The following is a 72,089-nucleotide window of genomic DNA, read 5'->3' on the forward strand; positions in this document are numbered from 1 at the left end:
TGCATGTGCTTCTTCTTTTCACTAAATCTGTATCTTTGGGGTAAATACTGAGCAATTGCTGAGTCATAGGGTAGCTCTATTTTTAACTTCCTGAGGAACCTCCATAATGTTTTCCAAGGGGCTCTACCACCTTGCATTCCCACCAACAATGTAAAACGTTTCTCCTTTCTAAACATCCTTGCCAACATTTGTTATTTTCTGTCTCTTTACTTTTAGCCATTTTGACTGGTCTAAGATGGTATCTCATTGTGGTTTTGATTTATATTTCCCTGATAACAAGTACTGTTGAGCATTTTTTCATATGTCTGTTAGCCATTTGTATGTCCTCTTTGGAGAAATGTCTGTTCATGTCTTCTGCCCATTTATATACTGGATAATTTGCTTTTTTGGGTGTTGAGGTTGAGAAGTTCTTGATACATCTTAGATATAAACCTTTATCTGATATGTTCTTTGCAAATATCTTCTCCCTTTCCAAAGGTTGTCTCTTAGTATTGTTGACTGTTTCCTTTGCTGTGCAGAAGCCTGTTCTCTTGACGAAGTCCCAATTGTTTATTTTTTGCTTTTGTTTCCCTTGCCTTAATGACGTGTCTTGGAAGAAGTTGCTGTAGCCGAGGTGACAGAGGTTGCTGCCTCTGTTATCCTCTAGGATTTTGATAGATTTCTGTCTTACCTTTAGGTCTTTCATCCATTTTGAGTTTATCTTTGTGTATGGTGTAATAGAATGGTCTAGTTTCATTCTTCTGCATGTGGCTGTCCAATTTTCTCAACACCATTTATTGAAGAGACTCTATTTTTTATATTGGATATTTTTTCCTGCTCTGTTGAACACTAGTTGACCATAGAGTTGAGGGTCCTTTTTGGGGCTCTCTCCTCTGTTCATTAATCTGTGTGTCTGGTTTTGTGCCAGTACCATGCTGTCTGGATCACAGCTTTGTAATACAGCTTGAAGTCAGGCATTGTGATGTCCCCAGCTTCGATTTTCTTTTTCAATATTCTCCTGGCTATTTGGTTTTTTTTTTTTTCTGGTTCTATACAAAGTTTAGGTTTGTTTCTTCTACCTCTGTGAAAAGTGTCAATGGTTTTTTGATAGAGATTGCATTGAATGTGTAGATTGCTCTGGGAAGAATAGACATTTTAACAATAGTTACTCTCCCAATCCAAGAGTGGGATGTTTTTCCACCTCTATGTTTCTTCTTCAATTTTTTTTCATAAGTGTTTTGTAGTTTCTGGAGTACAGATCTTTTACCTCTCTGGTTAGGTTTATTCCTAGGTGTCTAATGGTTTTTGGTGCAACTGTAAATGGAACAAATTCCTTAATTTCTCTTTCTTCTGCCTCATTGTTAGCATATAGAAATGCAACTCTATTTCCTGGACTTTAATGCCCATTTCCTTCTCCAGATTAGGGAATTTCTCAACTATGATTTGCTCATATATACCTTCTACCCTTTTCTCTTTCTTCTTCCTCTAGGACCTTAATAATTCTAATATTGTTTTGCTTTATGGTATCAGTGATATCTCAAAGCCTTCCTTCATGACCCATTAGTTATTTTCCTCAGCTTCCTTACTTTCCATCATCTTATCTTCTATGTCACTGACTCTTCTGCCTCATATTCTGTAGTTGTTAGAACATCCATTCTAGGCTGTGATTCAGTTAACACAATTTTAAAGATTTTACTTATTTATTTGTCAGATTGAGAGAGAGAGAGAGAGTGCATGTACACAAGCAGGGCAAGTGGCAGGCAGGAGAAGCAGGCTCCCTGCTAACCAAGGAGCCTGAAGTGGAACTCGAGCCCAGGACCCTAAGAACAGACTTAATGGATTGAGCCACCCAGGTGTCCCCATTTAATGCATTTTAAATTTCAGGCTGAGTAGATGTCATTTCTACACTACAAGTTTTATGCTTCTTTTTTCAAGTCCAGCTCTAACATTTCACTTATATCCATATTTATTAGATTTGTGTCAGAGAGTATTACCTCTGGTTCTTTCTTTTGTTATGAATTCCTCCTTCTAATCATTTTGCCCACAGAAGAGTGGGTGAGCCAGTGAGCAGAATCATAAGTATCAACCATGATCCAAGCAAAATACACACTAGACAAATCCAAAGCAGTTGGAAACCTAAACAGAAAAAAACAAACAAAAGAAAACAAAACAGAAGAAAGGGTGGGGGGAGTGGAGGGAGAATGTAATCTCACAGGGTGGACAAAGCAGGGTGATCTAATATTTCCTCAGTGAATTTTGGTCTGTGTGTTAGAAGACACTTAATTTAAAAATGGCAAAAATAGCAAAACTTTATATATATATATATATATATAGAGAGAGAGAGAGAGAGAAAACAAAAATGAAGCATATATCTCTAAAATGTTGTTGTAAAGAAAAAGAAGTGAAAAAGTATTTAAAAACAAAGAGTTGATAAAATAAGAAACTAGTTGAAATGGGAAAAAAAGAAAAAAAATGGAAAATTTTGGACTGAAAGATAAATGTATCATGAGTAAAAACCTCAAGTTCTGTATACTATTTCCCGCTCGCACTGGAATTTTACTGTCTTCTGGGATCTGTAAACCAGTTCTGCACCTGTTCTTCCCATTGGTCTTCTGGGGGAGGGCCCTGCTGTGCTCCTTCTCAGGTGTCTTTTCCTAGGCGGAGTTGCACTGCCTCTTGCCAGGGGACTAGGCTCCGTGTAAGCTAATCCTCTGTGTGGCTTTTTTTCCCTGAGAGGCTTTCTGCACCTCTTTAGAGGATCAGAATAAACATGGCCATGCATGGATCTCTAGGCTCTGCGCTGAAAGATGGTCTTCCCTCTTCAGTGAATTCTCTGGGACACGGTCTTCACTTTTATATGTGACAAACTCCATAGACTCCTATGGTGCATGCCCACAGCAGTCCTTCCAAGGGGAGTCCGAGGGACCTACACTACTGCCCTTTGTGTGCCCTGGGGCTGAGAGTGGTTGCAGGTTCATGCATGTACCTGCTCCACTGCTCTGGGGGATGACTGTTACCCTACTGTCTTTTCTGGAGCCGCCATCCTGAGGGCTATAGCTCAGTCTTGGTGCACCCATTTCATGCCTCCTGAAGATGACTGGTGTTCTGTGCATTCCAGTCCTTTTCAGGGTGCTCAGGAGATAACTCATACTGGGAGTCCCTTCTTGGGCTCATGACCATAATCAGTTTCCCTACCCCACTGCTGGGACACTCTAATGGCTCAGAGTCCACCATTAGTTCTGTGGTTCCTGGGATCTGAGGCCATACTGACCCACCTAGAATTCTGTCCTTTTCATTCCCTGAGCCCCTTGCACATGGAGATGTTTCCTACTGGAGCAGATTTCTAAGGGTTCCAATTTTGCCCTCTGGGGCTATATCACTTTCCAGTAGCTGGCTTATGGAGGTTCCCTCTCCCCTTCGCTTATCCTCAGATATCTCCCTTCAGATTCATGTCTCCACACCTCCCACTTTGCAAAACGCAGTCACTTTTTTACCTGTAGATTTTCAAATATATATATTCTTCCATCTCAGGCTGAATTCATGGGCATTCAGAATGGTTTGATAGTTATTCAGCCAAATTCAAGGGACCTTATAAAATGAGGTCCTCTGCTCTTCTGGCATCTTGCCAAACCAGCTAACCAACTTTTTGGGGGGCTTTTATCATTATTGTATATATTACTTTGTCAAAATATTTTTTCTACAATCATTGAAATGATCATATGGTTTTTATCATATCTCTTATTGATGTGATGTATCAGGTTGATTGCTTTTAGAATAACCAACCACCCTTGCATCCCTAGGATACACCCCACTTGATGGTATTGTATAATTTTTTTAATGTATTGTTGGATTCTGTCTGCTACTGTTTTGTTGAGGATTTTTGCATCTCTGTTCATCAAAAATATTGGCCTATATTGCTCTTTTGTTTGGTGTCTTTGTCAAATTTTAGTATCACGGTAATGTTGTCATCATAGAAGGAATTTAGTTTTCCTTCCTCTTCTACTTTTTAGAACACTGTGAGAAGTATATGTATTAACTTTTCTTTAAATATTGATAGAATTAGCCTGTGATGCTATCTGGTCCTGGATAACTGTTCATTGGGACTTTTTTGATTATTGATTCATTTGTCTTGCTGGTAATCAGTCTATTCAAATTTTCTATTTCTTTCCGGGGCACCTGAGTGGCTCAGTCATTAAGTATCTGCCTTCAGCTCAGGTCATGCTCCCAGAGTCCTGGGATCGAACCCCCTATCAGGGTCCCTGCTCAGTGGGAAGCCTGCTTCTCACTCTCCCACTCCCCCTGCTTGTGTTCCCTCTCTCACTGTGCCTTTATCTGTAAACAAACAAAAAAATCTTTAATTTTTTTTCTATTTCTTCCTGCTACAGTTTTTGTAGGTTACATGTTTCTAGGAATTTATCCATTTCTTCCAGGTTATCCAATTTTTGGCACATAGTTTTTCCTAATATTCTCTTACAACTGTGTGTATTTCTGTGCTGTTTGTTTTTACATCTCCTCTTTCTTTTGTGGTTTTATTTATTTGAGTCCTTTTAGTTGTTTTTGATGAGTCTGGTTAGAAGATTATGAATTTTTTTAGGTTTTCAAAGAACTGGCTCCTGGTTTCATTGATCTGTTCTATAGGTTTTTGTTTATTTTTTCATTTCTATATCATTAATTTGTGTTCTGATCTTTATTAATTTCTTCCTTCTGCTGGTTTTAGGTTTTGGTTTTTGTTCTTTTTCTAGTTCCTTTAGGTGTAAGACTACTTTTCTTCCCCCTGCAATTTCTCTTGCTTTTCAAGGTAGCCCTTTATTGCTTTTGAGGCATAGAACTGTTATTGATGCATCCCAAAGTTTTGGAAAGTTGTATTTTCTTTTTTCTTTTAGTAAAATATTGATTGATTGATTGATCATAGAGGGAGAGAGAACACACAAGCAGAGGGAGTGGGAGAAAGAGAAGCAGGATCCCTGCTGAGCAGGGAGCCTGATGCCAGGCTTGATCCCAGGATCCTGGGATTATGATCTGAGCTGAAGGCAGATGCTTAACTGACTGAGGCACCCAAGTGTCCCAACAGTTTTGTTTTCATTTTCACCTATTTCCAAGTCCTTTTGGATTAGGTCTTTGATTTCTTGGTTAACCCAGTCATTATTTAGTAGCATGTTATTTAACCTCTATGGGTTTTTGTTTTGTTTTGTTTTGTTTTGTTTTGTTTGCCTTTCCAGATTTCTTTTTCGAGCTTATTTCACTTTACACAGCATTATGATCAGAAAAGATACATGGTATGCCTTTACATCTTTGAACTTGTTGAGACTTCTTTGTGTCCTAATATGTGCTCTATTTTGCAGAATGCTCCATGTACTACCGAAAAGAATGTTTATTCTGTTGTTTCAGGATGGAAAGTTCTCTATATATGTTATATCCACCTTGTCAAATGTGTGATCAAAGGCATTGTTCCATTGTTGATTTTCTTGTTGGATCATGTGTCCATTGATGAAAGTGGGGTGTCCAAGTCCCCTACTCTTATTTTGTTACTATCAATTAGTTCTTTTATTTTTTTATTAACTGTTTTATGTATTACGGTGCTCCCATATTGGATGCATAAACATTTACAATTATTATATCTTCTTTTTGGATTGTCTTCTCTATTTTTATATAATGTCCTTATTTGTCTCTTTTTTTTCCTTCTTTGTCTCTTGTTACAGTCTTTAGTTCAAAATCTGTTTTGTTTAATATAAATAATGCTACCCGGGCTTTCTTTTGGCACCCATTTGCATAATAAATGTTTCTCCAACCCCTCATTTTCAATCTGTAGGTGTCTTTAGGTTTAAAATGAATCTCCTCTAGGAAACAAATAGATGATTGTTCTTGTTCTTTTATCCATTCTGTCACCCTATGCCTTTTGATTGGAGCAGCTAGTCTATTTACATTCAAAGTAATACTTGATAAATGTCTACTTATTTCCATTTTGTTACTTGTTTTGTGGTTGTTTCTGAAGTTTTTCCTCTGATCCTTTCTACTTTTGTCTTTCATGGTCTGCTGGGTTCCTTTAGTGATATACTTGGATTCCATTCTCTTTATTCTTTGTATAGATACTGTTGGTTTTTGATTTTTGGTTACCATTAAGTTTGTATATAACCTCTTCTGTATATAGCAATCTATATTAAGTTGATGTCCATTTACGTTTGAGTGCAGTATTTACTATTCTACTCCCCATATTTTGGGTATATGTTGTCATATAGTACATCCTTTCATTTTGTACTTTCCTTGACTGACATTCTATGGTGATGTTTATTTTTATACCTTTTGGGCTTTCTACTTTCATACTGTCACTTTTGGCCTTTCCTTTTGAGTCAAAGTGTGCCTTTTATAATTTCTTGCAGGGCTGGTTTATGGTCATGAGCAACTTCAGTTTTTGTTTGGTAAATTTTTAAATCTCTCCTCCAATTCTGAATGATAGTCCTTCTGGAGAGAGTATTCTTGGCTGCAGATTTTCCCCATTCAGCACTTTGAATACATCACGTCCCTCCCATCTGACTTACAAAGTTTCTGCTGAAAAAGCTGCTGATAGCCTTTTGGAGTTCACCATGTATGCAACTGTCTTTTTTTGCCTTTAAGATTTTTTTCTGTTTCCTTACCTTTTGCCACTTTAATTATAATATAATATGGTGTTAATCTGCTTTTATTGATTTGTTGAAGGGTTTTCTGTGCCTTCTTGGATTGGATCTGCTTCCTTCCCCAGATGAGGTAAGGTTTAGGTATTAATTCCTCAGGTAAATTTTTACCTCCTTTGCTCTCTCTTCTTTTTCTGAGATATATATATAATAAGTTTGTTACGTTTGATGGAGTCACTGAATTTCCTAATTCTATTTCCATTTTGCATAATTCTTTCTTCTCTCTTTTGTTCAGCTTGATTACTTTCCATTACTCTGTCTTCTAGGTAATTAATTTGTTCCTCTGCTTTTAGGCTGCTTTTCATTCCATCAAGCATGTTTTCCATGTTTTATTGAACCCTTTATTTATGCTCTGTTATTCATCATCTCTGTGTGTCAGGATCTCACTTATATCTTCCAGTGTTTTCTCAAGATGAGTGAGTATGTTTATTATCAGTACTTTAAAATCTTTATCAGGCATGTTATTTATATCTGTTTTGCTTATATGTCTGACCATGGCCTTTTCCTGTTCCCTCTTTTGGGACAAATTTCTCTATCTTCTCATTTTTTCTAAGTCTCTGTGCCTGTTTCTCTGTGTTAAGAGAGTCAGTACATTTTCTGTTCTTGAGGGTAATGGCCTTATGAGGAGAGGTCTTGTACTGCCCTGCCATGTAGTGTCCCCTGTTTCCCAAGTCCTAGTGCTCTAGGGAGTTTCTCCAATGTGTGCAGCATGCAGTTGCTGTTATGTCCTGACCTGTTTATCCTTAAGGTCAGTCATCGGCAGAAGCTCTCTTTGCCTGTTGTGGGCAGTGTTTTGTTTCTGGCTTGAATGTGATGACTTTTAACTAGATGTGTTCTTGTCTGTTTGGGAAATGAGATCTGTTATTACTGCGACTGGCACCCAGGTCCCACAAAACTCATGGGTTGGGATAAGCAAATTGGGCTGGGTTTGGGGCTGGTTTTCTGGGGAGGGGGCTCACTGAGCTGTTCTCTACCTTTAGTTGTAGAGTTTGTTCTGCCAGTCTTGAGGTTGATTTCTGGCATTCTAATTAAGGCAGACTTAATAGTTATCTAGTTGTATTCATGGGGCAAGGTGATCCTAGTTCCTCCTACTACACCACCATCTTTCCAAACTCTTGCAGATACCATAACTTTTTGATTATTTTAATTTGGTATTAAGTTTTGAAATTGGGAGATATGAGTACTCCATCTCTTTTGTCCCTTTTCAAGATTTTTTTTTTTTTTTGCTATTTTGGGTCCCCTCTAATTCCATATAAATATTAGGATTAGTTTTTTCCTTGTTAAAAAAAAAGAAAGTTGGAATTTTTATACGTATTTCATTAAATCTATAGATCACATCACATAATATTGATATCTTAATAATATCAAGTATTCCAATCCATAATCACAGGATACTTTTCTGCTCATTTAAGATTTATTTAATTTCTTCCAATGATATTTTGTTGTTTTCAATGTAAAAGTCTTACACTTTTGTGGCTAAATTTATTTCTAAATATATTATACTGTTTTTGATGCTATTGCAAGTCTGATGGGTCTTAACATTTTATTTTTGGAGTTTTCATTGTGTAAAAACGCAATGGATTTTTTGTGTCTTGATCTTGTTTCCTGCAATGTTGCTTAACTCTGCTGTTAGATCAGATAGGGTTTTTTGTTCTTTTCCTTTTGGGGGGATACACTCTTTATGATTGCCTAGTTACACAAATTGAATTAATTTTACTTTTTTCTCCCCAATATTGGCAACTTTCACTGTGTTTCTTGTCTGATTTCCTGGCCGCACCCTCCAGTACAATGTTGAATGGAAGTGCTAAGAGCAGATAGTCTTGTTTTGTTCCTGATTTTAGGGGGAAAATACCCAGGCTTTCATCATCAATTATTATGTTAGCTGTGGGTTTTTCATGGATATTAGTTGTGGGGTATTCATAAATATCTTTTATCATGCTAGTGAAGGTTCCTTCTGTTCCTAGTTATTTTTTTTAATCATAAAGCATGTTGCATTTGTCAAAAGATTTCTCAGTATTTATTGAAATGACCACATATTTTTTTCTTTTTTATTCTTTGGCATAATTTGTTACTTTGATTGACTTTTGCATGTTGATCCATTCTTATATTCCTGGTATAAATCTGAATTTATCATGGTGTATATTAATAAACTGCTGGTTTCAATTTGTTGGCATTTTGTTGAATATTTTTGAATCTATATAATTAGATCCATTTCTTTCTTGTGATTACCTTGTCTGGCTTTGATAGCAGACTAAAGTTAACCTCATAGAATAAATTAGTATATTCTTCCTCCTTTTCTACTTTTGGAAGAGTTTGAAAAAGAGTGCTATTAATTCTTCATGAAATGATTGGTAGAATTCTACAGTTAACTCATTTGGTTGTGAATTTCTCTTTGTTGGGACTTTCTTTTTCATTTTTTAATTCCTTTTCAAATTTTTATTTGTATTCTAGTTGTTAACATATAGTGCAATATTGGTTTCAGTAATAGAATTCAGTGATTCATCACTTACATACAACACCAAGTGTTCATTATAATAAGTGCCTTCCTTAATAGCCATCACCTATATAGCCCATCGCACATCCACCTTCCTCCCTCAACCCTGTTGTTCTCTCTTTTTAAGAGTCTCTTATGCTTTGTTTCCCCCTCTTTTTCTTTTTTCCCCTCCCAAATATTCATCTGTTTTGTTTCTTAAATTACACATATGAGTGAAATCCTATGGGATTGACTCTCTGAGTCACTCCTTTGCTTAGCATAATATACCCTAGCTCCATCCACATTGTTACAAATGGCAAGATTTCATTCTTTTTGTGGCTGAGTAATAGTCCTTGTATATACATATCACATCTCCTTTTTCTTTTCATCAGTCAGTGGACATTTGAATTCTTTCTGTAGTTTGGCTATTGTTGATAATACTGCTATAAACATTGGGGTGCATGTACTCATTTGAATTTGCATTTCTGTGTTTTTGAGTAAGTACCTAGTTGTGCAATTGTAGGTTTATAGGTAGTTTTATTTTTAACTTTTTGAGGAACCTCTATACTGTTTTTCAAAGTGGTTGCACCAGTTTGTATTTCCACCAAAGAGCAAGAGGGTTCCCCTTTCTCCACATACTCACCAATACCTGTTGTTTCTTGTGTTGTTAATTTTAGCTATTATGGCAGGTGTGAGGTGGTATCTCTTCATGGTTTTCATTTGTATTTCTCTGATGATGAATTATGTTGGGCATTTTTTCATGTATCTGTTAGCTATCTGGATAATTTCTTTGTAAAAATGTCTATTTATTTCTTCTGCTCATTTCTTAACTGGATTATTCATTTTGGGGGTGTTGAGTTTGATAAGTCCTTTATATATTTTGGATACTAACCCTTTATCAGATATGTCATTTGAAGATATCTTCTCCCATTCTTAAGGCTGCCTTTTAGTTTTTCTGATTGTTTCCTTCATTTTACATAAGTTTTTAATCTTGATAAAATTCCAATAGTTCATTTTTGCTTTTGTTTCCCTTGCCTCTGCTGCTGTATTTAGTCATAAGTTGTTAAGGCCAAGGTCAATGAGGTTGCTACCAGTGTTCACCTCTAAGACTTTTACCCATTTTAATTTATTTTTGTATATGGTGCAAGAAAGCATCCCTGTTTTATTCTTCTGCATGTGGCCGTCCAGTTTTCCCAGCACCATTTATTGAAGACACTGTCCTTTTTCCATTGGATAGTCTTTCTGGCTTTGTCAAAGATAGTAGACCATAGAGTTGTAGGTGCTTTTCTGGGTTTTCTATTCTGTTCCATTGAGCTATGTGTCTGTTTTTGTGCCAATATTATTCTTCCTTGATAACTACAGCTTTGTAATATAGCTTGAAGTCTAGAATCATGATGTCTCCAACTTTTCTTTTCTTTTTCATGATTGCTTTGGCTGTTCAAGATCTTTTCTGGTTCCATACAAATTTTAGGATTATTTGTTCTACCTCTGTGAAATATGCTGGTTGTATTTTGATATGAATTAAATTAAATATGTAGATTGCTTTAAGTAGTATAGACATTTTAATGATATTTGTTTTTCTAATCCATGAGCACAGAATATTTTCCATCTCTTTGTGTCTTCCTCAATTTCTTTCCTAAGGGTTCTATGGTTTCCAGAGTACAGATCTTTTACCTCTTTAGTTACATTTATTCCCTGGTATCTTATGATTTTTGGTGCAGTCGTAAATGGAATCAATTCTTTGATTTCTTTTTCTGCTGCTTCATTATTGGTGTATAGAAATGCAACAGATTTCTGGATATTGATTTCATATCCTGTGACTTTTCTGAATTTATGCATTATTTCCAGCAATTTTTTGTTCAAGTCTTTTTGGTTTTCTACATAGAGTATCAAGTCCTCTGCAAATAGCGAAAGTTTGACTTATTTCTTGCCAATTTGGATGCCTTTTATTTCTCTTTGTTGTCTTATTGCTGAGGGTAAGACTTCCAGTACTAGTTAAATTATAATAGAGAGAGCGGACTTCCTTATCTAGTTCCTGAGCACAGAGGAAAATCTCTCAGCTTTTCCTCATTGAGGATATTAGCTATGGGTCTTTCTTATATGACTTTTGTGATATGGAGGTATGTTCCATCTATCTATCCTTGTTTAGTTGAGGATTTTTATCAAGAATGAATGCTATATTTTGTTGAATGCTTTGTCTGCATCTGTTGAGAGGATGATATGGTTCTTATCCTTTCTTCCATTAATGTGGTGTATCATATTGATTGATTTGCAAATATTGAACGAACTCTGCAGCCCAGGAATAAATCCGACTTGATTGTGCTGAATAATTCTTTTAATGTACAGTTAGGTTAGATTTGCCAGTGTCCTGTTTAGAATTTATGCATCGCTCTTCATCAAGGATATTGGCCTGTAATTCTTTTTAGTGGGATCTTTTTCTTTTTTGTAATCAAGTTTATGCAGGCCTCATAGAAGGTGTTTGAATGTTGTTTTTGTTGTTGTTGTTGGGAGGTTTCTTTGATTAGTGATTTGATCTTTTGTTACAGTTCTGTTTTATATATATTTTTATTTCCTATTGAGTCAGTGTTGGTAGTTTATGTTTTTAGTAATTTGTACATGTTATTTAGGTTATATTATTTGTTGGTACAAATCTTCATATATCCACGTATAATCATTTTTATTTCTGTAAGGATAGTAAAGATGTCCCCCTTTCCGATATGATTTTAGTCATTCGAATTTTGTCTTTTTTCTTGTTGTTGTTCGTCTAACTAATTTGTTTTCAATTTTTATATTTTCAAAGAACTAACTTTCGGTTTCCTGATTCTTTCTTTTTTTTTCTTTTCTCTATTTTGTTTCTCTACATTCTAATGTTAATTATTTCCTATTTTTTGTTTCTTTGAATATAGATTGCACTTCATATTCTAATTCTTCAGTTGGAAGGTTATTGATTTAGCTCTAGCTTTATTGAGACATAATTGACACAAAAAATAGATATATTTAAGATGTGAAATGACATGGTTTGTTAAACCTATGCACTGTGAAATAGTCACCATTGTCACGTTAATTAATACATCTATTTTCTCACATTATTACCTTTTTTGGTGTAATTAGAACTCTCAGTAAATCTCAAGTACACAGCACAGTATTATTAACTATACTCACTGTCATTAACATTATATCTGCATTACATATTTATCTTATAACTGAAAGTTTGCACCTTTTGACCAGCTTCATTATTTTCTCCAGAGCCTAACTTCTGGTAGTGACCATTTTATTCTTTATTTCTATGAGTTCAACATTTTTAGATTCCACATAAATGTGATACAGTAAAGTATTTCTTACTGTCTAATTTCACTTGTGTAATGACTTCAGATTCACCCATGTTACAAATGGCAGAGCTTCCTTTAAAAATCTTTTTTTATTAACATATAATGTATTATTAGCCCCGCGGTAAAGGTCTGTGAATCGCCAGGTTTGCACACTTCACAGCACATACCATAGCACATACCCTCCCCAATGTCCATAACCCCACCACCTTCTCCCTACACCCCTCCCCCAGCAGCCCTCAGTTTGTTTTGTGAGATTAAGAGTCTCTTATGGTTTGTCTCCCTCCTGATCCCATCTTGTTTCATTTATTCCTTTCCTACCCCCCAAGCACCCCACATTGCATCTCCACTTCCTCATATCAGGGAGATCATATGAGAGTTGTCTTTCTCCTATTGACTTATTTCACTAAGCATAATACCCTCTAGTTCCAACCACATCATCACAAATGGCAAGATTTCATTTTTTTGATGGTGGCAAGTATTCCATTATATATATATATATATATATATATATATATATATATATATATACATATCACATCTTCTTTAGCCATTCTTCTGTTGATGGACATCTAGGTTCTTTCCATACTTTGGCTATCGTGGACATGCTGCTATAAACATCTGGTGCACATGCCCCTTTTGATCACTACATTTGTATCTTTAGGGTAAATATCCAGTAGTGTGATTGCTGGGTCATAGGGTAGCTCTATTTTCAACCTTCTGAGGAACCTTCATGCTGTTTTCCAGAGTGGTTGCACCATCTTGCATTCCCACCAACAATGTAGGAAGGTTCCCCTTTCTCCACATCCTCGCCAGCATCTGTCATTTCCTGACTTGTTAATTTTAGCCATTTAGCCATTCTGACTGGTGTGAGGTGGTATCTCATGGTTTTGATTTGTATTTCCCTGATGTCAAGTGATGTGGAGCACTTTTCATGTGTGTGTTGGCCATCTGGATGTCTTCTTTGCAGAAATGTCTGTTCATGTCCTCTGCCCATTTCTTGGATGGATTATTTGTTCTTTGGGTGTTGAGTTTGTTAAGCCCTTTATAGATTTTGGATGCCAGCCCTTTATCTGATATGTCATTTGCAAATATCTTCTCCCATTCTGTCAGTTGTCTTTTGGTTTTGTTGACTGTTTCCTTTGTTGTGCAAAAGCTTTGATCTTGATGAAGTCCCAATAGTTCATTTTTGCCCTTGCTTCCCTTGCCTTTGCTGATGTTTCTAGGAAGAAGTTGCCACGGCTGAGGTCAAAAAGTTTGCTGCCTGTGTTCTCCTCAAGAATTTTGATGGATTAATTTCTCACTTTGAGGTCCTTCATCCATTTTGAGTCTATTGTTTTTGCGTGGTGTAAGGAAATGGTCCAGTTTCATTTTTCTGCATGTGGCTGTCCAATTTTCCCAACACAATTTGTTGAAGAGGCTGTCTTTTTTCCATTTGACATTCTTTCCTGCTTTGTCGAAGATTAGTTGACCATAGAGTTGAGGGTCTATTTCTGGGCCCTCTATTCTGTTCCACTGATCTATGTGTCTGTTTTGATGCCAGTACCATACTGTCTTGATGATTAGAGCTTTGTAATAGAGCTTGAAGTCTGGAATTGTGATGCCACCAACTCTGGCTTTCTTTTTCCACATTCCTCTACCTATTCGAGGTCTTTTCTGGTTCCATATAAATTTTAGGATTATTTGTTCCATTTCTTTGAAAAAAATAGATGGTATTTTGATAGGGATTGCATTAGATGTGTAGATTGCTTTAGGTAGCATAGACATTTTCACAATATTTGTTCTTCTAATCCATGAGCACAGAACTTTTTTCCCATTTCTTTGTGTCTTCCTCAATTTCTTTCATGAGTACTTTATAGTCTTCTGAGTACAGATTCTTTGCCTCTTTGGTTAGGCTTCTTGCTAGGTATCTGATGGTTTCGGGTACAATTGTAAATTGGATTAACTCCTTAATTTCTCTTTTTTCTGTCTTGTTGTTGGTGTATAGAAATGCAAATGATTTCTCTGCATTGATTTTATATCCTGACACTTTACTGAATTTCTGTACAAGTTCTAGCAGATTTGGAGTAGAATCTTTTGGGTTTTCCACATATAGTATCATATCATCTGCAACGAATGATAGTTTGACTTCTTCTTTGCTGATTTGCATGCCTTTAAATTCTTTTTGTTGTCTGATTGCTGAGGCTAGGTCTTCTAGTACTATGTTGAATAGCAGTGGTGATAATGGACATCCCTGCCATGTTCCTGACCTTAGGGGAAAAGGTCTCAGTTTTTCCCCATTGAGAATGATACCTGTGATGGGTTTTTCATAGATGGCTTTGATGATATTGAGGTATGTACCCTCTATCACTATACTTTGCAGAGTTTTGATTAGGAAAGGATGCTGTACTTTGTCAAATGCTTTTTCAGCATCTGTTGAGAATATCATATGATTCTTTTTCTTTCTTTTATTAATGTATTGTTTCACATTGATTGATCTGAGCATGTTGAACCAAGCTTGCAACCCTGGAATAAATCCCACTTGGTCGTGGTGAATAATCATTTTAATGTATTTTGGTGAGAATTTTCACATCTGTATTCATCAAGGATATTGGTCTGTAATTCTCTTTTTTGATGGGATTCTTGTCTGGTTTTGGGATCAAGGTAATGCTGGTCTCATAAAATGAGTTTGGAAGTTTTCCTTCCATTTCTATTTTTTGAAACTGTTTCAGGAGAATAGGAATTAATTCTTCTTTAAATGTTTGGTAGAATTCCCCTGGGAAGCTGTCTGGCCCTGGGCTCTTGTTTCTTGGGAGATTTTTGATGACTGCTTCAATCTCCTTATTGGTTATGGATCTGTTCACGTTTTCTCTTTCTTCCTGGTTCAGTTGTGATAGTTTATATGCCTCTAGGAATGCATCCATTTCTTCCCGATTGTCAAATTTGCTGGCATAAAGTTGCTTATAGTATGTTCTTATAATTGTTTGTATTTCTTTGGTGTTGGTTGTGATCTCTCATCTTTCACTGATGATTTTATTAATTTGGGCCCTTTCTCTTTTCTTTTTGATAAGTCTGGTCAGCGGTTTACCAATCCTATTAATTCTTTCAAAGAACTAGCTCCTAGTTTCATTGACTTGTTCTATTGTTTTTTTGGTTTCTATTTCATTGATTTCTGCTCTGATCTTTATTATTTCCCTTCTCCTGCTGGGTTCAGGCTTTCTTTGTTGTGCTTTCTACAGCTCCATTAAGTGTAGGGTTAGGTTGTGTATTTGAGACCTTTCTTGTTTCTTGAGAAATGCTTGTACCACTACATATTTTCCTCTCAGGACTGCATTTACTGTGCCCCACAGATTTTGAACCATTGTATTTTCATTTTCAATCTTTTCCATGAATTTTTTCAGTTTTCTTTAATTTCCTGGTTGACGCATTCATTCTTTAGAAGGATGCTCTTTAGTCTCCATGTATTTGGATTCCTTCCTAATTTCCTCTTGTGATTGAGTTCTGGCTTCAGAGCATTGTGGTCTGAAATTGTGCAGGGAATGATCCCAATCCTTTTTTTTTTTATTATTTCTTTTCAGCATAACAGAATTCACTATGTATGCACCACACCCAGTGCTCCATGAAATACGTGCCCTCCATAACACCAAACACCAGGCTCCCCCAACCTCCCACCCTCTGCCTCTTCAAAACACTCAGATAGTTTTTCCAGAGTCTATAGTCTCTCACGGTTCATCTCCCCTTCCAATTTTCCTCAACTCCCTTCTCCTCTCCATCTCCCCATGTCCTCCATGTTATTTGTTATGCTCCACAAATAAGTGAAACCATATGATAATTGACTCTCTCTGCTTGACTTATTTCACTCAGCATAATCTCTTCCAGTGCCATCCACGTTGCTACAGAAGTTGGGGATTCATCCTTTCTGATGGAGGCATAATACTCCATAGTGTATATGGACCACATCTTCCTTATCCATTCGTCTGTTGAAGGGCATCTTGGTTCTTTCCACAGTTTGGCGACCATGGCCATTGCAGCTATGAACATTGGGGTACAGATGGCCCTTCTTTTCACTACATCCTCCCTTTGGTGTAAATACCCAGTAGTGTAATTGCAGGGTCATAGGGAAGCTCTATTTTTAATTTCTTGAGGAATCTCCACACTGTTCTCCAAAGGTGCTGCACCAACTTGCATTCCCACCAACAGGGAAAGAGGGTTCCCCTTTCTCCACATCCTCTCCAACACAGGTGGTTTCCTGCTTTGCTAATTTTAGACATTCTAACTGGGGTAAGGTGGTATCTCAATGTGTTTTTTTTTTTTTCAGCATAACAGTATTCATTGTTTTTTCACCACACCCAGTGCTCCATGCAATCTGTGCCCTCCCTAATACCCACCACCTGGTTCCCCCAACCTCCCACCCCTCACGCATTCAAAACCCTCAGGTTGTTTTTCAGAGTCTGTAGTCTCTCATGGTTCACCTCCCCTTCCAATTTCCCTCAACTCCCTTCTCCTCTCCAATGTGCTTTTAATTTGAATCTCCCTGATAGCAAGGGATGACGAACATTTTTTAATGTGTCTGGTAGCCATTTGTATGTCTTCATTGGAGAAGTGTCTGTTCATGTCTTCTGCCCATTTTTTGACATGATTACCTGTTTTGTCTGTGTTGAGTTTGAGAAGTTCATTATAGATGCTGGATATCAACCTTTTGTCTGTACTGTCATTTGCAAATATCTTCTCCCATTCCATGGGTTGCCTCTTTGTTTTGTTGACTGCTTCCTTTGCTGTGAAGAAGCTTTTGATCTTGAGGAAGTCCCAAAAGTTCATTTTCGCTTTTGTTTCCTTCGCCTTTGGAGACATATCTTGAAAGAAGTTGCTGTGGCTGATATCAAAGAGGATACTGCCTATGTTCTCCTCTAGGATTCTGATGGATTCCTGTCTCACATTGAGGTCTTTTATCCATTTCGAGTTTATCTTTGTGTATGGTGTAAGAGAATGGTCGAGTTTCATTCTTCTACATATAGCTATCCAGTTTTCCCAGCACCATTTATTGAAGAGACTGTCTTTTTTCCACTGGATATTTTTTCCTGTTTTGTCGAAGATTATTTGACCGTAGAGTTGAGGGTCCATATCTGGGCTCTCCACTCTGTTCCACTGGTCTATGTGTCTGCTTTTATGCCAGTACCATGCTGTCCTGGTGATCAAGTGGTAAAGCTTGAAATCAGGTAACATGATTCCTCCAGTTTTATTTTTGTTTTTAAACATTTCCTTAGCGTTTCGGGGTCTCTTCTGATTCCATACAAATTTTAGGATTATTTGCTCCAGGTCTTGAAAAATGCCCATGGAATTTTGATTGGAATAGCATTGAAAGTATACATTGCTCTAGGCAGTATAGACATTTTCACTATGTTTATTTTTCTGATACAATAGCATGGAATGGTCTTCCACCTGTTGTGTCTTCTTCAATTTCTTTCATGAGTGTTCTGTAGTTCCTCAAGTACAGATCCTTTAACTCTTTGGTTAGGTTTATTCCCAGGTATCTTATGGTTCTTGGTGTCATAGTAAACGGAATCGATTCTCTAATTTCCCTTTCTGTATTTTCATTGTTAGTGTATAAGAAAGCCACTGATTTCTGGACATTGACTTTTTATCCTGCCACATTACTGAATTGCTGTATGAGTTCTAGTAGTTTGGGGGTGGAGTTTTTTGGGTTTTCCATATAAAGAATCATGTCATCTTCGAAGAGAGAGAGTTTGACTTCTTCCTTGCCAATTTGGATACCTTGTATTTCTCTTTGTTATCTGATTGCTGTTGCTAGGACTTTTAATACTATGCTGAACAATAGTGGTGAGGGTGGGCATCCTTGTTGTGTTCCTGATCTCAACGGGACGTCTGTGAGCTTTTTCCCATTGAGGATGATATTTGCTGTGGGTCTTTCATAGATAGATTTGATGAAGTTCAGGAATGTTCCCTCTGTCCCTATACTTTGAAGCATTTTAATCAGGAACGGATGCTGGATTTTGTCAAATGCTTTTTCTGCATCGTTTGAGAGGACCATGTGTTTCTTCTCTCTTCTCTTATTGATTTTTCCTATCACACTGATTTGCAAATGCTGAACCATCCTTGTAATCCAGGGATTAATCCCACATGGTCATGGTGGATAATCTTTTTAATGTGCTGGTGGATTCTATTTGCTAGGATCTTGTTGAGGTTCTTGGCATCCATATTCATCATAGATATTGGTCTGAAATTCTGATTTTTGGTGGGGTCTTTGCCTGGTTTGGGGATCAGGCTAAAGCTGGCTTCATAAAAAGATCCTGGAAGTTTTCCTTCTGCTCCAATTTTTTGAAAGAGCTTCAGGAGAATAGGTGTTATTTCTTCTTTGAAAGTTTGGTAGAATTCCCCAGGGAATCCGACAGGTCCTGGTCTCTTGTTTTTTGGGAGGTTTTTGATCCCTGCTTCAATCTCATTAATAGATATTGGTCTATTCTGGTTGTCAATTTCTTCCTGGTTCAACTTTGAGAGTTTATAGTTTTCCAGGAATGCATCCATTTCGTCCAGGTTGCTTAGCTTATTGGCATATAACTGTTGATAATAACTTCTTCTACTTCCTTGGTGTTAGTTGTGGTCTCTCCCTTTTCATTCATAATTTTATTAATTTGGGCTTTCTCTCTTTTCTTTTGGATTATTGTGGCCAATGGTTTATCGATCTTATGGATTCTTTCAAAAAACCAGCTTCTAGTTTCACTGTTACATTCTAAAGTATCTGTAGTTTCTATCTCATTGATCTCTGCTCTAATCTTGATTATTTCCCTTCTTGTGTGTGGAGTTGGCTAATTTTTTGTTGATTCTCCAGTTCCTTAAGGTGTAGAGACAGCTGGTGTATTCTGGAGTTTTCCATTTTTTTGAGGGAGGCTTCGATGGCTATGTATTTCCCCCTTAGGACCGCCTTTGTTGTATCCCAAAGGTTCTGGACCAAAGTGTCTTCATTCTCATTGGTTTCCATGAATTCTTTAAGTTCTTCTTTGATCTTCTGGTTGATTCAAGCATTCTTTAGCAAGGTGGTCTTTAGCTTCCAGGTGTTTGTGTTCCTTCCAAACTTTTCCTTGTGATTGAGCTCCAGTTTCAAAGCATTGTGATCTGAGAATATGCAGGGAATAATCTCAGTCTTTTGGTATCAGTTGAGCCCTGATTTGTGACCCAGTATGTGGTCTATTCTGGAGAAGATTCCATGTGCACTTGAGAAGAATGTATATTCTGTTGTTTTAGGGTGGAATGTTCTGTATATATCTATGAGGTCCATCTGGTCCAATGTGTCATTCAATGCTCTTGTTCCTTTATTGATTTTCTGCTTGGATGATCTGTCTACTACTAAGAGGCGTGTTAAGATCTCCAACTATTAATGTATTCATATCAATATGACTCTTTATCTTGATTAATAGTTTTCTTATATAATTGACTGCTACCATATTGGGGGCATAAATATTTACAATTGTTAGATCATCTTGGTGGATAATCCGTTTAAGAATTATGTAGTGACCTTCTGTATCTCTGACTCCAGTCTTATAGCTTAAAATCTAATTTATCTGATATGAGAATCATTACCCCGGCCTTCTTTTGAGGCCCATTGACATGAAAGATGCTTGTCCATCCCTTCACTTTCAGTCTGGGTGTATCCTTAGGTTCAAAATGGATCTCTTGTAGACAACATACGGATGGGTCCTGTCATTTTATCCAATCTGCAACCCTGTGTCATTTTATGGGCGCATTTAGGCCATTCACATTGAGAGTGATTATTAATAGATGAGTTGTTATTGACATCGTGTTACCTTTGAAGTCTTTCTATCTGTAGATTGTCTCCATATTTCTGTCCAATGATATTCTTAGGATTTTTCTTCTTTTATAGAACCCCCCTTTAATATGTCCTGCAGTGTCGGCTTAGTGGTCGCATTCTCTTTTAAGCCTTGCTGGTCTTGGAAACTCTTTAACCCTCCATCCATTTTGAATGTCAGTCTTGCTGGATAAGGTATTCTTGGCTGCATGTTCTTCTCATTTAGTGCCCTGAATACATTTTGCCAGCCTTTTCTGGCTTGCCAGGTTTCTGTGTATGGGTCTGACGTTATTCTGATCGGCTTTCCTCTTTATGTAAGGAGCTTCTTTGTCCTAGCTGCCTTCAAGAGAGCCTGTCTACAATTATGATTCCTCATTCTTACTATCGGGTGTCTCGAGGACTTTAAAGATTCTATAATTTTGGGGGGAGACCATTCTGCCTCTAGTACATGAACGCTGGTTCCATTCTCAAAATTGGGAAAATTTTCATGGAGAATTTGTTCCACTATATCTTCTAGACTTCTTTCTTTCTCCCCCCCTTCAAGGATTCCAATAATTCTGACATTGGAACGTTTCATGGTATCATTTATTTCCCTAATTCTCTTTTTGTGGCTTCTAAGCTGTTTGTTCCAGGCTTCCTCCTGATCCTTTCTCTCTATCTGTTTGTCCTCCAGATCACTAATTCTATCTTCTGTCTCAGTTACCCTAGCCTTTAGAGAATTTTGATTAGATTGGAACTCATTGAGAACATTGTGAACATCACCCCTGGTGGCTTTCAGTTCTGCTCTAACATTGTGAACATCATCCCTGGTGGCTTTCAGTTCTGCCCTAATCAATTCCATTTTGTCCTCCCTGGCTTTCTCCAACCTAGCTATTGCCTGGATAGTCGTTAGCCTGAATTCCCTTTCTGACATATTGTTTATGTCGATAGCCCTTAGCTCTGTTGCAGAAGGCCCAGCCTCTGAATTTTTCTTCTGTTGGGCATTCCTCCTCCTAGTCATTTTGGTGAGAGATGGCTGAATGGATGTAGCTGGATGTATTGACCGTGGTGCAGTCAATGTGCAACCTGGAACGCTTCTGAGCAATCAAGAGTTCCCACCCAAATGAAAGAAAAAAGAAAGAGAAAAAAGAAAAAGAGAGAGAGAGAGACAGGAAAAGAAAAAGAAAGATAAAATAAGAGAGAAAGTCCAGCCTAAATGGGTCCTAAGGTAAGATTTATGAAGTATACAAACAAAAACAGACAAACAAAAAGACTGATAAAAGTAGATGACAAGAGGAAAAAAAAATTCCGTATATATATATGAAAGCAAAACAAAAAAAGAACCTCATCAAAAAGAACCCCGAGTATAATATTTATATACTACTAGGAAAAACACAAATACACAGAAACACTGGCGTAAGAAAAAGATGGGAGCATGGTTATACATTCTCAGTGTGGGGTAGGAAGGTTATTTTGATTCTTCCTGGGTGTATCTTGATATCTTTGTTAAAGGACTCAAATTTGCTAAGATAAAGGAGGTTTAAAAATTGGTTTACCTATAGACGTAGCATTGATTGGGGAAAGGGGATTACCTTGAAATTTAACTCTATATGAATATTAAAAAATAAAAATAAAAAAGGAATAAACTAAAATAAAATTTTAAAAAAATTAAAAATAGATAAGCAAAAGAAAAACACAGGTATATGTATCAAAAAGTTCAGGTTAAAAAGTTATTATGGAATTTGATGTACTGGACATCTCACTGTGATGGTAAATAGGTTAAAAAATTATATATAAAAAAATGACCCAGAATAGTAGGAATGAATTAAAAATTAAAGTTGTATTTATGAAGTAGTGGTTGTTGTTCTCTTGTCTTTTTTTCTTTATTTTTTTCGGTTGGCTTTCTGGGGGAGGGGCCTACTGCATGGGTTTTCAGGCAGCATTTCCTGAGTTAAGTCCTCTTGCCCCCCCTCAAGGGGATGGGCTCTGAGGAAACCGGTTTTTCAGGCTTTTGTTCTCTGGGGGATTTTTTATTTGTTTGTTCATTTTCTCTCGCCTTGACAGCTTTTGATGGTTTTTGGAAATTTAGAGGAAAGCAAACGGCACCCAGACCTCCCTCTCAAAGAGAAGCCTCAGTCTGTTCCCTTCTGGGTGCTCCAGAGCACATAAATTCCCCCTTGGCTGGTGGCAGAGAACGTTCCCAGTCGCGGATCCTGTTGACGCGGGAACTCCTGCTTGTACCCAAAACCACGACAGCAGTGGCTGTCTGGGCAGCTCCAGACTGCCAGAGAGGTCCCAGGCAGTGATAGCACACTGAGACTTTCCTGCTGACCTGGGCTGGGATTGTTCAGACTTTCCAGGTCTGAGAGCACCAGGCTGGCGCCTGCACACACCTCTCTCAGGGGAGGGTGTAGAGCGCGATTCAGACTCTGATAGCGCACCTGGCGCACGTGCATGGAGAGTGCAAAAAGGCTGCGGTTCTGCCTACTGGCGAGGCTCCCAGCCCCTCATGGGAGCCACTGCCCTGGTGCTCTCAGGTGCACTCGCGGCTCAGGGACCAAGACCTGGTTTCTTCACCACACTCTCTCTGGCTCAGTGCCAGGGGTGGCTGTCCTGGGTCTGGGGAGTTAAGCCCCTGTACCTAACCGCCCCGATTCCGACAATTTTCCCCCATGATCCTTTGCTCTTTTTGAGTGCTTTCAACCAGACTCCAAGTTAATGCTGGTCCCCCGTTCCAGGGCACTCTCCTACTGGTGTATTACTTTCCAATGGGTTGCTTCTTGTGGCTCCCTCCCCCTTTTGATTATCTTCTGATATCAGTCCGATGTTCCCACCCTGCTTTACCTGCCCACTGGTGTCTGCTGCCCCCGTAGAGATCCAGACGTGTATAATTCTAATCTCAGGCTGATTTCATGGGTGATTGGAGTTTTTGGGTAGGTATTCAGCTCACTTTAGGGTACAGGTTGAAATGGCGCCTCCTCCTAGTTCTCCGTCATCTTGTCCAGTGATCCCAATCTTTTCGTGTTTTTTTTTTTTTTTTTTTTTTTTTAATTTTATTTATTTGACAGAGAGAAATCAGAGCTAGGCAGAGAGGCAGACAGAGAGAGGGGGAAGCAGGCTCCTGCTGAGCAGAGAGCCCGATGCGGGGCTCGATCCCAGGACCCTGAGACCATGACCTGAGCCGAAGGCAGAGGCTTAAACCACTGAGCCACCCAGGTGCCCCGATCCCAATCTTTTCATACCAGTTGAGACCCGACTTATGACCCAGGATGTTATCTGTTCTGGAGAATGTTGCATGTGCACTAGAGAAGAATGTGTATTCTCTTGCTTTGGGATGGAATGTTCTGAATATATCTGTGAGGTCCATCTGGTCCAGTGTGTCATTTAAGGCCTTTATTTCCTTGTTGCTCTTTTGCTTGGAAGATCTGTCCATTTCAGTGAGGGAAGTGTTAAAGTCCCCTGATATTATTGTACTATTGTTAATGTGTTTCTTTGATTTTGTTATTAATTGGTTTATATCGTTAGCTGCTCCCATGTTAGGGGCATAGATATTTAAACTTGTTAGATCTTCTTGTTGGACAGACCCTTTGAGTATAATATAGTGTCCTTCCTCATCTCTCATTATAGTCTTTGGCTTAAAATCTAATTGATCTGATATAAGCATTGCCATCTCAGCTTTCTTTTGCTGTCCATTAGCATGGTAAATGGTTTTCCACCCCCTCACTTTTAATCTGGAGGTGTCTTTGGGTCTAAAATAAGTTTCCTGTGGACAGCTTATTGATGGATTTTGTTTTTTTTTATCCATTCTGATACCCTGCATCTTTTGATTGGGGCATTTAGCCCATTTACATCCAGGGTAACTACTGAGAGATATGAATTGCCTGTATAGTGACTACTACTGTATATTGTCTCTGTTCCTTTCTGATCTACTACTCTTAGGCTCTCTCTTTGCTTAGAGGACCCCTTTCAATATTTCCTGTAGAGCTGGTTTGGTGTTTACAAATTCTTTTAATTTTTGTTCTTCCTGGAAGCTTTTTATCTCTCCTATTTTTAATGATAGTCTAGGTGGATATAGTATTCTTGGCTGCATGTTTTTCTCGTTTAGTGCCCTGAATATATCATGCCAGTTCTTTCTGGTCTGCCAGGTCTCTGTGGATAAGTCTGCTATCAATCTAATATTTTACCATTGTATGTTACAGACTCCTTGTCCCGGGCTGCTTTCAGGATTTTCTCTTTGTCGCTAAGACTTGTAAATTTTACTATTAGATGACGGGGTGTGGACCTATTCTTATGGAATTTGAGGGGGGGTTCTCTGTGCTTCCTAGATTTTGATGCTTGCTCCCATTGCCATATTAGGGAAATTCTCTACAATAATTCGCTCCAATATACCTTCTGCTTCCTTCTCTCTTTCTTTTTCTTCTGGAATCCCACGTATTCTAATATTGTTTCACTTTATGGTATCACTTATCACTCGAATTCTCCCTTCGTGGTACAGTAGTTGTTTGTCTCCCTTTTGCTTAGCTTCTTTATTCTCTGTCATTTGGTCTTCTATATCACTAATTCTCTCTTCTGCCTCATTCATCCTAGCAGTAGGAGCCTCCATTTTTTATTGCACCTCATTAATAGCTTTTTTGATTTCAGCTTGGTTAGATTTTAGTTCTTTTATTTCTCCAGAAAGGGCTTTTATTTCTCCAGGCAGGGTTTTTCTAATATCTTCCATGCCTTTTTTGAGCCTGGCTAGCACCTTGAGAATCATCATTCTGAAATCTAGATCTGACATATTACCAATGTCTGTATTGATTAGGTCCCTGGCCTTCAGTACTGCCTCTTGTGTTTGTTTTTTTTTTTTGTGGTGAGTTTTTCTGCCTTGTCATTTTATTCCAATAAGAATATATGAATGAGAGAATAAAATAGTAAAAGGGTGGCAAAGACCCCAGGAAAATGTGTTTTAACCAAATCAGAGGAGACCCCAATTCGTGGGGGGAAGATAGAGGGTTAAAGGAAGTTCAGTAAAAAATAATAATAATAATAAAAAAAGAAAAAATATAAAAAAGAAAAAAATATACATATACATATATTAGACTCGTGACTAGAACAAGGTCACCCACTTAGTTTGGGTAGTATTTTGGTCTCCCCAAATTTTAAAGATTGAAAAACATATGTAAGGGCAAACACAAAGAAGGGATGGAATATTACTATGAATATGGAAATTTTTTTAAATTTTCTGAAAAGGGAGTTGATAAGATAAGTTGGTTGGGAGAATAAAGGAAAAGAAAGTGGGAGAATTTGCTCAGTCTGGAGACTAGAACAAAGCCCTGTGCTATATTTAGAGTATATTTTGATCTATTAGAAGAAATTGTATCCCAAAATTTTTTAGAAGAAAAAACCCTATGTGTATACAAAAATAAAGTTAGATACAATGAAGGATAAAATATGACTATAAGAATGAAGGTTCAAAAAAGATTTTTTTTGAATGGTATTGTTCAGATAAACTAGTTTCAAAATGTTAAAAGAGGAAAGGTTAAAAGTTAAAACAAAATTTAGCAGAAGAAAAAATAAAATAAAAAAATTAATTAACTTTGCAAGACTAAAGAATCATGGGGAGAAAGCCATGAATTCCATGCTTTGCTTTCTCCTCCTCTGGAATTCCACTGTTCTCCTTGGTAAGTGAACTTGGTCTTCCCTGGATTTCTTGCTGATCTTCGTGAGGAGGGGCCTGTTGTAGTGATTCTCAAGTGTCTTTGCCTGAGGCAGAATTGCATCGACCTTACCAGGGGCCAGCCTAAGTAATCAGCTCAGGTTCGCTCTCTGTAGTTTTTGTTACCTGAACACTTTCTGTAGAGTTCCGGAGGATGGAAATGAAAATCGCGACCTCCAAATCTCCATCCCAGAGGATCCGAGAGCTTGGGGCCCCACTCCTCAGTGCGCCCTCAGAGAAAAGCGCTCAATCACTCCGTTCTCCCTGGCTTCCGGCTACGCTCCCAGCTCACCCAGATTGTGACCAAGCATCTCTGTCTCTTGCACACAGCCCTGGCTGGAGTCTCCAAACCCCGCAGATCCCTGTGCTCTTCCAGGGGGCTCTCCCCAGATCTTGTGGGGTCCCTGCTCACAGAGTAGTGGTCTGTGCCATGGATCTCAATTTAAGGTAACCCCGAGTTGAGAGCTCACTCCTCAGCTCTGTCTCTGTAGCTGGGTTCCCTGCTTTAATATCTGTAAGTTCTGCAACCCTCAGACACCCCCGATCCTTCCGTGACCCCACGGGACCTGAGACCACGCTGTCCCCACATGGGTTTCACCTTGGCTTAGCCTTTGGAGCGATGTCCTTCAGTGGAGGAGACTTTTAAAAGTTCTGATTTTGTGCTCCGTTGCTCTGCTGCTTGCCGGGAGCTGGCCCCAGCCCCTGCGGTCTATCTTCGTGTCGCTTTGTATTTACTTCTCCGTTGGTCCTACCTTTCAGAAAGTGGTCTATTTTCTGTTTCTAGGATTGATGCTCTTCTTCTATTCAATCTCCTCTTGGATTTGTAGGGGTTTGGAATGGTTTGATAAGCTATCTAGCTGATCTCCTCCTACCTGATGTCATCTCAGCCTGCTACTTCTCCACCTTCTTGACTCCTCTCCCCCTTATTTTTTTTATGAACGAATAATATTCTATTGTATGTATATCACACAGTTTATTTATCCATTTAACTGTTGACAGACATGTTTGCTAGTTTTAGCTACTGAATAATGCTGCAAGGAATGTAGGAGTGCAAATATCTCTTAAAATACTAATATTATTTCTTTTGGACACACTGAGAAGTGTTATTCACTGGATTGTATGGTGGTTCTATTTTAATTTTTTGAAGAAACCCTTTACTGTTTTCTATAATTCTTGTACAATTTACTATCCCACCAATAGTATACAAGGGTTTTCTTTTTTCCACACTTCTGCCAGTAATTGTTACCTCTTGTCATAATGAAATACTGCCCAAAATAACAGATTTTAGGTGATATTTCATTGTGGTTTTGATTTGTGTTTCCTTGATGATTAAGTGATGTTGAGCACTTTTTCATGTACCTGTTGATCATTTATATGTCCTTGTTAGGAAAACGTTTATTCAGGCAATTTTTTCCATCTTTAAATTAAGTCTTTTGTTTGCTATTGAGTTATATGAGTGCCTTATGTATTTTTATATTAACCTTTTATCAGATTTATAGCTCAAAATATTTTCTTCTTTTCCATAGGTTGTTTTTTTCATTTTGTTGATTGTCTCTTTTGTTGTGCAGAAGCTTTTATTTTGATGTAGTCTCACTTGTTTATTTTTACTTTTGTTGCCTGTGTTTTTGATTTCATATAAAAAAAATCACTGTTAAGACCAATGTCAGGTAGATTTTTCCTTGTCTTTTCATGTAGGAGTTTTACAGTGCCAAATCTTAAATTTAAGTCTTTTTCTGTTTTCAGTTCATTTTTTGTATATGGCATAAGGAAATAGTCTATTTTTTTTACATATGAATATACAGTTTTCCTAGCACCATACATTAAAGAGATTCTCCTTTTCTCATTGCATGTTCTTGGCAATGTTGTCATAGATTAATGACTGTATATGTGAGGTTTTATTTCTGAGCTCTTCCTTCTGTTCCATCACTCTGTAAGTCTATTTTTATGCCAGTATATACTATTCTACTTACTATAGCTTTATAATATAGTTTGAGTTCTGGAATTTTATGCCTCTAGCCTGTCCTTCTTTTTCAAGAATTGCCTTTGCTATTTGGGTGGCTCCAAATGAATTTTAAGACTGTCTTTTTTTACTTCTGTGAAAAATGGCATTGGAATTTTGATGAGATTGCTCCTAATCTATAGAACATTTTCAGTAGTATAGACATTTTCAGAATTTTAATTCTTCCAACTTATGAACATAGGATATCCGTTCATTTATTTGTGCCTTACATTAGTGTCTATTCATGGGAAGTATCAAACACTTCCAGTTTCTACTGGTTGATTTTGGCAGGTAAAGGCCTTTTCTTGACTCCTGAGGCTAATTGTATTACTTTTGGAATTGCAGTCATGCTTTGTTCGATCTGAGCCAGAATCCCTTTGCTAGGTCCACAGCGGGATCTGTGGTTTTGTGGGCTTAATACCATGGGCCTGAATGGTCATGGATCCTGTCTCGTTCCTGAGTGTACAGGACTACCTCCAGGACCTTGTTAAGTAATGTGGAACTCTGATGAGTCTGCTTTAGTATCCGTATTTGGGTGCTTAGACATAAATTCTGCTATCAGATGCATTGATGGGTGTAAAGGGTCTTAGTAAAGGGTCTCCTGAGGGACAACATAAGGTCTAAAGGGCCTCTACAAGTCAGTAGGTAAGTCACTGAGCAGGTATTATTGGCCTCATACTGTGGCTGAGAGGGGCTAAAATAACATCTCAAGCCTGGTTCAGGGTTCACAACCAAGACTGAGGTCTGCAGGCTTCATTCTGGAGGCATGGATGAGCATTCTCCCATCAGGTCCATGGGTGAGGAAAAGTGCCCCTGAAGCATGGTTGAGAAGGGCTGGAGTTGATATGGTGCATTTCAGGATTTGCATTTGGGCTGAGGTTACCTTGGTCTTAACCCCCAGGGACAGATTGGTTTATCTCTTGGTGGGTCTCTGAGTGGGCAGAACTACCATGGACAATGGCTGGGAGGAGTCAGAGATGAGTCACAAGTTCATTTATGGATATGCTGTCAAAGGTTGGTTGACTTAGTTCTATGGACAGTGCCAAGTGTGTTTCCTAATGGGATCCTGGGATGGCAGGGCTGCTAACGTGCCAGAGCCAAGTATAGAGCAGCTTCAGGATCTCTAGGGGTGCAGATGTGTGTCTCCCACAGGGTCCATGGGCATGCAAAACTATTCATAGAGAAATATAGGGCCATTTTAGGATCTCCAACAGCACAGGAATTTTTTGTTGTTGTTGTTTTCATTGGGTCCCTGCATTTTCATGACTGTTTCTGGACTACTACTCATAGAAGTTGGAGCTGAGTGAGTATAGGGCCCTTGCAAGATCTCTGAAGGCATAGATTGCGGTGTTTCTTGCTGGGTCCCTGCAATTCTGCTCTTTTTTAAATATGTCTATTAAATTTACTTGGGTTGCCATAGAAAGTATTGAAAACTTGGATGAGTTAAAATAAGAGAAAATTGTTTGTCTCACAGTTTTGGAAATTGGAAGTCATAAATATAATTGTGATCTTTGTAATGCTCACTCTGCAAGTTCTAAGGGAGGATCTTTTTTTGTCTCTTCCTAGCTTCTGTCAGTTGCACCTCATTGTGCTTCATTACTTATATGTTCATTATCTTAACATCTGCCAGAGTAGTCATATAGCATCCTCTCTGTGCTGTTTCCAAATTTACCTCATCTTATCAGGACACCAGTCATTAATTTAGGGCCCACTCAAATCCAGCATGACTTTATCTTAATTAGATTATATTTGCAAAGATCCTATTTCTAAATAAGGTTACATTCATAGGTGCCAGGGACTAGGTCTTGTTTTGGGAGACAGAGTTTAACCCACAAAGATGTCTTTATGCCTCAATTCCTCCATTATTTCATGTTTTGCATTATATATGTATTTTGAAGTGAACCATTTTGATTTCTTATTTTTTCCATTTTTATTTATACATAATAAATTTAACTTTTAGTAGTTGTTCTAAGGGTTTCAATTAACATCTTAATTTATGCCTATATCTTTGTCATTAATGGAGCTTAAGCTCGGGGTGTCTGAGTGGCTGACAGTTAGATATCCAACTCTTGAATTTAGCTTAGGTCATGATCTCAGTGTTAAAAGAAGGAGCCCTGTGATGAGTTTCATGCTCAGCAGGGAGTCTGCTTCTCTCCCTCTCCTCCCATTGCCTCTCCCTCACTTGCACTCTCCTGCTTTCTCACTCTCGTTGTCTCTCTCTCAAAAAATATTTTTAAAAATATCAATTTAAGCTCAATAATGTGCAAAAACTACAAAAACTGTACTTCGGAATATCTCCATTCTTCCCCTTGTACTGCTGATGTTATTGTCACAGATCGCATCCATATAAGTAGTGCATCCATCAAACTTGATTTATAATTATTGTTTTTTCATAGTTGTATTTTAAGTCAAATGAAAAAAGGAGTTATAAATAGAAATATTAATACAAATTTTCACATTTTCCCTTTAATTCACTTTTCTGATGTCTTTTCTTTATGAGGACTTGAGTTACTGTCTGCTGACTTTTTGTTTTCATCCTGAAAGACTCCTTTTCTTCAATTTTTGTTTATCTCAATTTTTCTTTCTTTCTTTATAATTTTTAATTCTAAATTCTTAACTTGCCATCCATTTATGAGGGATGGTATTGGTTATAGAATTCTTGGTTGAAAGATTTTTTTTTCAGAACTTTAAATATGTCATCCCACAGCCTTAGTTCTACTACAGTATCAGAATAATAAGCTATTAATCATATTATTGAACTTTTGCATGTAATGAGGCAGTTCTTCCTTGCTGTTTTCAAGGTTTTCTTTAAGTGTAGTTGTCAAAAACTTGATTGTGATGTGTCTAGGTGTGGATATCTTTGAAATTATCATCCCTGAAATTTCCTGAGCTCCTTGAATACATAAATTCATGGATATCATGAAATTTAATATTTCCGTCATTTTTTTTTTCAAATACACTTTCTGCCTCTGTCTTTCCTCTCTTTCTGGATTTTTCATTATGCATTTTTTGACAACATCAATAATATACCATGATACTCTTGGGCTCTGTTTAGGTTTTTTTTTTTCTTCTTCTTCTTTCTTTTTCTCAACTGGATAATCTCAATGTCCTATGTTCAAATTTATTCTTTCTTTTGCCTGCTCAAATTTACTGCTGAGTGCCTCCAGTGAATTATTTATTTCACTTATTTTGCTTTTCAACTTTAAAGTTTCTATTTGGTTCTTTTTATAATTTCTCTCTTTATTGATGTTCTCAATTTGGTAAGATATTGTTCTAATGTCTTCCCTTATATTTTTAGACATATTTTCCTTTACCATATTGAACATACTTAAAAGGGCTAGCCCCTCCCCCAGAACATCAGCAGAAACACTTGCTCATACAACATCTCTCAACCAGAGAGTTCAGTGGGGTCTCAGTCTTTCTGGAAGTAATATTAGGACTCGTTTCATGAGAAGACCAGAGCACACTTAGTTAAAGCTCAACAGATTCAGGCCAAGGACCAAACACTGCTCATAGCAGGCAAAGAGAGCTTCTGCAGCTGACTGGTCTGAAGGACAAAGCAGCCAAAATGCAACAGCAAAGCACACAGCACACACCAGAGGCATTGTCTGAAGTGCCAGGCCTGGGACACTAGATGATTATTTCTTCATAAAGCCATTACTCTCAGAAGCAGAAAACAAAACAGTTTTTTCTAACACAGAGAAGGGAAAGACTTAAACAAATGCCAATGTGGAAGAATTTATCCCAAATGAAAGAAGAAAATGTCAGGCCAGAGATATAAGCAGAATAGGTATGAGCAACATCTCTGATGGAAAATTTAAAGCAACAGGTATAAGGATACTCAACAGGGCTTGAGAAAAGTATATAAGACATCAGAGAGACCTTTAACATAGAAATAGAAGAGTTAAAACAGAATCAGAGATGAAGGGTGCAATAAACAATATGGGAAACAGGCTTGATGCAATAAACATCAAGCTGGAAGAAGCAGAGGAGGTAATTAGTGGCACATAAGACTAACAGAAAGTAATGCAGCAGGTCAAAAGAGAAAGAATTATGAAACATGAGAATAGTCTCAGAGAACTGAAAGACTCCATCAAACATAATATTTATATTATAGGAGTTCCAAAAGAAGAAAAAGAAAAGGGAGCAGAAGATTTATTTAAGGAAATAATAGCTGAAAACTTAATCTGGGCGGGAAAAAAAAGCAGACATGCAAATCAAGGAGAGACAGCGAAATTCCATCAAAATCAACAAAAGCAAACACACACCAATACATATTGTAATTGAATTTTCAAAACATACTGATAAAGAATCTTAAAATCAGCAAGGCAAAAGAAATCCTTAAATAACAAGGAAGGCCAATAACAAGTAAAGACGAACAAGGTGCGGATTTCACAACAGAAACTTTGCAGGCCAAAAGGGAGAGGCATGATATATTCAAAGTGCTTATTGGGAAGTCTACAGCCAAGAATATTCTATCCAGCACAACTATCATTCAGAATAGGAGAGATGGTTTCCCAGAAAAACAAAAACTCAAGGAGCTCATGGCCACTAAACCAGTCTTGCAAGAAATATGAAAGGGGACTCTGAGTGGAAAGATGACACCAAAAGTGACAAAGACAAGAAAGGATCAGAGAAATTCTCCAGAAACAACGACAAAACAGTTAATAAAATGGTTGTAAATATATATCTTTCAGTAATTACTTTGCCTGTAAATGGACTAAATGTTCCAATCAGAATGGATAAAGAAACAATACCCATGATATATACTGCATACAAGGACATATTTTAGACCTAAAGACAGATTGAAAGCGAGGCAATGGACAAACATCCTCGTGCAAATGGTTGTCAAATGAAAGAATAACAATACTCACTTTGGACAAACTAGACTATAAAACAAAGACTATAAAACAAGTGGCAAAAGAGGTGACTATATAATCATAGAGGGGACAATCCAACAAAAATTTATAACAATTGTAAATTTTTATGCACCCAGCATGGGAGGAACAAATATAAAAAGAAACTAATAACAAACATAAAAGAATCCATTGATAACAAGACAATAATAGTAGGAAATATTAACACCCCATTTACATCAATCATTGAAACAGAAAATCAACAAGGGAACAATGGCTTTGAAAGACATGCTTGACCAGATGGACTTAACAGATATATTCAGAACATTATATCCTAAAGCAGCAGAATACACATTCTTTCCAAGTGCACATGAAACATTATCCAGAGGGCCCCTAGGTGGCTCAGCATCTGCCTGCAACTTGGGTTATTATCCCAGGGTCCTGGGATGGAGTGCCACATCACATCAGCTCTCTCCTCAGTGGGGACCCTGCTTCTCCCTCTCACATTGCCTGCTGATCTGCCTACTTCTGCTCTCTCTCTAGCAAATAAATAAATAAAATCTTAAGAAAAAGAAACATCATCCAGAACACATCACATATTTGGACACAATCAGACCCTAACAAATACAAAAAGATTGACATAATATCATGCATTGCTTCTGGTCACAACACTCTGAATCTAGAAAACTACAAGAAAAAATTTTGGAAAGACCACAGATACATGGGAGGTTAAACAACATCCTGCTAAATAATAAGTGGGTCAACCAGGAAATCAAAGAAATTAAAAAAAAATACATGGAAATAAATGAAAATGAAAAACAACAGTCCAAAACCTTTGGGATGCAACCAAACTGGCACTAAAAGGGTAGTATATAGAAATACAGCCTTACCTCAAAAAGTAGGAAAAACTTCAAGTAAACAACCTAAAGGAGTTATGAAGGAAATTGGAGGGGGAGTTGAGCCATGAGAGACTGTGAACTCTGAGAACCAAACTGAGGGTTTTGGAGGGGAGGGGGGTGGGAGGTTGGGTGAGCCTGGTGGTGGGTATTATGGAGGGCACATCTTGCATGGAGCACTGGGTGTGGTGCATAAACAATGAATTCTGGAACACTGAAAAGAAATTTTAAAAAATAAATGAAAATTTTAAAAAAACAATAAAAGAAGACTAAAGCCAACAGAAAGAAGTAATTGAAGATTACAGCAAAAATAAATGATATAGAAAATAAAACAAAAAGCAGAAACAATAGCAAAAGCAAAAGCAAACAAACAAAACCAATAGAACATATCAATGAAGCCAGTAGCTCCTTATTTGAGAGAATTAACAAAATTGATACCTCTAGTCAAACTTATCAAAAAGAAAAGGTAAAGGACCCAAATAAATAAAATCACAAATGAGAGTGGAAAATAACAGTCAAGACCATAGAAATACAAACAATTGAAAGAGAATATTATGGAAGAATATATGTGATGACAAATTGGGCAATCTGGAAGAAATTGATAACTTAGAAACATATAAACTACCAAAATGGAAACAGGAAGAAATAGAAAACCTGAACAGACCAATAACCAATAAATAAATTGAATTATTTAATCAAAAATCTTCCAACAGACAAAAGTCCAAGGCCAGAAGGCTTCACATCCCAATTCTAACAAATATTTAATAAAGAGCTAATTCCTCTTCTACTCAAACTATTCAAAAATATAGAAAAGGAAGGAAAACTTCCAGATTCATTCTATGAGGTCAGCATTTCCCAGGTACCAAAACCAAAGACTCTACTTAAAAAGAGAAATACAGGCCAATATCCCTGATGAATATAGATGCAAACATTAATTAAAAGATAAGAACATTTGTTCTTTTCAATGGATGCAGAAAAAGCTCTTGAGAATACAACATAGATTTATGATATAAACCCTCAACAAGGTAGGTTTAGAGGGAATGTATATAAACCTAATAAAAGCCATATATTAAAACCTCACATTTAATATCATCTTCAATCGAAAAATGAGAGCTTTTTCCTCCACGGTCAAGAACAAGATGGGGATATCAGCCACCACCATTGTTATTTAACATAGTACTTGATGTCCTAGCCACAACTATCTGACAGGGCAAAAAAAGATATTGCATCCAAATGAGCAAGGAAGAAGTAACAGTTTCATTAGTAGCAAACAACATGATAAACTGAACAGAAAACTGGAAAGACACCACCAAAAAAATTGCTAGAATTGATACACAAATTCAGTAAACTTTCATGATATAAAATAAGCACAGAGAAATCTCTTGCTTTTCTATACACCCATAATGAAGCAGCAGAAATAGAAATAAAGGAATCAATCCCATTTATAATTGCACCAAAAACAATAATACACCTTACCAAAGAGGTGAAAGACCTGTGCACTGAAAAGTATAAAACACTAATGAAAGAAACTGAAGATGACACAAAGAAATGGGAAGATATTTCATTTTATGGATAGTAAAAAAAAAATTAAAAGTTTATAATACCCAAGGCAGTTTATAAACAATCTTGTAATTTGTATGGAAGTACCAGAGACTACACATAATGAAACCAATTTTGAAAAAGAAAAGCAAAGCTGAAATCACCACAATTCCAGACTTCAAGTTATATTACAAAGCTGTTGTAATCAAAACAATATGGTATTTATATTAAAATAGACCCATAGATCAATAGAACATAAAAGAAAATCCATAAAGGAACCCAGAACTATATGCTCAATTAATATCTGGCAAAGCAGTAAAGAATATCCAATGGGAAAAGGACAGTCTCTTCAGCAAATGGTATTGGGAAAACTGAACAGCAACATGCCAAAGAATGAATCTGGACCTCTGTCTTACACTATACGCAAAAGTAAATTCACAATGGATTAGAGACCTAAATATGAGACAGGAAACTATAAAAATCCTAGAAAACAACACAGGCAGTACCATCTTTGACACTGGCATGAGCAACATCTTTCTAGATACATCTCTTCAGGCAAGGGAAACAAAACCAAAAATAAACTAGTGGGACCTCATCAAAATAAAATCTTCTGCACAGTGAAGGCAACGTTCAGCAAAACTAAAGGGCAACCTATAAAATGGGAGAAATTATTTACAAATAACATATATGATAAAGGGTTCTTACTCACATACATAAAGAACTTATAAAACTCAACACGCCAGGGACACCTGGGTGGTTCAGTTGGTTAAGCTGCTGCCTTCGGCTCAGGTCATGATCCCAGGGTCCTGGGATGAGTCCAGCATCAGGCTCCTTGCTCGGCAGGGAGCCTGCTTCTCTCACTGCCTCTGCATGCCTCTCTGCCTGCTTGTGTGTACTCTCTCTCTCTCTCTCTGGCAAATAAATAAAATCTTTAAAAAAACAAAAACAAAAACAAAAAAAACTCAACACGCCAAAAAATGAAAAATCCAATTTAAAAATGGGCAGAGGACATAAATAGACATTTTCCAAAGAAGACATATAGATCCTCAACAGAAAAATGAAAAAGATGCTTAACATCACTCATCATTAGAGAAATGTAAATCAAAACTGTAATGAAATATTGTCTCACAACTGCCAGAATGTTTAAAATCAACAGCAAAAGAAACAACAGGTTTGACAAGGATGTGGAGAACACAGAATACTTTTGCACTGCTGGTGGGAATGGAAACTGATGCACCCACTCTGTAAAACAGTATGGAGGTTCCTCTAAAATTTGAAAATAGAGCTAACCTAAAATCCGGCAATAGCACTATTAGGTATTTCCTCAAAGAATACAAAAATACTAATTCAAAAGGATATATACACCTCAATGTTTATACCATCTTTATCAACAATAGCCAAATGATGGATGTAGCCCATGTGTCCATTGCCTAAAGAACGGCTAAAGATGACGTGGCACATATATACAATGGAATATTACTTAGCCATAAAAAAGAATGAAATCTTGACATTTGTAATGACGTAGATGGAGCTAGAGTATGTAATGCTAAGCGAAATATGTTAGAGAAAGATAAATATGTTATGATTTCACTCACATGTGGAATTTAGCCTAGAATATAAATGAGGAAATTAAAAAATAAAGGAGAGACAGAAACATACCATGAAATGGACTGTTAACTATATAGAATAAATTGATGGGCACCGCAGATGATATGGGTGAGGGAATAGGTTAAATTAAAGATGAGGATTAAGGAGTGTACTTGTGATGAGTACCTGGTATTCTATGGAATTGTTGAATCAGAATATTGTAGACCTCAAACTAATGTTATACTGTATGTTAACTAACTTCTATTTAAATAAAAACTTAAAAAAATAAAATAATGTAAAAAATAAAAGCATCACCAAAGGAAGACAGTTAAATACATGGGAAACTCCCTACAGTTGTTAGCAGATTTTTTCAGCAGAAACTGCAAGCCATATGGGAGTGGCATTATATTTTCAAACTGCTGAACAGGAAAAATCTGCAGCCAAAAATACTCTTCCCAGTAAGACTATAATTTAGAATAGGAGAGGGAGGAAAAAAAAATTTCCAGTCAAACAAAAACTGAAGGACTTCATGACCACTAAACCAGCCTGCAAGAAATTATATAGGGAATGCTTTGAGTCAAAAGGAAAGGCTAAAAATGACAGTACAAAAATAGAAAGCACAGGGGCGCCTGGGTGGCTCAGTGGGTTGGGCCTCTGCCTTTGGCTGGGGTCGTGGTCTCAGGGTCCTGGAATCAGGCCCCATGTCAGGCTGTCTGCTTGGTGGGGAGCCTGCTTCTTCCTCTCCCTCTTCCTGCCTCTCTGCCTACTTGTGATCTCTCTCTCTGTCAAATAAATAAATAAAATCTTTAAACAAATGTAGAAAGCACAAAAGCTGCAAAAATAAATATTGCCATAGAATGTTAGTCAAGGAAATCACAAAATAAAAGGCTGTAATATGTGACACAATATACCTAAAACATGGGGAGAAGAGTAGTAAATACAGCATTCAAATTTAAACTGCCATCAACTTAATATAGATTACTTTATAGAGAAGAGGTTGTATACAACTAAATGGTAACCGAAAATAAAATAAAAAAACAATAACTATACAAAGAATAAAGAGAATGGAATCCAAGTATATCACTAAAGGAACCCAGAAAACTAGGAAAGACAGAAGAGTAGAAAGAATCAGAGGGAAAACTTCAGAAACAATCACAAAACAAGTAATAAAATAGTGATAGACATTTATTAATTATTACTTTGAATATAAATAGACTAAATGTTCCAATAAAAAGACATAGGGTGACAGAATGGATAAAAGAACAAGAACAATCATTTATCTGTTTCACACAAGATATTCATTTTAGACCTAAAGACACCTACAGACTGAAAATGGAAAGGAGAGACGTTTATCATGCAAATGGATGCCAAAAGAAAGCCTGGGCAGCACTATTTATATGAGATAAAATGGAGTTTATTTTTAGTTCAATTTTTTGTTTTATTTTTTAAATTAAATTCAATTATCTATAGTACATCATTAGTTTCTGATATAATGTTCAATGACATATTAATTGAGCATATCACACAGTGCTCATCACATCATGTGACCACTTTAATGCCCATCACCCAGTTACCCCATCCCTCCCCACCTCCCTTTCCAAAACCCTCAGTTTGAGTCCCAGAGTCAAGAGTCTCCTATGGTTTGTCTCCCTCTCTGATTTCTTCCCATTCTGTTCCACCCACCCCTATCATTCTCTGCACTATTATGATCCACATATGAGTGAAACCATATGAAAACTGTGTTTCTCTAATTCATTTCTTTCATGTAGCATAATAACCTCCAGTTGCATCCATTTTGATGTAAATGACAGATATTCACCCATTCTAATGGCTGAGTAATATTCCATTGTATATATGAACCACATCTCCTTTATCTATTCATCCATTGGAGGACATCTTAGCTCATTCTACAGGTTGGCTATTGTGGACATTGTTGCTATGAACATTGGGGTGCACATGCTCCTTATTTTCACTACATCTGTATCATTGGAATGCACACACAGTAGTGCAATTTCTGGGTTGTAGGGGGCTTCTACTTTTAACATTGCAAGGAAACTCCATACTGTTTTTTAGAGTGGCTATACCAGCTTACATTTCCACCAACAGTATAAGAGGTTTCCTCCTTTTCCACTTACTTGTCAACATACGTTTTCTCCTGTCTTGTTAATTTTAGCCATTCTGACTGGTGTAAAGTGGTATCTCATTGTGGTTTTCATTTGTATTTCCCAAATGGCATGTGATGCAGAGCATTTTTTCATGTGTCTGTTGACCATGTGTGTGTCTTCTTTGGAAAAGTGTCTTTTCATGTCTTCTGCCCATTTCTTGACCGAATAATTTGTGTTTTGGCTTTTGAGTTTGAGAAGTTCTTTATAGATCTTGGATGCTAGCCCTTTAACTGTATTGTCATTTGTAAATATCTTTTCCCATTCTATAAGTCGCCTTTTAGTTTTGTTGATTCTTTCCTTTGTTGTGCAGAAACTTTTTATTTGATGAAGTCTCAATAGTTGATTTTTGCTTTTGTTTTCCTTGCCTTTAGAGATGTGTCTTGAAAGAAGTTGCTTTATTCAAGGTCAAAGAGGTTATTCCCTATGTTCTTCTCTAGGATTTTGATGGATTCCTGTCTCCCATTTAGGCCTTTCATCCATTTTGAGTTTATCTTTGTGTATGGTATAATAAAATAGTTGAGTTTCATTCTTCTGCATGTGGCTGTCAAATTTTCCCAACACAGTTTGTTGAAGAGATTTTTTTTTATTGGATATTATTTCCTGCTTTATCAAAGATTATTTGACCATAGAATTGAGGATCCATTTCTGGGCTCTCTATTCTGTTCCGTTGATCTATGTGTCTGTTTTTGTGCCAGTACCATACTGTTTTGATGATCACAGCTTTGTAATATAACTTGAAGTCAGGCATTGTGATGCCCCCATGTCTGGTTTTCTTTTTCAACCTTACCCTGGCAATTCAGTGTCTTTACTGGTTCCAAAAAAATTTCAGCATTTTTTCTTCCAGGTCTGTGAAAAATGTCGATAGTATTCTAATAGGGATTGCACTGAATGTGTAGATTGTTCTGGGCAGCATAGATATTTTAACAATGTTTATTCTTCCAATCCATGAGTATGGAACGTTTTTCAATCTCTTTTTGTCTTACTCAATTTCTTTCATAAGTGTTCTGTAGTTTCTAGAGTACAGTTCCTTTACCTTTTTGGTTAGATTTATTCCTAGCTATCTTATCCTTTTTGGTGTAATTGTAAATGGGATAAATTCCTTAATTTCTCTTTTGTCAGCCACATTGCTTGTATATAGAAATACAATTGATTTCTAAGCACTGATTTTTATATCTTACCACATTGTTGAATTTTTGTATGAGTTCTAGCAATTATAGAGTGGAGTCTTTGACTTTTCCACATAAATTATTATGTCATCTGTTAAGAGTGAGAGTTTGACTTCTTCTTTGCCAGTTTGAATGCCCTTTATTTCTTTTTGTTTGTCTGATTGCCGAGGCTAGGAATTCTAGTACTGTGTTGAACAATAGTGGTGAGAGTGGGCATCCCTCTCATGGTCCTGACTTTAAGGGAAATGTTCTCAGTTTTTCCTCATTGAGAATGACATTCACTGTGGGCTTTTTATAGATGGCTTTTATGGTGTTGAGATATGTTCCCTCAACCTTTCCACATTGAAGAATTTTAACCAAGAAAGGATACTACATTTTTTCTAATGATTTCCTTGCATCAGTTGAGAGAATCACATGGTTCTTGTCTTCTCTCATATTAATGTGATGTATCATATTGATTGATTTGCAAATGTTGAATCACCCATGCTTTCCAGGAATAAATCCCACTTGGTCATGGTGAATAATCCTTTTAAGGTACCGTTGGATCCTATTGGCCAAGATGTCGGTTAGTATTCTGTCATCCATGTTTATCAGGGATATTGGTCTGTAATCCTCATTTATAATGGGGTCTTTGTCTGGTTTTCATATTAGGCCAATGTTTGCCTCATAGAAAATTTTGGAAGTATTCTTTCCATTTCTATTTTTTGAAACCCCTTGTGTAGAATAGTTATGATCTCTTCTTGAAATGTTTGTAGAATTCCCCGGGGGAACCATCTGGCCCTATACACTTGTTTATTAGAAGTTTTTTGATTACTGCTTTAATTTCCTTGTTGGTCTGTTCAGATTGTCTATTTATTCCTCTTTCAGTCTGGGTAGTTTATCAGTTTCCAGGAATGCATCTATTTCTTCCAGATTGCCTAATTTATTGGTATATAGTTGCTGGAAATAATTTCTAACCATTCCTACTATTTCCTTGGTATTAGTCATGATCTCTCCCCTTTCTTTCATGATTTTATTAATTTGGATCCTTTATCCTTTCTTTTGGATGAGTCTGGCCAGAGGTTTATCAATCTTATTAATTCTTTCAAAGAACAAGCTTTTAGTTTCATTGATCTATTCTACAGTTCTTCTGGTTACTATTTCATTGATTTCTGCTCTGATATTTATTATTTATCTTCTCCTGCTTGGTTTAGGCTTTATTTCTTTTCTTTCTCCAGATTTTTAGGTGTAAGGTTAGCTTGTGCCTTTGGAATTTTTCTAATTCTTTGAGAGGCTAGGACAGCTATATACTTCACTTTTAGGGCCTCCTTTGCAGTGTCCCATAGGTTTTGATCCAATGTGTTTTTGTTCTCATTAATTTCAATGACTTGTTTAAGTTCTTCTTTAATTTTCTGGTTGACCCATTCATTCTTTAACAGGATGGTCCTTAACCTCCAGGTGTTTACATTCCTTCTTAATTTCTTCTTGTGACTGAGTTCCAATTTCAAAGTATTGTTGTCCGAAAATATTCAAGGAATAATCTCAATCTTTTGTTATCAGTTATGACCTGATTTGTGAACCAGTATAGGATCTATTTTCAAGAAAGTTCCATATGCACTCGAGAAGAATGTTTACTCTGTTGTTTTTTTTTTTTTTAATTTTTTATTTATTTTCAGTGTACCAGTATTCATTGTTTTTTCACCACACCCAGTGCTCCATGCAATCTGTGCCCTCCCTAATACCCACCACCTGGTTCCCCCACCCTCCCACCCCGCCCCTTCAAAACCCTCAGGTTGTTTTTCAGAGTCCATAGTCTCTCATGGTTCACCTCCCCTTCCAATTTCCCTCAACTCCCTTCTCCTCTCCATCTACCCTTGTCCTCTATATTATTTGTTATGCTCCACCAATAAGTGAAACCATATGATACTTGACTTTCTCTGTTTGACTTATTTCACTCAGCATAATCTCTTCCAGTCCTGTCCATGTTGCTACAAAAGTTGGGTATTCGTCCTTTCTGATGGAGGCATAATACTCCATAGTGTATATGGACCACATCTTCCTTATCCATTCATCCGTTGAAGGGCATCTTGGTTCTTTCCACAGTTTGGCGACCGTGGCCATTGCTGCTATAAACATTGGGGTACAGATGGCCCTTCTTTTCACTACATCTGTATCTTTGGGGTAAATACCCAGCAGTGCAATTGCAGGGTCATAGGGAAGATCTATTTTTAATTTCCTGAGGAATCTCCACACTGTTCTCCAAAGTGGCTGCACCAGTTTGCATTCCCACCAACAGTGTAAGAGGGTTCCCCTTTCTCCACATCCTCTCCAACACACGTTGTTTCCTGTCTTGCTAATTTTGGCCATTCTAACTGGTGTAAGGTGGTATCTCAATGTGGTTTTGATTTGAATCTCCCTGATGGCTAGTGATGATGAACATTTTTTCATGTGTCTGGTAGCCATTTGTATGTCTTCCTTGGAGAAGTGTCTGTTCACATCTTCTGCCCATTTTTTAATATGATTATCTGTTTTGTGTGTGTTGAGTTTGAGGAGTTCTTTATAGATCCTGGATATCAACCTTTTATCTGTACTGTCATTTGCAAATATCTTCTCCCATTCCGTGGGTTGCCTCTTTGTTTTGATGACTGTTTCTTTTGCTGTGCAGAAGCTTTTTATCTTGATGAAGTCCCAGAAGTTCATCTTTGCCTTTGTTTCCTTCGCCTTTGGAGACATATCTTGAAAGAAGTTGCTGTGGCTGATATCAAAGAGGTTACTCCCTATGTTCTCCTCGAGGATTCTGATGGATTCCTGTCTCACGTTGAGGTCTTTTATTCATTTCGAGTTTATCTTTGTGTACGGTGTAAGAGAATGGTCAAGTTTCATTCTTCTACATATAGCTGTCCAGTTTTCCCAGCACCATTTATTGAAGAGACTGTCTTTTTTCCACTGGATATTTTTTCCTGTTTTGTCAAAGATTATTTGACCATAGAGTTGAGGGTCCATATCTGGGCTCTCTACTCTGTTCCACTGGTCCATGTGTCTGTTTTTATGCCAGTACCATGCTGTCTTGGTGATCACAGCTTTGTAGTAAAGCTTGAAATCAGGTAACGTGATGCCACCAGTTTTATTTTTGTTTTTCAACATTTCCTTAGCAATTCGGGCTCTCTTCTGATTCCATACAAATTTTAGTATTATTTGCTCCAGCTCTTTGAAAAATACTGGTGGAATTTTGATTGGAATGGCATTAAAAGTATAGATTGCTCTGGGCAGTATAGACATTTTAACGATGTTTATTCTTCCCATCCAAGAGCATGGAATGGTCTTCCATCTTTTTGTGTCTTCTTCAATTTCTTTTAGGAGTGTTCTGTAGTTCCTCGAGTACAGATCTTTAACCTCTTTGGTTAGGTTTATTCCGAGGTATCTTATGGTTTTTGGTGCTATAGTAAATGGAATCGATTCTCTAATTTGCCTTTCTGTATTTTCATTGTTAGTGTATAAGAAAGCCACTGATTTCTGGACATTGACTTTGTATCCTGCTACATTACTGAATTGCTGTATGAGTTCTAGTAGTTTGGAGGTGGAGTCTTTCGGGTTTTCCATATAAAGAATCATGTCATCTGCGAAGAGAGAGAGTTTGACTTCTTCCTTGCCAATTTGGATACCTTTTATTTCTCTTTGTTGTCTGATTGCTGTTGCTAGGACTTCTAATACTATGTTGAACAAGAGTGGTGAGAGTGGGCATCCTTGTCGTGTTCCTGATCTCAATGGGAAGGCTGCAAGCTTTTTCCCATTGAGGATGATATTTGCTGTGGGTTTTTCATAGATAGATTTGATGAAGTTCAGGAATGTTCCCTCTATCCATATACTTTGAAGCGTTTTAATCAGGAACGGATGCTGGATTTTGTCAAAAGCTTTTTCTGCATCAATGGAGAGGATCATGTGGTTCTTCTCTCTTCTCTTATTGATTTGTTCTATCACATTGATTGATTTGCGAATGTTGGTCATGGTGGCGAATACCTGGTCATGGTGGATAATCTTTTTAATGTGCTGTTGGATCCTGTTTGCTAGGATCTTTTTGAGAATCTTAGCATCCATATTCATCAGTGATATCGGTCTGAAATTCTCCTTTTTGGTAGGGTCTTTGCCTGGTTTGGGGATCAGGGTAATGCTGGCTTCATAAAAAGAGTCTGGAAGTTTTCCTTCTGCTTCAATTTTTTGAAACAGCTTCAGAAGAATAGGTATTATTTCTTCTTTGAAAGTTTGATAGAATTCCCCAGGGAATCCGTCAGGTCCTGGGATCTTGTTTTTTGGGAGGTTTTTGATCACTGCTTCAATCTCGTTACTAGATATCGGTCTATTCAGGTTGTCAATTTCTTCCTGGTTCAATTTTGAGAGTTTATAGTTTTCCAGGAATGCATCCATTTCATCTAGGTTGCTTAGCTTATTGGCATATAACTGTTGATAATAGCTTCTGATGATTGTTTCTACTTCCTTGGTGTTAGTTGTGATCTCTCCCTTTTCATTCTTAATTTTATTAATTTGGGCTTTCTCTCTTTTCTTTTGGATTAGTGTGGCCAATGGTTTATCGATCTTATTGATTCTTTCAAAAAACCAGCTTCTAGTTTCGTTGATACGTTCTACTGTATCTCTGGTTTCTACCTCGTTGATCTCTGCTCTAATCTTGATTATTTCCCTTCTTACGTGTGGAGTTGGTTTGATTTGTTGTTGATTCTCCAGTTCTTTAAGGTGTAGAGACAGCTGGTGTATTCTGGATTTTTCAATTTTTTTGAGGGAGGCTTGGATGGCTATGAATTTCCCCCTTAGGACCGCCTTTGCTGTATCCCATAGGTTTTGGAGTGAAGTGTCTTCGTTCTCATTGGATTCCATAAATTGTTTAAGTTCTTCATTGATCTCCTGGTTGATCCAAGCATTCTTAAGCAAGGTGGTCTTTAGCTTCCAGGTATTTGAGTTCCTTCTGAACTTTTCCTTGTGATTGAGCTCCAGTTTCAAAGCATTGTGATCTGAGAATATGCAGGGAATAATCTCAGTCTTTTGGTATCGGTTGAGCCCTGATTTGTGACCCAGTATGTGGTCTATTCTGGAGAAGGTTCCATGTGCACTTGAGAAGAATGAGTATTCTGTTGTTTTAGGGTGGAATGTTCTGTATATATCTATGAGGTCCATCTGGTCCAATGTATCATTCAATGCTCTTATTTCTTTATTGATTTTCTGCTTCGATGATCTGTCTATTTCTGAGAGAGGCGTGTTAAGATCTCCTACTATTAATGTATTCATATCAATATGACTCTTTATCTTGATTGATAGTTTTCTTATGTAATTGGCTGCTCCCATATTGGGGGCATAGATATTTACAATTGTTAGATCATCTTGGTGGATAGTCCCTTTAAGAATGATGTAGTGTCCTTCTGTATCCCTGACTACCGTCTTTAGTTTAAAATCTAATTTATCTGATATGAGAATCGCTACCCCGGCCTTCTTTTGAGGCCCATTGGCGTGAAAGATGCTTCTCCATCCCTTCACTTTCAGTCTGGGTGTATCTTTAGGTTCAAAATGGGTCTCTTGTAGACAACATATGGATGGGTCCTGTCGTTTTATCCAATCTGCAACCCTGTGTCGTTTTATGGGTGCATTTAGGCCATTCACATTGAGAGTGATTATTGAGAGATACGTTTTTATTGACATTGTGTTATCTTTGAAGTCTTTCTTTCTGTCGATTGTCTCTATATTTCTGTTCAATGCTATTCTTAGGATTTTTCCTCTTTTATAGAACCCCCCTTAATATTTCCTGCAGTGTCGGCTTGGTGGTTGCATAGTCTTTCAAGCCTTGCCGGTCTTGGAAACTCTTTATCTCTCCATCCATTTTGAATGTCAGTCTTGCTGGATAAAGTATTCTTGGCTGCGTGTTCTTCTCATTTAGTGCCCTGAATATATCTTGCCAGCCCTTTCTGGCTTGCCAGGTCTCTGTGGACAGGTCTGACGTTATTCTGATGGGCTTTCCACTCTATGTAAGGAGCTTCTTTGTCCTAGCGGCTTTCAAGAGATTGTATCTACAATTATGATTCCTCAATTTTACTATGAGGTGCCTGGATGTTTTTTTTGAATTTATAATCTTGGGGGGGGACCTTTCTACTTCTAGTACATGAACACTTGTTCCATTCGCAAGATTGGGAAAATTTTCATGAAAAACTTGTTCCACTATATCTTCTAGACTTCTTTCTTTCTCCTCCCCTTCAGGGATTCCAATAATTCTGATGTTGGAACGTTTCATGGCATCATTTATTTCCCTGATTCTGTTTTCGTGGCTTCTAAGCTGTTTGTTCCAGGCTTCCTCCTGATCCTTTCTCTCTATTTGTTTGTCCTCCAGATCACTAATTCTATCTTCTGTCTCAGTTACCCTAGCTTTTAGAGAATTTAGATTAGATTGGAACTCATTGAGAGCGTTGTGAACCTCATCCCTGGTGGCCTTCAGCTCTGCCCTAACATTATGAACCTCCTCTCTGGTCGCTTTCAATTCTGCCCTAATCAATTCTGTTTGGTCATCCATGGCTTTCTCCAACCTAGCTATTGCCTGGATAATTGTTAGCCTGAATTCTCTTTCTGACATATTGTCTATGTTGATAGCCGTTAGCTCTGTTGCAGAAGGCCCATCCTCTGTATTTTTCTTCTGTTGGGGATTCCTCCTCCTAGTCATTTTGGTGAGAGATGACTGGACAGATGTAGCTGGATGTATTGACCGTGGTGCAGTCAAGGTGCACCCTGGAACGCTTCTGAGCACTCAGGATTCCCCACCCAAATGAGAGAAAAAAGAAAAGAAAAAGAAAAAAGAGGGAGAGAGAGAGACAGGAAAAAAAGGGAAGATACAAGAGAAGGTTCAGCCCAAATGGGCCCCAGGGTAAGGTTTATGACGTATACAAACAAAAACAGACAAACAAAAAGACTGGTAAAAGTATATGACGAGAGAAAATATATATATATATAAGCAAAAAAAAGGAGGAGCCTCGTCAAGAAGAACCCCAAGTATAAGATTTATATACTATCCGGACAAACATAAATACACAGAGACACTGGCAGAAGAAAAAGATGGGAGCATGGTTATAGATTCTCGGTGTGGGCGAGGAAGGTTATTTTGATTCTTCCTGGATGTATCTTGATATCTTTGTTAAAGGACTCAACTTTCCTAAGAAAAAGGGGGATTAAAAATTGGTTCACCTATAGGGGTAGCATTGCTTGGAGAAAGGGGATTACCTTGAAGTTTAACTCTATATGAATATTAGAAAATAAAAATAAAAAAGGAATAAACTGGACTAAACTAAATTAAAATTTTTTTTTAAAAATTAAGAAAATAGAAAAGCAAAAGAAAAACACATGTGTATGTATCAAAAAATTCAGGTTAGAAGTTTATCATGGAATTTGATGTACTGGACATCTCACTGTGATGGTAAATAGGTTAAAAAATTATCTATATAAAAAAAGAAAAAATGAACCAGAATAGTGGGAAAGAATTAAAAATAAAAGTTGTATCTATGAAGTAGTGGTGGTTGTTCTCTTGTAGTCTTTTTTTTTTTTTTCCTGATTTGTTTTCTGGGGGAGGGGGCTGCCACGTGGGTTTTCAGTCAATGATGTTCCCTGAGTTAAGTCCTCCCGACCCCCTCAAGGGGGTGGGCTCTGAGAAAAACGTTTTTTTTCAGGTTTTTGTTCTCTGGAGGTTTTTATGTTTGTTCACTTCTTTTCTCTCGCCTTGACAGCTTTTGATGGTTTTTGGAGGTTTAGAGGAAAGAAAACTGCACCCCAACCTCCCTCTCAGAGAGAAGCCTCAGTCTGCTCCCCTGCAGGTGCTGCAGCCGCTGGGCCACTGGCAGAGCAGGTTCTGAGTCACGGTCCCTGGGGACGCAGGATCTCCTGCTTGTACGCAAAACCAAGGCAGCTGTGGCTGTCTGGGCAGCTCCAGACCGCCAGAGAGGTTCCAAGCAGCAATCGCACACTGAGATTTTCCCGCTGGCTGGGGCTAAGAGCTCAGGTCTTGCGCGCACCTCTCCCAGGGGATGGTTTGGGGCGCGGCGCCTCCAGCTCTATCGGCTCTATCGCCGCGTGGGTCTATCGCCGCGTGGGTCCCAGAACACCAGGCTGGGCATGCACCTCTCTCAGGGGAGGTTGAGGCACGCGCGCATCTCCAGTAAGGTGCGCGTTCTGCCGTCTGGTGTGGCTCCCAGCCCCTCACGGGAGCCGGACTCCACCCGTTCTCGGGCGCACTGGCGGCTCCGGGACAAAGACCAGGTTTCTCCGCCGCACTCTGCGGCTCAGCGCCAGGAGATGCTGCCCTGGGTCTGGGGACTTAAGCCCCTATCCCTATCCGCCCCGATTCCCACAATTTCCCCGCTCGAGTCTTTGCTCTTTTGAGTGCTTTCAACAAGACTCCAAGTTAATGCTGGTCCCCAGATGCCGGGCACTCTCGTATTGGGGTATTATTTTCCAGTCGGTCGCCTCTGGTGGCTCCCTCCCCCTTTTGTTTATCTTCCGATATCAGTCCGACGTTCCCACTCCACTTTACCTGCCCACTGGCGTCTTCTGGCCCCCGTAGAGATCCAGACGTGTATAATTCTGATCTCAGGCTGATTTCATGGGTGATCGGAGTTCTTTGGTAGGTAATCAGCTCACTTTAGGGTGCAGGTTGAAAAGGCGCCTCCTCCTACTTCCCCGCCATCTTGTCTCCTACTCTGTTGTTTTTGAATGGAATGTTCTGTATGTCTGTGAAGTCCATCTGGTGTGTCATTCAAAGCTCTTGTTTCTTTATTCATCTTATGCTTAGATAATTTGTCCATTGCTGTGATTGAAGTGTTGAAGTCTCCTACTATTAATGTATTGCTATCAATATGTTTCTTTACTTTGGTTATTAATTGGTTTATATAATTTCCTGCTCCCACATTGGGAGCATTGATATTTACAATTGTTAGATTTTCTTGTTGGATAGACCCTTTAAGTGTGATATAGTGAGCCACTACATCTCTTATTACAGTCTATGATTTAAAATCTAACTTGGATGGTATAAGGATTGCTACCCAAGCTTTCATTGGGGTCCATTAGTGTGGTAAATCATTCTACATCCCTTCATTTTCAAAATGGAGGTGTCTTCAGTTTCAAAATGCGTCTCTTGTAGACAGCATATGGATGGGTCCTGCTTTTTTATCCAATCATAATCGTTGGAACATTGAGCCCAGGTACATTTAGAGTAACTATTGAAAGATATGAATTTAGTGCCATTGTGTTACCTGTAAAGTCCCCGTTTCTGTAGATTGTCTCTGTTATTTTCTGCTCTATATTAATCTTTTTTTTAAAAAAATAGTTATCCCTTCTTTTTAAAATTTTTTTTAAGATTTTATTTATTTATTTGACAGACAGAGAGCACAAGTAGGCAGAGAGGCAGGCAGAGGGGTGGGGGGAAGCAGTCTCCCTGCCGAAGCAGAGAGCCCAATGCAGAACTCGAACCCAGGATCCTGGGATCATGACCAGAGCCGAAGGCAGCGGCTTAACCCACTGAGCCACCCAGGTGCCCTCTATATTAATCTTGAGCTCTCTCTTCGCTTACAGGATCCCCTTTAATATTTCTTGCCAGGTGAATTTAGTGATGACAAATTCTTATAATTTCTGTTTGTCCTGGAACCACTTATCTCTCCTTCCATTCTGAATATAGCTTTGCTGGATAAAGTATTCTTGGCTGCATGTTCTTCTCATTTAATAACCTGAATACATCTTGCCAGCCCTTTCTGGCCTGCCAGATTTCTGGGGATAGGTCTGATGTTATTCTCATATTCCTCCCTCCATAAGTCGAGAAATCACTTCCCCCTAGATGCTCTCAAGTAAGCTCCCTTGGCTCTAAGATTTGCAAGATTCACTGTTATATGTCGGGATGTTGATCTATTTATACTGATTTTGCAAAGAGTCCTCTCTGCCTCTTTGATGTGAATGCTTGTTTGTTTCCCCACATTAGGGAAGTTCTCAGCCAATATTTGCTCAAATATACCATCTAGCTCGCTCTCGCTCACTCTCTCTCTCTCTCTCTCTCTCTCTACCCCCTATCTTGGATTTCAATGATCCTGATATTGGTTCTTTTCAAAATATCATTAAATTCTCTAAGTCTCTGCTCATGTGCTATGAGTTGTTTTTCTCTCTTTTCTTCAATTTCCCTTCTCCTCTCCATCAATTTCCTCCCTTTCCAACAGCCTGTCTTCCAGATTACTTAATCTCTTCCCTGTCTGATTGACCCTAGCTATTAGAACATCCAATTTAGGCTGCATCTCATTCATAGCATTTTAAAGTTTGTCTTGATTAGATCTCATTTATGCCCTAGAAATTCTGTATTGTCATGTATGCTTTTTTCAAGCCTAGCTACTAACTTTATAATTGTTATCCTGAATTCTATCTTTGACATCTTGTTTATGTCCATATCCATTAGTTCTGTTGATCTAAACCAATAACAAAAGGGTGGAGGGAGAGAGACTATAACCTCTCAGGGTGGACAAAGCATCATGATCTGTCTGTTCCTGATTGATTTTCTGTCTGTGTGTCAGAAGACACTATATCCCAAAATTGCATAGAAATCAGAAGTTTTATCAAGACATATATATATATCAAGATATATATACCAAGATAAAATATATATTATGTATTAATATATTATATAACATATTAATTATATTAATATATAATCAATAAATATATTCACATATATAATATATATATCAGGATAAAATTTAATAGAGTGTAAAATGGACTAGTATGGAACATAAATCTGTAAAACACAGATGTGAAAAAAATAATAATTAAAAAGTGACTTAAAATATTTTATAAAAATAAAAAGAAAAGAAATAATCTTTTTGAAATGAGAACTGGGTAAAAAAAAAAAAGAAACAAAAAGGAAATGTAAAATTTTATCCTAAGTATAAACAAGTTGTGAGGGAATCCCTGGAGCTCAATATATTGTTTTCCCTTGGTGGTTGAGTTTTACAGTCTTGTGGGAAATAACCTTGTCATTCACCTGTTCTTCCAGTCTGTCTTCTGGAGGAGGAGTCTGAGTCTCAGGGGTCTGTGCCTGGGTGGAGTTACTCCTCCCTTTGTCAGGAGGATGGGCTTAATATGAGCTGATCGTCTCTGTGAATTTTGTTACCTTGTAGCTTTCCATGCCCCTTTAGAGGGTCAGAGCAAATATGACTGTTCAGGAATCTCTGGTCTAGTTCTGCAATGTCATGGTTCCCTTTCTTCAGTCAATCCTCCAGGTCAAACCATTTCCACTTCTGTATGTACCAGACTCCACAGACTTCATGCTATTCAAGCCCACTACAAAGCTGCAAGTATCTGTGTTTTGTGCCTTTGCAATTGTGAGAAGCCATGGACTCACACGTGCATCCTCATCCACCAATCCAAGGTCATGACTGGGTGCTGACCCAGTTGTCCTTTCAGGAGCCACACCGCCCTGAGAGCTATTGCCTAGTCATGGGCCCAGGCTTTGTGTGTGCTAAACCACTGAATCCCATGGTTCATGCCCAATTGCCTCTCCCAGGAGGAGTTCTAGTGACCCAGGAACATCTTTGAACTTTATGTCTTTGTGACTGTGAGAAGTTGTGGGTTCACTGCACACCTAGTCCCACTGTTCCCAGGTCACAAGTGGGTGCCTCCCTAGGGCCCTTCCCAGGATCACTGCCACCCTGAGAGGTATTCTGCAGTTATCATATCTCCCCTGGGATCTTAAATAGCCTGCACCTTCTTGTCCTTTTCAGGGTGCACAGGCAAAGAGAGGTCTCCCAAACAGTCTGGCTCAGTTTATGGTGACCAGAACTGGGAGTCCCTCTGGGCTTGCTGACCACAACCAGTCTCCCCGCTCCACTCCTTAAGTACTCTATAGGTTCAGGCTTTCCCATTCCTTCTGAGTCTCCTTGGATCCTGAGTCCACAATGATCCATCTAGAATTCTGCCCTATACATCCCCTGTGCCCTTTTCAGAAAGGGATGTCTCTCATTGGATCAGATTTCTAAGGGTCCTGATTTTGCATTTGGGTGTTATACCACTTTCTGGTGACCAGTTTATGGAGGCTCCCTCCACCCTCCATTTATCTTCTGATATTTTCCCTGAAGATTCAAGATTCCACACTTCCTAACTTGCAAAGGTAGTTGTTTTCTGCTTGAAGAGTTCCAGTTACATTTTCTTACATCTCAGGTTGAATTTGTGTGTGTTCAGAATGGTTTGATAGATATCCAGATAAAACTAGGTCCCTTACTCTGCTGCCACCTTGTCCCTCCCTCCCAAAATGGGTTTTAAATCAAAGAATGTAAAAAGAGACAATGAAGGACACTATATAATAGCAAAGGGGATGGTCCAACAAGAAGATATAACAATTGTAATTATTTATGTACCCAATATGGGGACACCATAATACATAAAACTTATTAAAAATATAAAGGAACTAATCTATAATAATATGATAATAATAGGGGACTTTAACACCTCACTTACCTCAATGGACAGATCAACCAAGGAGAAAATAAAAAAGGAAACAATGTCTTGATGACATTACGGATCAGGTAGGTTTAATAGATATACTCTGAACATTCCATCCTAACACATAGGAATATACATTCTTTTCAGATGCAGATGAGTTATTCTCCTGAATAGATTGAACATGGGACTACAGTATAAGTCTCAACAAGTTAAAAAAAATGGAGAAGAACAGCAACAATGATGACAAAAAGAAAAGGTCATAATAAGTTTCTTTTCTACCCTCAGTAGTAAGAAACTAGAAGTCAACCAAAGAGAACCTCTGGAAAGATGACAAATACTTTCAAGTTAAATAACATGGTATTGAACAATGCATTAATCAATCTTGAAATCAAAGAAATAAAAAAAAATACCTGCAAACAAATCAAAATGAAAACACAATCATTCAATACATATGGGATGTAGCAAAAGCACTTGTAACTGAGAAGTATATAGCAATACAAGCCTACCCCAATGAACTAGAAAAATCTAAAAAAAAAAAAAAGACTAAATTTACACCTAAAAGAAATAGGACAAGGGACATAAAACAAAACCTCAAATCAACAGAAGTAAGGAAATAAAGATCAGAGCAGAAATAAATGACATATAATCTAAAGAAAAAAAAAACAATGAAACCAGGGGCTGGTTGATGAAAAGTATAAACAAACTTCATATTCTTCTAGTCACACTCATCAAAAACAGAGAAAGGACACAAATAAAACTACACATGAAGGAGCAGAGATAACCAACACCACTGAAATACAAACAATTGTAAGAGAATATTGTGAAAATATATACACCAAAAATAAAACAACCTAGAAAAAATTGATGTATTCTAGGGACACCTGGGTGGCTCAGTCCGTTAAACACGTGCATTTGGCTCAGCTCATTATCCCAGAATCCTGGGATAGAGCACTGCTCAGGCTCCCTGCTCATTGGGGAATCTGCTTCTCCTTCTGCCCCTCACCCCACTCGTGCTCTCTCTCCCTCAAATAAATAAGTAAATAAAATCTTTTTAAAAAATTGATAAATTTCTATAATCATATGTTCTACCAAAACTGAAACAGGAAGAAAGAGAGAATTTAAATAGACTATTTACTAGCAAAGGGATTGTGACAGTAATTACAAAACTCCCAATGAACAAAGATTCATGACTAGATGGCTCTTCAGGTGAATGCTACCAAACATTTTAAGAAGAGTTAATAACTATTCTTCTCAAACTCTTCCAAAAAAATAGGTAAAGAAAGAAAACTGCTAAGGTTTTTCTATGAGGCCAAGGTGATGCAATAAGGCTAGCATCACCCTGATATTAAAACCTGATAAAGATACCAGAAACAAAGGACAACTACAGGCCAACATCTCTGATGAATATAGATGCAGCAATCCTCAACAAATTACTGGAAAACTGAATTCATTCAATAAAATGTACAAGTACAATTTCAGTGCATTAAAAAAATCACCACAATCATGTGGGATTTAGTCCTTAGATGCAAGGCTGATACAATTGCTTGAATGAATCAATGTGATATATCACATTAGTAAGAGAAGGGATAAAAGTGGAATGATCATTTCAATAGACAGAAAAATCATGTTCACAAAGGGGAACATCCACTCATGATAAAAGCCATCAACATCATAAGTTTAGAGGGAATATACCTCAACATAATAAAGGTCACATATGAGAACCCACAGTGAAGATCATACTTAATGGAGAAAAACTGAGAGCATTCCTCCTTATGTCAGGAACTGAACAGGGATGTCCACCCTCACCACTTTTATTCAACACAGTAGTGGAAGTCCTAGCCACAGCAGTCAGACAACAAGAAGAAATAAGAGGCATCCAAATTGTAAGAAAGAAGTACAACTTTCAGTGTTTGCAGATGACATGATACTCTATATAGAAAACATATAATACTCCCCCAACAAAATACAAGAACTGTTAAATGAATTCAGTAAATTTCCAGTATACAAAATGACTGTATAGAAATCTGTTGCATTTCCATACACCTATAGTGAAACATCAGAAACATCAGAAATTAAAGCATTACCATTTAGAGTTGCACTAACTATATTAAATAAAGTATAAGACATTTACTCTGAAAATTATGAAACAATTATGAAAGAAATTGAAGATTACACAGAAAAACAAAGCTATTTCGTGATAATGGATAAGAACAAATATTGTCAAAATGTGTGTACTATCCAAAGGAATCTATAGATTTAATGAAACCCCTATCAAAATGCCAACAGCTTTTTTTCACAGAGATAGAACAAACAATCCTAAAATTTGTATGAAACCACAAATACCTTAATTGCCAAAGCAACTTTGAAAAAGAAAAACAAAGATGGAGATATCACAATTCCAGACTTCAAGTTATATGACAAAGCCCTAGCAATTAAAACAGTCTGGTACTGACACAAAAAGAGACATGTAGCTAAACAGAACAGAATAGAAACCAGAGGAATAAACACACAATTATATGGTTAGTCTTCGGCAACACAGGAAATATTATCCTATGGGAAAAAGACAGTCTCTTCATTAAATGGTGCTAGAAAAACTGGTCAGCTACATGCCAAAGAATGAAATTAGACCACTTTCTTACACCCCAGACAAAAATAAACTCAAAATTCATTAAAGACCTAAATGTGAGACAGGAAACCATCAAAATGAAATAAGACAAAGAAATTACCAGAATAGAAAATTACAGAACACTATCTTATGAATATAGATGCAAAAACATCAACAATATATTAACAAATCGAATCCAATAATACATTAAACAATTTTTCACTATAAATAAATGGAATTCATCTCTGTAATGCAAGGTGGTTCAACATTTAAACATCAAGATATTTGCAAATGACATTACAGATAAAGGGCTGGAATCCAAGATCTATAAAGAGCTTCTCAAACTCAAACCCCTCCCAAAAAATAATCCAGTCAAGAAATGGGCAGAAGACATGAAAAGACACTTCTCCAAAGAAAACATACAAGTGGCTAACAGACACATGAAAAAATGTTCAACATCACTAACCATCAGGGAAATACAAATCAAAATCACAATGAGATATCACCTTACATGAGTTAGAAGGGCAAAAATGAACCAGACAGGAAACAACAAATGTTGGCAAGGGTCTGGAGAAATGGGAAAACTCTTACATTCTTGGAGAGAATGCAAGGTGGTACAGCTGCTTTGGAAAAGAGCATGGAGTTTCCACAAGATGTTAAAAATAGAGCTATCCTACAATTCAGCAATTTCGCTACTAGGTATTTACCCCAAAGATATAAATGTAATGAGAAGACGAGGCACCTACACCTCAATGTTCATAGCAGCAATGTCCATAATAACTAAACTGTGGAAGGAACCAAAATATTCTTCAACAGATGAATAGATAAATATGTGGTTTACATACACAATGGAATATTATTATTCAGACATCGGGAAGGATGAATACCTACCATTTGCATCAATATGGATGGAAATACAGGGTATTATGCTAAGTAAAGTATGTTAAGCAGAGAAAGACAATTATCATATGGTTTCACTCATGTTTGGAATATAAGGAATAGAGCAGGGGACCATAGAGGAAGGGAGGGAAAACTGAATGGGAAGAATTCAGAGCAGGAGACAAACCATGAGACTCTGGACTCCAGGAAACAAACTGAGGATTACAGAGGGGAAGGGGATGGGTTAACTGAGTGATAGGTATTAAGGAGGGCACATGTGGTGATGAACACTGGGGGTTATATGCAACTAAGGAATCACTGAACACTTCATCAAAAACTAAAGATGTATTATATGTTGGCTAATTGAACATAATAAAAAATAATAAAAACAAAAATCAAATGGTGAAAACTATCGCCTCAACAAACTGAAAAAAAATCACATGACAATATCATGGATATTGATGAATACAGAGAAAAACATTAGAAAATCCATCACCAATTCATAATGAAAACCTTCAGTAAGCTAGAAATAGAGGGAAACATTCTCAACTTGATAAAATTATCTACAAAAAACATATCACTTGTCTAAAATTATGATTCATGAATTTCACAATCAATTGTTCAGAGGTGTTTCTAGATTTGCTGATCTTGGGGAAGTCCATTCTGCCTCTAGGACATGAACACTTGGTCTATTCCCCAGATTAGGGAAATTTTCATCCAGAATTTTTTCAACTATATCTTCTAGTCTTCTCTCTTTCTCCACGGTCTCAGGGATCCCAATAATTCTGATGTTGGAACACTTCACGGCGTCACTTATTTCCCTAATTCTGTTTTCATGGCTTCTAGGCTGTTTGTCCCAGGCCTCCTCCTGTTCCTTCTATCAGTTTGTCTTCTAGATCATGAATTCTATCTTCTGCCTCAGTTACTCTAGCTGTTAGAGTAGTTAGATTAGATTGGATCTCACTGATAGCATTTTTAACTACTGCCAGGTCAGCTCTCACTTCTGCCCTTAGAAATTCAATGCTGTTGCTAATGGTTTTCTCCAACCTGGCCTTTGCCTGGATAATTGTTACCCTGAATTCCCTTTCCGACATACTGTTTATGTCCATATCCAATAGTTCCATGGGAGAGGGCACAGTCTCTGAACTTTTCCTCTGTTAGGTGTTCCTCTTTGTCATTTTGGTGAGGGGTAGTTGAGGGGATATATAGCTGAATAAATCAACCAATGATCCAGGCAAGGTGCACCCTCTCCACTGATGTCTTCTGTCCCTGTAGAGATCCAGAAGTCTTGTAATCTTACACCTCAGGCTGGTTTCATGGGTGTTCGGAGTGTTCTGGTAGATATTTAGCTCAATTCAGGGAACTGGTTGAAACAGGGTTTCCTACTTCTACACCATCTTGCCCCTCCTCCACAAGTGATTTTTAAAATAACAACAAACTTATTCTAAAGTTTATACAGAGAGGCCAAAGAACCAGAAGAATCACACAATATTGAATAAAGAACAAAGTTGGAGGATTGATGGTATTTGACTTCAAGACATACTATAAAGTTACAGTAATCAAGATGGTGTATTGTGAAAGAATAGACTAAGATGTATGAAACAGTATAGAGAACCCAGAAATGGACAACCATAAATATGGTCAGTTAATCTTGACAAAGAAGAAAAGTCAATACAAATGAGCAAAGATAGGATCTTCAACAAATGGTTTTGGAAAACCTGGACACCAAAATGCAAAAAAGAAAAAAACCAGAAAGATAATGAATCTAGAAACAGACCTTATACCCCTCACAAAAAGTTAACTTCGAATGTACTATTAAACTAAATGTAAGTCACACAGCCATAGAAATTCTAGATGACAATACATGATAAAACCTAATTACCTTGCACATGGTGATGACTTTTTAGATGCAACATCAAAGACATGATTCACAAACACACACACACACACACACACACACACACACAATCGATATGTTTGATTTCATTAAGACTAAAAATTTCTATTTTGCAAAATACAGTATCATAAGAATTAGAAGCCATGTCACAGGAAGGAGAAAAAAATGGTGGTACTGTAAGAAGATCCTGAACTCACCTCTTCCAATAACTACACCAAATCTGCAGTTACATAAGGATCATTTCCCTCTGAAAAAGATCTAGAGAGTACAGGAACAGTTCTCTACAACAGAGGATAAAAGGACAATATTGAAATGGATGGGAAAAGCAGAGAAACTCTTGCAAAAAAGGGGGGAAAAAGCCATCCTTGGCATGATGACAAATAGGAACTCATCAAAAATGTGCTTTCCCCAGAAGATCCATTAGTTTGTACCCATCTTAAACACCTTGGCTTCTAGGATATGCTCCAAGGTAATAAGCTCCCAGAACATCTAGCTTAGAGAACCAATGAGGTTGACATTCAAGGGTCCCAAAGCACTACAGGAAACTTTACATCCCCTCTTGTAGGGCTTGGGTGTTACCTTGCTCATGCTGAGACCCAGTGGTGGGGGGAGAACACAGCAGTTTGAAATATGTCTAGGCTTCTTGTATGGGAGATTTACTTGCTGATCTTGGGACATCAGCCAGAAGTTTGGAATACAGTTGTGATGCTCCCCAGAGAACTCATCTCTGGGCTGGATGCTATTGTTGCACTGTCCGACACAACCTGAAAGCATAGGGAAATGAGGTTGGACACAGAACCCTCCTACTGCATTTTTTGGGGCAGTGGAGTAGAGAGGTTGAGCCTTTGCTGAGGTCAGAGAACATAGCCAGTTTGTGTTTTCTCACTCCCTGGCTGAAGCAGATGAACATGTATGGTCATGGAGTTTTCCCACACCTTAATTAAAGTCTGTGAGTATGGGAAGTTACAAATCTCCCCTGCCCCTGCTAAGGCTATCAAGCATGAGTATATATATCATTCTCTTCCTTTCACCCTAAAGACAGTGGGACAAGTGAGACAAGACCTCTTATGCATTGTTGAACCCTACAGACATATTCCATCAAGACATTTTCCCACTGCCATTTTAAAGCCAGAGAACGTGCCCCCCAACAATTTCCAGCTGCCTTGTTAAAGACAAAAAACATGTAGAATTCACATAGAGAACACTTCTCAGAACACCAGACTCTGGTGTTCAAGAGGACTGGAATTTCAGAGCTCCATAGGCTTGTAATAATCAGAAAAATAATTCTTGGCAGGCCACACCTCCACGGGTAATGGAGAGACAGCCCACTAATACAGAACTGCGATCTTCCTTTGAAAAATGCCAGCATACTTAGCCTGACACTTCAGCCTGAAGGGCAGGCTTTTGGTTTTTCTCACACCTAGGCATTATATAGGCAATCCCAGTGAACATAAGCAGGAATACACTATCCTCGTGTAACCTCTGCACCAAGCTACAGCCCAACAAGACTTCCCAGAAAGAAGACAATACATTTAACTGGAGTCCCAATTTTTGTAAGTGTCACTTAGAGATACCTTCAGATCTGGTTAGGAGGCCAGGAGGGATTATGATGTGTTTACCCAGGACTGCATATATTTGTATCCTTTAGAAGTTGTAGCATTAGGATCTGGCTTCCAATCAGCCTGAAATTAGGTGGTAAACAACATCTCTTTCCTTAGATTACCGACAGGTCTTGAAACACTCTCAGCAATAGGGACATGAGTTAGGCAGTTTGGACAACCAAAAAGGTCCAAGAGATAACCAAGAGCTAGGGGGAGGTTAAATGAGAAGGATCATCACTTAAACAAGGACATTCCTTTAAGGTAAGAGAAGTAACTACTTCATGTGATACATAGAAAGAAACACAGAGAGCCAAATAAAATGAGGAAATGGAGAGATAATTTCCAAATGAAAGAATAAGATAAAACTTCAGAAAATATCTTAATGAACTGAAGACTAAAATCTACCTGATAAAGAATTCAAAGTATTGGTCATAAAGATGCTCACCAAACTCAGATTGGATAAACACAATGAGAACATCAACAAAGAAAAGGAAAACCTAAGGAAGTATCAAAAGTAAGTCCAGAGCTAAAGAATAAAATAACCAAATTGAAAAATGCATCAGAGTGGTTCAACATCAGACTAGATAAAGCGGAAGGGGTCAGTGAACTGGAAGGTAAACAATGGAACTCAGCCAGACTGGGAACCAAAAAGAAAAAAAATAAATAATAAGTGAAGATAGCTTAAGGGGCTTATGGGACAACATCAAGTAAAATAACATTCACATTGTAGGTTTCCCCAAAGAAGATAGAGACAAAGAGACAATCTAGTTGAAGAAATAACAAAAACAAATTGTTACACACAAAAGAAACCTCATAAGGCTATCAGATTTATCAACAGAAAATTTGCAAGCCAGAAGAAAGTGGCATGACATATTCAGTGCTAAAAGGAAAAAAGTTACAACAAAGAAAACTGTACTTGGCAAGGTTATTATTCAGACTTGAAGGAGAGATAAAAAGTTTTCCACACAAGCAAAAGCTAAAGGAGTTCATTACTACTAAATCAGGCCTTATAAGAAATATTAAAGGAACTTGGGGTGACTGGGTGGCTCAATTGTTTATGCATCTGACTCCTGATTTTAGCTCAGGTCATGATTTCAGGGTCATGATATCAAGCCGTATGCCCGGCCTGCATTGGGCTCTGCACTGGATGCCTGTTTAAGATTCTCTGTCTCCCTTCCCCTCTTCACCTCCCCCCACTTGCACATGCTCTCTCTCTAAATAATAATAATAATAATAATAATAATAATAATAAATATTAAAGGAAAATTTTAAAGTGAAAGAGAAATGAGAAACCATAGAAAACTAAAAATCTCCTGGAAAAGGTAACTATACACTAAATGTAATCGATTAATAAATTATAAAGCTACTAAAAAGGTTAAAAGACAAAAGTAGTAAAATTAACTAAAACTACAGTAATTAGGTAAGGGATATATGAAATAAAAAGACACAGAAAGTGACATCAAAAACATGAAATGGGGGGGCTCCTGGGTGGCTCAGTGGGTTAAGCCTCTGCCTTCAGCTCAGTTCATGATCTCAGGGTCCTGGGATCGAGCCCCGCATCGGGCTCTCTGCTCCAACAGGGAGCCTGCTTCCTCCCCACCCCTCTCTGCCTACTTGTGATCTCTCTCTCTGTGTCAAATAAATAAATAAAACCTTAAAAAAAACACAAAATGGGGGCACCTGGGTAGCTCAGTGGGTTAAAGCCTCTGCCTTCAGCTCGGGTTGTGATCCCAGGGTCCTGGTCTGCAGGGAGCTTGCTTTCTCCTCTCTCTCTGCCTGCTTGATCTCTGTCTGTCAAATGGATAAATAAAATCTTAAAAAAACACACACAAAATGTGGGGAAGGGTTATTAAATAAGAGTTTTTGAATGCATTCAAATTTGAGGTATCAACTTGAGCTAGACTGTTATATACATAGGATAATATATGTGAACTTCATGGCAACCACATACTGAAAATGTATAGTAAATATACAGCACAAAATGTTAAAGGAATCTAAACATAACACTAAAGAGAAATTGATCAAGCCACAAAGCAAGGGAGAAAAAGAAGAAAGGAAAAGAAAGGAACTATGAAACCAGCTGGAAAAACATTAACAAAGTGACAATTAGTACATACTTAACAATAATTACTTTAGGGGCACCTGGGTGGCTCAGTGGGTTAAAGCCTCTGCCTTCGGCTCAGGTCATGATCCCAGGGTCCTGGGATCGAGCCCCGCATCTGGCTCTCTGCTCAGCGGGGAGCCTGCTTCTTCCTCTCTCTCTGCCTGCCTCTCTGCCTACTTGTGATCTCTGTCTGTCAAATAAATAAATAAATAAAGTCTTAAAAAAAAACAATAATTACTTTAAATGTAGTGGACTAAATTCTCAAATTAGAAGATAGAATGGCTGAATGGATTCTTAAAAAGATGCATTTATATATTGCCTACAAGAGGATTGCTTCAGAAGTTAAGGACACACACAGACTGAAAATGAAGAGATGGAAAGAGATATTACATGAAAATGGAAATTTAAAAAAAGCTGGTATAGATATATTCACATTAGGCAAAATAGAATTTAAAGCAGATTGTAATAAAAGACAAAGAGGCACAATTCATAAAAATAAAGTGGTCAGTCAATCAAAAATATATAACATTTTATAGATATGCATGCACCCAACATCAGAGCATCAAAATCTATAAAACTATTATTAACAGACATAAGGGAAGAAATTGAAAGTAATACAATAATTGAAGACAATTTTAATAACCCCCACACATTACTGGATAGATCACCCAGACTGACAATTAATAAGGAAACATTGGCCTTAAATGACGCATTACAACCATATAGATGTAATAGGTATACACAGAAAATTCCAAGTGCACATAGAGCATTCTCCAGGATAGATTACATGTTAGGTCACAAAGCAAGTCTCAAAAGTTTAAAAACACTGAAGTCATATGAAGTATCTTTTCCAAACAAAAATGGTATATAACTAGAAATCAAGAAGAATTCTGGAAAATTTACAAACTATGCATATTAAACAACATGTTACTGAATAATTATGGGTCATAGAGGAAATCAAAGGAAAAAAAAAAAAAACCTACGGGAAAAATTACAACACAAATGTGACACGCCAAAATTTATGGAATACAACAAAAGCAGTTCCAAGATAGAAGTTCATAGCAATATAGGCCTGTCTCAGAAAACAAGAGATATATCAATAGACAATTTAACTTTACACTTAAAGGAAGTAGAAGAAGAACAACAAGACCAAACAAACAAACCAAAGTTAGTAGAATGCAGAAAATAGTAAAGATCAAAGCAAATAGAAACAAATGAAATAGAGACTAAAAATATAATAGAAAAGATAAATGAAAATAAGAGCTGATTTTTTAAAAGATAAACAAAGCTGAAAAAATGTAGCCAACTTAACAAAAAAAGAGAGAAAAGACTCAAATAAATAAAATTACAGGTGACAAGGTCACCAAGTCTTCCCAGAAAGCTTAGAAGTCTAAATGAATATTATCATCAATACCTGCCACCCCAGTCTTAGTCAGTGGTAGAAGAATGGTCTCAGAACTGTTTGTTCAATTGGATATTTAAGTTTAATAGTAAAAGGCCGGTTAATTATAACAATGCATTTTAAAAACCTTCAGAAGGAAAGGAGAATGTTTTGTGGACCATTTGTTTGTGTGTGTGTGTGTGTTAGTTATTAGTGTTTGTTTGGTATGATGCTTTCACTAAACTTTTTATTTTTTTATTAATTTTTTTAAATTTTTTATAAACATATAATGTATTTTTATCCCCAGGGGTACAGGTCTGTGAATCACCAGGTTTACACATTTCACAGCACTCACCATAGCACATACCCTCCCCAATGTCCATAACCACACCACCCTCTCCTGAACCCCTGACCCCCAGCAACCCTCAGTTTGCTTTGTGAGGTTAAGAGTCTCTTATGGTTTGTCTCCCTCCTGATCCCATCCTCTTTCATTATTAGTTTTTAAATTATTAGTTTTTAAAAACAGTACATTTTTTAAAAAAAGATTTTATTGATTTAATTGACAGACAGAGATCACAAGTAGGCAGAGAGGCAGGCAGAGGTGGGGGGGAAGCAGGCTCTCCACTGAGCAGAGAGCCTGATGCAGGGCTCAATCCCAGGACCCTGAGATCATTATCCGAGGCAAAGGCTGAGGCTTAATCCACTAAGCCACCCAGGCCCCCCATAAAATCAGTATTCTTTAATGGAAACAGCTTGACCAAAAATCCATCACAGAATTTTTAAGACTCATTAAAATAAAAGTTTAATGAGAAAAAAATTACAAGTAAGAAAGAAGTTACAACTGATACAAAGAAAATACAAAGGACGATGAGACAAGAGCAAAAGTAAGCAAATGAGACTACATCAAATTAAAAATTTTCTGCATAGTATAGGAAACCACCAACAAAATGGAAGGGATCCCACTGAGGTGGAGAAAAGAGTTGCAAATTATTAATCCAATAGGTTTTTTATATACAAAATATATAAAGAACTCATACAACTCAATAACAAAAAATTAATTAAAAAATGGCCAGGGGATCTGAATATACACTGTTCCAAAGAAGGCATATAGATGGCTAACAGGCTATGGAGGGAAAAAAGAAAAAAGATCAATGATTACTGGTGAGGTGAAAGAGATGAATACGAAGACAATAGAGACTATTTATGTCAGTGAAAATACACTGTATATTATAGTGATGGATAATGCCATTATACATTTGTCCAAAGCCATAAAACATACCTTACCAAAAGTGAACTGTAATGAAAATTAAGTGTTTGTATCCTGTCACAATTATGCTATGTCATGATTATGTGTTTTAATATATGTTTATGCTCAGTAAAACATGTACCATTCTATTGAGTGGTGTTGATAATGGAGGAGACTGTATGATTGGGGGCAAGGGCTATATGGGAAATTTCTCTACCTTCCCCTCAATTTTTCTCTGATCTGAAAACTGCTTTATAGAAATTAAGTCTTTAAGAAGAAGAATAAGGGTTTAGGGGGAAAAAAAGCTTATCCAAGGAGGTGAAAGACTTGTATTAAAAACTACAAAACATTGATGAAAGTAAAGAAGACATAAATAAATGGTAATATACCTTATGTTTATAGTTGGGAAGACTTAGTATTCTTAATATGTCCATACCAAAAGTGGTACAGATATTCAATTCAACCTGTGTCAAAACTTCAATCACATTTTTTTTTACAGAAATAGAAAAATATCCTTAAATGTGTGTGAAATCATGAAGGACAACAATGTTAAGAAACAACAAACCTCAGGGCCTCACACATCTGTTTTCAGATACTGGGTTAAAGATAGATATGCAGCGCTATGGAACATAATAGACATCCAAGAAACACACTCGTACATAAATATTCAACTGATATTTTACTAGCGTGTCAGCATATACAATAGAGAAAGGACTTTGTCTTCAACAACTTTGTTAGAAAAACTGGATAGGTACATGCGAAACAATGAAATTGGACCCTTATCTTACACTATACACAAAGTCAAGTCAAAACAGATTAAAGCCTTAAGCATAAACTTTAAACTGTGTAACTCTTAGAAGAAAGGAGAGAAATGTCTTATAAAATTAATGTTAGCTTCATACTACTCTAACAAAATACTGTAAAGTGGGATGTTTAAACAGCATATATTTATTTTTTTTATAGTTCCAGAGGCTGGGAAGTTTAAGATCGAGGGGTGAAAAGAAATAATCAGCTCTTATTTTCATTTATCTTTTCTATTATATTTTTGGTCTCTATTTAATTTATTTCTACTTGCTTTGATCTTTACTATTTTCTTCATTCTATTAACTTTGGTTTGTTTTTTTTTTTGTTTTTTTTTGGGGGGGGGGTCTTTGTTGTTCTTTTTCTACTTCCTTTAGGTGTAAAGTTAAATTGTCTATTGAGATATCTCTTATTTTTTGATCACCCCTTTAGTTCAAACTGCCAGTATCTTTTCTGGTATAATCCCATCTCTTAACAGATTTAGTATCTGGCAAAGGCTTGCTTCCTGGTTTGTAGACAGCTGCCTTCTAGCTGTATGATCATTTGGCCTCTCCTCTGTGCATGCATGTGGAGAGAGAAAGAGCTCCTTCTCTGTGTTCTCTATGTAAGAGCACTAATCCCATCATAAGATTCTCAGTCTCATGACTTAGTTGAAAACTAATTACCTCCCAAAGGCCCCATCTCTATGTAACTACCATCACACTGGGGTTAGGGCTTCCACATATGAATTTGGGGGGGCACATTATTCTGCCCATAACATTCCATTCCTGGCCACCTAAAATTCAAAATTTATTTTTTTCTTATATGCAAAGTACTGTCATTTCATCCCAACAACCCCAAATGTCTAAATTTGTTCTAATACCAATTCTAAATTCTTTTTTTTTAATTTAAGTTTTGTTAGTTAACATACATTGCAGTATTGGTTTCTGGAGTAGAATTCAGTGATTCATCACTTACATACAACACCCAGTGCTCATCACAAGTGCCCTCTTTAATACCAATCACATCTAGTCCATCCCCTACCTACCTCCCTCAATCAATCCTCAGTTTATTCTCTATCATTAAGAGTCACTTATGGGGGTGCCTGGGTGGCTCAGTCATCAAGCAGCTGCCTTAGGCTCAGATTATGATCCTGGGGTCCTGAGATTGAGCCCTGCATCAGGCTCCCTGCTCAGAGGGAAGGCTGCTTCCTCTTCTCCCAACTCCCCCTGCTTGTGTTCCCTCTCTCGCTGTGTCTCTCTCTGTTAAATAAATAAAACAATCTTTTTAAAAAAGAATAACTTATGGCTTGCTTCACTCTCTTTTCTTTTTTCCTTCTCATTGAAAGATCTAAATCAGATATTGGTGAGTTTGGAGATAATATTCATCCTCAAGAAAAATTCCTCTCAATCTGTGTATCTGTGAAACAACATAAGTAGTATGCTTCCAAAATATAATGGTGGGACAGACATAAGATAGACATTCTCATTCCAAAAAGGGAGGGGAACGGAAGAAAGAAAGGAGTCACAAACAAATCTGAAGTTCAGTAAGCCAAATTTCATAAGATCTTCAGACTCATGTGTAATTATTCTCTTTGTTTTGATGTTCTGCCTTCCAGACCCATGAGGGTGTTGTCCAAGACTTCTGGGCATACCGGATTGGAGATTGTGGCTTTCTCCGAAAAATTTTTTTTTTCTGGGAGGTGTTTGCACCATGCCAGGTTTTGCTGGGCATCCCACACTCATTTTCTCTGCCAGGTGGGTCTACATTTTAAGGTTTTTGGAAGATCCCACCTGCCCTGTTGAAACCAAGGTAACTGTGAATGCACACACACACATATACACTTTGAGACTAAGGATCCCTAATGATCTCTGATTTGCCACTGGGGTCATTTCCCCTTATCTTGAATAGCACATTTATAGTCTAGTAGGTCTTTGGTCTGGTCTTTTAGGATGTAAGAAGTTTGACAACTTTCCTTAATTACATTTCATTATCTCTATCACCTTTAGTTCAAATTGCCAGTATCTTTTCTGGTATAATTCCATCTCTATTCCTTTTTTCTATTGATGTGACTTATTATGTCTATGGTTCACACTCACATTAATTTATCAAATGGTTAACCAAAATATTGGTGTCATCATCCAAATACCTTTCTCGTTTTTGCAATAGGGGCAGATTTAGAATTTACCACATCTTTACTTCTGGTTATTTTTGCTGAATATTTTCTTCTTCAATTAACTCCCCTTATCTTATTTTACCATAACAGTCAGAAGGAACTTTGTTTTTTTTTAACACTTTGCATATAAATCTCTTTAGCAATCTCTTTATGCAACTATATTGCTCACAAGTTTTACTTTCGACACACTAGAACATGAAAACAATTTAGCCAATTTCCTTAATGATTTATAGCAAGTATTGCTTTTTCTTTATTGTTTCTTATTTTATCCTGAGACATTATCAGAAGTAGTCTTACCACCCATATTTCTACTAACATTCTGTTCATATGTTTCTGTAGGAAGATGTAGGCTTTCTCATCAATTCTACTCTTTTCTCTCTAAACCCTCACCAGAATTTCCTTCAGCATTCCCTAAATAGTTGTCTTGTTTTTTTCTAGCATACAATTCAAATTATTCCAGCTTCCAACCATCACACCGTTCCATAGCCAATCCCAGGGTTTTATTTTTGCTATAATAAAATACCATACACCAGTGGCTTAAACAAATACATTTTTTTCACAGTTTTGGAGGCTGGGAACTCCAAAACCAAGGTTTTGTCAGATTCAGTTCTTCCTGGCTTGCGGATGCCTACTTTTTACTGTGTGTTCACATAGCTTATTCTCAGTGCCTGTGTGTGGAGAGACAAAGGAGTGGGGAAGAAGGGGAGAGAGAGGGAGATCTGATATCTGTTTTCCTCTTCTAATAAGGACACTAATCCCACCATTAGAGTCCTACCTTTATGACCTAATCTAAAACTAGCTATGTATCAAAGTACCAACTTCTAAATACCACCACAGTGGGGTTTAGTGTACGAAGATGTGAATTTTGGGAAGACGCAAACTTTTGTCCCATAAAAGCATTGATCTTGGCAATCATTTTTTTTGCATATGACACCAAAAACACAGGCAACAAAAGCAAAAATGTATGTGTAGGTCAACCTAAAACAAAAAGCATCTATCTGGACAACATTGAAAACAATCTAAAGAGTGCAAAGGCAAATTATAACATGTGAAAGAATATTTCCAAATCATATACCTGAAAAGGGATGAGAGCCAAAATACATATGGAACTCCTAAACTTAATAGAAAAAATAATAACCTGATTAAGATATAGCTAAAATGCTTAAATACACATTTTTTCCCAAAGAAGATATACAAATGGAACACAAATATATATATATATGTATATATATATATACATATATATATATATATATATATAAAAGATGTTAAACATCATTAAAAGGGAAAATACAAATGAAAACCTCAAGGAAATATCACCTCACATCTGTCAGGATGGCCATTATTTAAAAAACAAAAACAGAAAATAACAAGGGTTGGTGACAATATGGAGAAATTGGAAGTCTTGTGCATTCCTGGTTGTAATGTAAAATGATGCATCTTCTATAGAGAACATGGAGATTCCTCCCAAAATAACAGTAGAACTACCATATGATGCAGCAACCTCACCTCTGCTTTTGTACAAAAGAATCAAAGTTAGGATTTTATTTTTTTTAAGATTTTATTTATTGATTTTACAGAGAGAGATCACAAGTAGGCAGAGAGGTAGACAGAGAGAGAGAAGGGGGTGAAGCAGGCTCCCTGCTGAGCAGAGAGCCCGATATGGGACTCGATCCCAGGACCCTGAGATCATGACCCGAGCCAAAGGCAGAGTCTTAACCCACTGAGCCACCCAGGCACCCCCAAAGTTAGGATTTTAAAAAGATATCTGCACTCTTGTGTTTATTGTAGTTTTATTAACAATAAACAAGAGGTGGAAATAACCTAAATGTTTATTGACACATAAATGGATAAAGAAAATGTGATATAAATACTATAGAATATTATTCAATTATAAATAAGAAAGAAATCCTGTCATATGTTACAACATGGATAAACTTTGAGGACATTACTCTCTATGAAATAAGCCAGTCACAAAAGTACAAATGCTACTTGATTCCACTTATATAAGTATCTAAAGTAGTCAAATTCATCACAGCAGAAAATAGAATGGGTCTGGGTGCAGGGGAAAGTGGGGAGATGCTGTTCAGTGGGTTTCAGTTATGTAAGATGAAAAATTTCCAGAGATACAATATTGTGCTTAGAATTAACAATACTGTATTGTACACTTAATTTTTTGATAATAGGGTAGTTATGTTATTATGTGGTTTTTTCAATTTGTTAATTATTCTACAATACACATGACATCAAAATTATCATCTTAACCATTTCTATGTGTACAGGTGATTGATATTAAATACATTCATAATCCTGTGCCACTACCACCAGCATCCTCTTTCTTAGTTCTCTCCATCTTGTGAAACTGAAACTTTATACTCCTTAATTAACTTTGCATTCCCCTTTTGACCCACCTGTGGAAAGTACATACTATTTTCTTTTTTAAAAAAGTTTTTATGCTAATTTTTTAAAAGATTTTATTTATTTATTTGAGGGAAAATGAGTGAGAGAGAGCATGAGAGAGGAGAAGGTCAGAGGGAGAAGCAGACTCCCCAAGGAGCTGGGAGCCTGATGCGGGATTCGATCCTGGAAGTCTGGGATCAAGACCTGAGCCGAAGGCAGTTGCTCAACCAACTGAGCCACCCAGGCGCCCTATGCTTATATTTTAATTACAGTTAGTTAACATATAGTTTTATATTAGTTTCAGGTGCACAATGTAGTAACTCAATACATCCATACATTACCCTGTGCTCATCACAAGTACATTCCTTAATCTCCATCAGCAATTTAACCCACCCCCAATCCCTACCCCTCTGATAACTATCAGATTGTTCTCAATAATTGAGTCTGTTTCTTGATTTCTATCTCGCTCTTTCTCTCTCTTTTATATTTCCCCTTTGTTTTGTTTCTTAAATTCCACATATGATTGAAATCATATGGTATCTGTGTTTTTCCATCTGACTTATTTCATGTATCATTATACTCTCTAGCTCCATCCATGTTATTGAAAGTGGCAAGATTTGGGGGCACCTGGGTGGCTCAGTGGGTTAAAGCCCCTGGCTTTGGCTCAGATCATGATCTCAGAGTCCTGGGATTGATCCCCCCATCGGGCTTTCTGCTCAGCAGGGAGCCTGCTTCCCCCTGCCACCTGCCTTTCTGCCTACTTGCGATCTCTGCCTCTCAAATAAACAAATAAAATCTTAAAAAAGGAGAAAATGACAAGATTTCCTTCTTTTTAATGACTAAATAATATTCCACTGTATGTGTACCACATGCATTTATCATCAGTCAGTGGACATTAGTGTTGCTTCCATTTCTTGCCTATTGTAAATAATGCTGCTATAAACATTGGGGTGCGTGTATCCCTTTTAATTAGTGTTCTTGTATTAGAGTAATTACCTATAGTGCAATTGCTGGACTACAAGGTAGTTCAATTTTTAACTTTCCATAAATCTCTTTTTTAAAGGATTTTATTTATGTATTTGACAGATAGAGATCACAAGCAGGCAGAGAGGCAGGCAGAGAAAGAGGAAGGGAAACAGGCTCCCCACTGAGCAGAGAGCGCAATGCAGGGTTCGATCCTAGGACCCTGGGATCATGACCTGAGCTGAAGGCAGAGGCGTTAACCCACTGAGCCACCCAGGCGCCCCAATTTTAACTTTTTAAAGAAGCTCCATACTCTTTTCTAGAGTGGCTGACCACTTTGCTTTCCCACTGACAGTGCATGAGTGTCGCTTTTCTCCACATCCTCACCAGCACCTGTTGTTTCTTCTTTTGTTGATTTTAGGCATTTTGACAAGTGTGAGGTGTATACAAACTCACTGTAGTTTTGATATGCATTTCCCTAATGATAGGCAATGATGAGATTTTTTTCATGTGCCTGTTAGTCATTTGTATGTCTTCTTTGAAGAAATGCCTGTTCATGTCTTCTGCACATTTTTAATTGGATTATTTGTTTTTTGAGTATTGAGTTTTGTAAGTATTTATATGTTTATAATATTTGTTCTTCCAAACAATGTCTTTACATTTCTTTGTGTCTTCTTATTTTTTTTTTCTTCAGTGTTTTATACTATTCAGAGTACAGGTCTTTCACATTTTGTTTAGGCTATGCCTATCTAGGTATAATTCTCTTATAATTTTTTAATTTAAATTCATGTCTGTTAACATATAGTGCATTATTAGTTTCCGGGTAGAATTTAGTGATATATAACACCCAGTGCTCATTACATCAATGGCCTCCTTAATACCCTTCACCCAAATACTCCCACCCACCATCCCTCCAAAACCCTCTGTTTGTCCCTTATACTTAAGAGTCTTTTATGATTGGCCTCTTTCTCTGTTCACCCAAATACTCCCGCCCACCCTCCCTCCAAAACTCCCCAGTTTGTCCCCTATAGTTAAGAGTCTCTTATGATCTGCCTCTCTCTCTGTTTTATCATATTTTATTTTTCCTTACCTTCCCTATGTTAATCAGTTTTGTTTCTTAAATTCCAAATATGAGTAAAATCACATGGTATTCATTTTTCTCTGAATGACTTATTTTGTTTAGCATAATACACTCTAGTTCCACCCACATCATTGCAAATGGCAACATTTCACTCTTTTTAATGGCTTGATAATATTCCATTGTGTATGTGTACTGCACCTTTATCCATTCATCCGTTGATGGACATATGGGTGCTTTACATGTTTTGTCAATGGTGGATATTTTTTCTGTAAACATTTTGGTGCAAATGACCCCAGTGAATCACTATTTTAGTGTCCTTTGGATAAATAACTATTAGTGCAATTGCTGGGTCATA

The sequence above is a fragment of the Martes martes genome (genome assembly GCF_963455335.1).
Source record: "Martes martes genome assembly, chromosome: X".
Classification (NCBI taxonomy): domain Eukaryota; kingdom Metazoa; phylum Chordata; class Mammalia; order Carnivora; family Mustelidae; genus Martes; species Martes martes.